We start from the raw sequence: 72,089 nt of genomic DNA on the forward strand, positions 1-72,089 counted from the left end.
TAAATAAATAAATAAATAAATAAATAAATAACGCTCACCCCGCCCTCTAGTGCCGGGGGGACCGCCAAGGCCGGAATCCCATCCGGGCCTGGAGCGACGTTCTTCCGTCGCAGCCGCGCGACTGCTTCCTCGAATTCGGACTCGCCGACCTCCGGTGCCTCCTCTCCGACGTCTGGATCCTCTCCCCGCGGTGCCATCGACGGCGGCTCGTGCTCGGCCGGCGCCGTCGGGAACAGGGCCGCGACCACCTCACGGACCACTTCGGCGTCCAGGGTCTCCGTGAGTGGAGGAGCCCAGGGACGGACCTTGTTGCGTACCCGCTTGTAGGGCATCCCCCACGGGTCGCTGTTCAGTCCGTCCAGCATTTCCTCCCTGGCCGCGGCCTGCGACTCGCCGATGGCACGACGGAGGCTGGCTTTGGCTGCCGTGTAAAGGGCGTACAGCCGCTCGCCCTCCTCCTCGTGCCGTGTCCTGTCCTGCGAAGCGGGGGGCGTCCTAAAGATGCGCCTCCTGCAGCGCGTGTACTGGCGTCGGACGGCCACGCACTCCCTGCGCAGCTGCGCTATCGCCTCCGACCACCAGTACACCTGAGCCCGCCCGGGGCGACCCCTCGACCGCGGCATGGCCGCGTCGCACGCGTCGGTCATTCTGGCCACCAGCCAGTCTGCCACCCTGTCCGGTGGACCGTCGACGCGCGGCTGACACGACGCCACTATCGCCGCTTCGTCGAGTCGCTCCCGGTCGAGACGCTTCAGCTGCCACCGAGGACCCTCCTCCGCCGAGGCGCGGCTGGAGCTTGGCGGCACCGCCGGACGAGCGGAGATCTCGAAGCGGATATAGCGATGATCCGAGAGAGTCTCCACGTCGTCCAGCACTCGCCAGTCCCGAACGCGGCGCGCGAGGCCGGGGCTCGCAAACGACACGTCCACGATCGAGCCGCCCGACCTGCGCACGCACGTGTTGGCCGTCCCGCGATTGAGGACGGTCAGGCCGGTGGCAACGAGCCACTCCTCCAGAATCGCCCCCCGCGCATCCGTGGCAGGACACCCCCACAGACGTGACTTCGCATTGAAGTCGCCCAGCATGAGCACTTCCGCCGGATAAAACCTACGCATGATCGACTCGGTCCCGTCGAGGAACGCCTCGAACTCGGCGACCGACTTGTTCGGGGAAAAATACGCCCCGACGATGGCCACCTCCCCCAGCAGTGCCGCGACGCAACCCGAGCCCCTCACAATGTTCGTAAGGGGCGGGGCGCCCGCGGCGACCTGGGTCACGATGGCCACCACGCCGTCGCGATCGCCGATCCAACTATCCCTCGGCGGGACCGAGTACGGCTCGGCCACCACCGCCGCCCGCACGGACCACTGTACCAGGCTCTGGACGAGGAGGTCCTGGGCCCTGGCACAGTGGTTCAGGTTGGCTTGGAGCACCTTAAGCGCCATTACTACAATTGGGTGTCCATTGTCACCTCCCCAGCTCTGTTGGCAGGCGGCGCGCGGGTTTTATTTTTGGACGCCGCCTTCTTCCTCCTTCCCGCTTTATTGCGAGGGCACGCAACTAGACTGTGCCCAGCCGGTTTTTTCTCCGCCTGGCATATGGGACAGCAAGCTTCAGCAGTACACTGCCGGCGAATGTGCCCCTCCTTGCCGCAGCGGTAGCACTGGCCGCTGCGGTCCACCCCCTTGTCGCACTTCGCTGCCACGTGCCCAACCTCGTGGCAGCGATAACATTGCTGAGGTCTCGCCTTCAGTAGGGACACACTCGCCGACACGAATCCGACGAGTAGGCGGCGCCCGTCGACCACTTTCTTCGCCGCCTCTACCGGCAGGCGAACCCAGGCCGTCCCAACGCCAGCGAAGTTTTGCCGCACTTCGCCCACTTTAATGGATTCCTCGGCGCATCCTCCCGCCTTGGCGATCACGCCGGCCAACTCCTGGGGAGTGACCGAGTCGTCTAACCCGGCCACCCGCAGGTCGGCGCACTTCTCCGGCCGGGTGACCGCCACGTCCTCGCCGACGACCGCTTTGATGCGCCGGGCAAGCTCCTCGGCCTTCTCCTTGTTGCCGGTGCCAGGCAGCTCGAACCTGCGCGCGCCGGTCTGAGAGACCCTATAGCGAGTCTCGACGCCCATGCTCGCTATAAGGCCGTCAGCCTTTATGGCACCGAGGACCTCCGCGTAGGTCCTCGTGCTGCCCGGCAGCAGCGTCAGCTGCACCGCCGCCGATCGCGGCAATCGCAGCTTCGGCGTTTTTGGCTTTTTAGCCGGCACACCTTTGTTCTGGGGCTGGGGCTGGTTTTTGGGCGGCCCCGCCTTTCTTCCCTTCCTCGCCACCACATTCCACCCCTCCGTCAGAGCGGCCGGAGCAGGTGGTAGGGGGCGAGGCTCGTTGGGCGCAGCGACTTGGGTAGCCGCACCCGCCTTCTTCTTCTTTTTCGTCTTCTTGGCAGACTGACTTGCAGACTTTGGGGCCGGGTTCGCTGGCGGAGTCAGCGTTGTGACCCCTGTCTGCGGCGGCGACGTTGCGATCTTCTTCGAAGCCGCCGGTGGTCCTTTTCGCGCTTCAGGCGCTTCAGGCAGGAGTCTGCCAGACTCCTCCAGCTTCGCCAGGCGGGAGTCGAGCATGGCGCCCACCCCAGCCATGATGCGGTCGATCAGTCCGTTTTCATTCGCGGGAGGGGCTGGAGTGGACGTCGAGCCCAGCTCACGCCTGATGTCGGCTACACTCTGTCGCAGCTCGGAGATCTCCGAGCGGAGCTGTACGTTCTCCGCTTCTAGGCGCTCGTTGGCCTCCCGCAGCTGCCTGACCTCATCATTCGTCGTTCGGTGGTATAGGGCGCCGAGTACTTCGCCTATACCCTCGGCGGACTCATTCAGAGCTTTCTTGCTCGTCCCCTTCAAGTTCTTAGAGATCTTTGTTACGGTGAGAATGGCCTCGACGTATTCCTGGGCCTTCCGATGCAGATCTGTTATCGAGCATTCTTCCGAAATCGTCCCACCTTCCGGATTTATATTAGAGCGCGAAGCTCTCACTCTCCTTGAGATCTCAATGGCCTCGCTTTCGGCCTCAAGCTCGAGCTCCCTCTCGCACTGCTTGAGGTAGTCGGCCTTGGCCTTGGCGAGGCCAACATATTGCCCTGTCGTGGGCGGTCGACCACGACCCCTGCGCGCCGTGTGACACTTTCCTGCTGTGGACTTATCATCAGTGTCATCTGACGTGTCTTCTTCCCTATCGCGCTTCCGCTTCCAGAGCCGAGCGCGAGACGAGTCAGAGTCGCAAGGCGACCGCGACCTCATGCCGACGTCAGACAACTCTCCGTCCGAGACAACTGCACCCTTCTCGGGCCTCTCCTCTACTCCGCCCTTCTCGGGCCTCTCGTCAATCTCCACACCATCATCATTTAAAATTGTTGATTTTTTAGATTCCATAACTGTTCCCACGAGTAAGGGGGAAAAGGTGGTCCACCACAGGTAACACCCCCTGTACCTGGGCAAGCCTCACGTAACCCCACTCTGGCCTCGGCGGGGCTGCAGAGCAGGGGAACGCAGTAGAGACTGAACTACCCATCAGCCATGCATCCCCTCGCGCTGCGTCGCCGCTTGGGATTCGGGGTAATTTTTTATAGAGGTTTTCTTCCTCGCGGTCCGGCCGGTTAAGGCAAGACCCTCGGTCCCGTTCGTGGCCGCGAGACATGACCACGACACCACAAACGGGATTACGATAATAGGACGGTGAGCGAACAGGACTCCTGTCCACTCTGTCCGACGGCGGGGTAAGCGCACGCCGAACCCATCCACCCCCCCGTGGTGACACAGTGCGCGAGCGCTGTGCCACCTGATGCGCTCACGGGACAACTCTAATGTAGAGCGCCGGAATGCATCCCCACACGCGTCGGTCGTCAGCCGCGACGGGCAGCAGTGCCGCAATCGTGATACTGCTGCCCGTCCCGTTGCCCAGGGTACACCACGAGGAGGTCACCGACAAGCACCCCAACCTAACCTAACCTTTTTTTTTTTTTTTTAACGTGGGGAAAATCCGTCATGGACACCCTCCGGTAGGGGGGGCTCGGAGGGGATTCAGACTCTTACTGAATAAAAACCGCCACGTGTGTTCTACCGTGCGCCTATGTGGCGGGATCACAAGGACGCTTGTCAGCTCATTCGCAACCCCGCCGGCGCTTGCCCTTTCGGGCCCACCACGGTGCAAAGCACCTCGGAGGACGCACTCGAATACGAAGCGCGCCCTCCCCTCCTTGGGGGACCGTGCAAGTCGGACGACGAATCCCCCGACCCATCGCCCGCGTGGCCCCCCCGCGGGCAGGGGGACACCCCCCGCCCGCATCGCGCCTGTGGGTACAATCCCGTGCCGCCCCGGCGCCCCAGGCCTAGCCCGGCGACTCGGCTCACCAGGCACCTAGCCCGGGGCGGACAATGTCAGCCCGACGAAGCCGACAAAGGCCAGGGTGGCCGCAGTCAAGGCCCTCTAGCCGACCGCAGCCTCGGCGCGAGAGAGCGCCCCCGCACGTCTTAGAGCGGGCGAGCGAACCCGCCCACCCCACTCCCCGCACCGCGTCGCAGTGCCATACCCTCACCGACGGCAACCTATGTGCCACCCCGCACCGCGCACGACCTCCGAACTGAAAGACGGGCTTTCCGGGCCCCCTTCTCGGAGCGAGGAACGAGTCGGCAAGACCGTCAGTCCGCAAGACCCGCCCCCGGTGATCCAAGTCCGAGACCCGTCCCGTCCCGGGCCGAAAAACGAGCCGCAGACCCCCATAAGTCCGCAAACCCGCCCCCGGTGATCCGGGACCGAGACCCGACCCCGGCCCCGGAGTTAATCCAGGACCAAGACCCGCCCCTGGAGCGGAAGACAACGTTTCCGGTGATCCAGGACCAGCCCAGAGGACCTTCCCTTCCTTAGGAGCGCGCCCAACGGCCTCGACACCCCTATGCGCTTCCGCGCCTCCCGGAGCGCGACCCAAAGGCCCCGGCACTCCAAACGCGCCTACGCACGTCCTCCCCGCGCCGCGTCGCAGCGCCAAACCCTCACCGACGGCAACCTACGTGCCATCCCGCACCGCGCACGACCTCTGAACCGAAAGACGGGCTTACTGAGCCCCATTCTCGGAGCGAGGAACGAATCGGCAAGACCGTCAGTCCGCAAGACCCGCCCCCGGTGATCCGAGTCCGAGACCCGTCCCGTCCCGGGCCGAAAGACGAGTCGCAGACCCCCATAAGTCCGCAAACCCGCCCCCGGTGATCCGGAACCGAGACCCGACCCCGGCCCCGGAGTTAATCCAGGACCGAGACCCGCCCCTGGAGCGAAAGACGACGCTTCCGGTGATCCAGGACCAGCCCAGAGGACCTTCCCTTCCCTAGGAGCGCGCCACACGGCCTCGACACCCCTATGCGCTTTCGCGCCTCCCGAAGCGCGACCCAAAGGCCCCGGCACTTCAATGCGCTTTCGCGCCCTCCTCCCTGGTTTTGGTCCGCGGGGGTCCGAGGACCCCTACCGCCCGCGTCTCGCTAGTAACGCAGGCGGCACTCCCCTATCCGCCACCCGGGGGACGCGCCCAGGTAAAAGACCAGGAACTCCTCCCAGACCTAGGTCTGGGGCCTGGGAACCTAACCTTTTTTTTTTTTTTTTTTTTAACGTGGGGAAAATCCGTCATGGACACCCTTTACTGAATAAAAACCGCCACGTGTGTTCTGCCGTACGCCTATGTGGCGGGGTCACAAGGACGCTGTTAGCTCTTTCGCAACCCCGCCGGCGCTTGCCCTTTCGGGCCCACCGCGGTGCAAAGCACCTCGGAGGACGCACTCGAACACGAAGCGCGCCCTCCCCTCCTTGGGGGGACCGTGCAAGTCGGACGACGAATCCCCCGACCCATCGCCCGCGTGGCCCCCCCCGCGGGCAGGGGGACACCCCCCGCCCGCATTGCGCCTTTGGGTACAATCCCGCGCCGCCCCGGCGCCCCAGGCCTAGCCCGGCGTTGCGGGACACCAGGCACCTAGCCCGGGGCGGACAATGTCGGCCCGACGAAGCCGACAAAGGCCAGGGTGGCCGCAGTCAAGGCCCTCCAGCCGACCGCAGCCTCGGCGCGAGAAAGCGCCCTCGCACGCCTTAGGGCGGGCGAGCGAACCCGCCCACCCCGTCCTCCGCGTGGGGGAAGGAAAAACCGACCCCCACGTCACCGCGCCGTCTCAGCGCCACACACACAGCCGCGCCTCCGCGCCAACACACCCGCGCTCGCAGGACCACCCCAGTACTAGACCAGAGCGGGACCCGGAGCACATCGTCTGGTTTTGGTCCGCGGGGATCCGAAGACCCCTGCCGCCCGCAGTCGTGAAACCGCAGGCGGCACTCCCCTATCCGCCACCGGGGGACGCGCCCAGTAGAAGTCCAGCAACTCCTCCCCTTGGAGCCCAGGTCCCAGACCTAAGTCTGGGGCCTGGGCTCCAAAGGCCTGGGCTGGGAACCTAACCTAACCTAACCTAACTTAACCTAACCTAACCTAACCGAAACCTAACCGAAACCTAACCGAAACCTAACCGAAACCTAACCGAAACCTAACCGAAACCTAACCGAAACCTAACCGAAACCTAACCGAAACCTAACCGAAACCTAACCGAAACCTAACCGAAACCTAACCGAAACCTAACCGAAACCTAACCGAAACCTAACCGAAACCTAACCGAAACCTAACCGAAACCTAACCGAAACCTAACCGAAACCTAACCGAAACCTAACCGAAACCTAACCGAAACCTAACCGAAACCTAACCGAAACCTAACCGAAACCTAACCGAAACCTAACCGAAACCTAACCGAAACCTAACCGAAACCTAACCGAAACCTAACCGAAACCTAACCGAAACCTAACCGAAACCTAACCGAAACCTAACCGAAACCTAACCGAAACCTAACCGAAACCTAACCGAAACCTAACCGAAACCTAACCGAAACCTAACCGAAACCTAACCGAAACCTAACCGAAACCTAACCGAAACCTAACCGAAACCTAACCGAAACCTAACCGAAACCTAACCGAAACCTAACCGAAACCTAACCGAAACCTAACCGAAACCTAACCGAAACCTAACCGAAACCTAACCGAAACCTAACCGAAACCTAACCGAAACCTAACCGAAACCTAACCGAAACCTAACCGAAACCTAACCGAAACCTAACCGAAACCTAACCGAAACCTAACCGAAACCTAACCGAAACCTAACCGAAACCTAACCGAAACCTAACCGAAACCTAACCGAAACCTAACCGAAACCTAACCGAAACCTAACCGAAACCTAACCGAAACCTAACCGAAACCTAACCGAAACCTAACCGAAACCTAACCGAAACCTAACCGAAACCTAACCGAAACCTAACCGAAACCTAACCGAAACCTAACCGAAACCTAACCGAAACCTAACCGAAACCTAACCGAAACCTAACCGAAACCTAACCGAAACCTAACCGAAACCTAACCGAAACCTAACCGAAACCTAACCGAAACCTAACCGAAACCTAACCGAAACCTAACCGAAACCTAACCGAAACCTAACCGAAACCTAACCGAAACCTAACCGAAACCTAACCGAAACCTAACCGAAACCTAACCGAAACCTAACCGAAACCTAACCGAAACCTAACCGAAACCTAACCGAAACCTAACCGAAACCTAACCGAAACCTAACCGAAACCTAACCGAAACCTAACCGAAACCTAACCGAAACCTAACCGAAACCTAACCGAAACCTAACCGAAACCTAACCGAAACCTAACCGAAACCTAACCGAAACCTAACCGAAACCTAACCGAAACCTAACCGAAACCTAACCGAAACCTAACCGAAACCTAACCGAAACCTAACCGAAACCTAACCGAAACCTAACCGAAACCTAACCGAAACCTAACCGAAACCTAACCGAAACCTAACCGAAACCTAACCGAAACCTAACCGAAACCTAACCGAAACCTAACCGAAACCTAACCGAAACCTAACCGAAACCTAACCGAAACCTAACCGAAACCTAACCGAAACCTAACCGAAACCTAACCGAAACCTAACCGAAACCTAACCGAAACCTAACCGAAACCTAACCGAAACCTAACCGAAACCTAACCGAAACCTAACCGAAACCTAACCGAAACCTAACCGAAACCTAACCGAAACCTAACCGAAACCTAACCGAAACCTAACCGAAACCTAACCGAAACCTAACCGAAACCTAACCGAAACCTAACCGAAACCTAACCGAAACCTAACCGAAACCACCAAACCACCAAACCACCAAACCACCAAACCACCAAACCACCAAACCACCAAACCACCAAACCACCAAACCACCAAACCACCAAACCACCAAACCACCAAACCACCAAACCACCAAACCACCAAACCACCAAACCACCAAACCACCAAACCACCAATTATCATATGTTTTAAGATTATCATAACGTTAGCGCGATTTAAAGTACAACCACTGCCATCTAGTGTGAAGACGACAAAACGATTTTATGTTTTATTTATTTCTTTAAATACCGATCACAATACAATCCAGTTTATACATGTTGCAGGTGCTGTGTACTAGTGTCTCTCAAAATAGCCTTCCAATAAAGGCAAACTTTTCATCTTTATAATAAATTATAGTATATATTTACAATTAAAAAAAAAAAAAAAAAAAATAGCAATATATTTTATAACTAATATTTATATATATTTGTTTTACAATTTATATTATTTCACTCATATATATTTGTTTTATAATTAATATTATTTCACTAGACTATGTTTTTAATTTTGTTAGACTATTATTTAGTCCACACACATACACACATTAAGCATGTTTATCTATATCCAAAGAAAGTTTACCATAATGTAATAACCATATATATTATTATTATTATAGGTTACCATAATGTAATAACCATATATATGGTAATTACCACATTTATTTATTTATTTATTCACATATATATTTCATTATTTTTAAATGTGAGATATTCACGGATAGTAAAGACGGTAGATGGCACTGATAACATATAAATCTTTAAGCCTAGCACTCTAGAAAGAATTTCTCACTGTACTCGTTATTAGGTCGATTGTGAATACATTAAATGACGTTGGCTAATTAATGACGTGCTGTATGGCTACGGCACTAAAGAATTTAGCCACCCCCTCTCTTCCCGTGGGTGTCGTAAGAGGCGACTAAGGGATAACAAGGTTCCACAACCGCCTTGAAACTTAAGAAGCCGACCGATGGCGGGATAACCATCCAAATGCTGGCTTTGAAATACACAGGCCGAAGACGGGCAGCAGCGTCTTCGGTGCGACAAAGCCAGTACTGCGGTCACCAACCTGCCTGCCCAGCGTGGTGACTATGGGCAAAACACATGAGTTCACGTTATTTTTGGCGTAAACTTGTGGAGGCCTATGTCCAGCAGTGGACTGTATAGGCTGTAATGATTGATCGATGATGATAAATGACGTTAAAAATTATAGTTAAAACAGAAAAAAAACAACGCTTTTATAGATAATCAAAAAAAAAAAAAAGAGGAAATTATTTTAATTACAAAGAGTTTATATTACAGTACAAGTAGTAGAAGATCGAACAATCAATCATATTAAATAATTACTTCAAAATAAAACCACCCAAGGAATTTTTGTGCTTTTGATTGTTTTTTTTTTTAATTATTGTAACTAAATTGTAAAATATTCATACTTAAGCATGTAATTTTATTTAATTTTTATTTTTTCGTATTATATACTTTGAATTATAGCTACATAAAAGAATAATAAAGAATATTTTTTTTTAATGTTGGGCGTATGAAGGCTCATAACGACCTTGGACAGGAAGTAGAACGTTGAGAGAGCACGACAACGGCAAAACAGAATTTTTCTAGCTACTTTTTAGTTACAAACTAGGCGACCCGCCCGGCCTTCGCACGGGCAATTCTGATACTAAAATAATTATACTACAGAATGTCTTTTTATACAACGTTCACAGCTTTTTTGTCATTAGACAATACAAACATGTTTTCTTGTAAGGTTATTCTTGAAAGAGCGACATATAATTGGCTATGTGAAAAACGTTGAAAGTTTGACCCTGCGATTTATTACTGGTTTATAAAACTTACTCAATTCTTGTTTGAACTCACACCTTAAAACTATACGTATGATTATAAACAAATTAACATATTATTAGTGTGTGCTGCAGTACAAAAATATATATATATTACTGACTAATCGTGCGAATAAAAAAAAATAAAAATAGTCAACAAGTAGCAAAAACAAAAGATGCATCTATTCGATCCTATTTTTAACCGACTTCCAAAAAAGGAGGAGGTTCTCAATTCGACTGTATTTATTTTTTATTTTTTTTATGTATGTTACATCAGAACTTTTGACCGTGTGGACCGATTTCGACAATTTTTTTTTAAATCGAAAGGTGGTGTGTGTGATCTAACAACTACCTTTCGAGTTATATCTAATAATGCGTTTTTACTTGACGCTTTTTTCGTCGACCTACGTTGTATTATACCGCATAACTTTATACTGGATGTACCGATTTTGATAATTCTTTTTTTGTTGGAAAGGAGATATCCCAAGTTTAGTACCATGATAAGGAAACCAGGATCTGATGATGGGATCCCAGAGAAATCGAGGGAACTTCTTGAAAATCCGCAATAACTTTTTACTGGGTGTACCGATTTTAATAATTTTTAATTTAATCGAAAGCTGATGTTTGTCATGTGGTCACATATAAATTTTATTAAGATCTGATAACTACTTTTTGAGTAATCTTTGATGACGCGTAGTTACTTGACTATTTTTTCGTCGATCTACGTTGTATTACTCGTCGATGTAATTGAAGTCTGTTTTTTTTTTTCGTTTGCGAGCAAACACAATTATCTTTTTTGAACTTAAATACTCCCGCACGCAATAGTTACGCCTTGAGATAGGCACCAAAACAGTAACAAACAGTTACACTAAAAACTGAGGTAGGGCACAGCAGGAATTTCCTGCTCAAAATATGGAGCAGCCCGACTAGGGTAGCACCTCGACCTTACAGAAGATCACAGCTAAATAATACTGTTTTCAAGCAGCATTGTGTTCCTGTTGGTGAGTAAGGTGACCAGAGCTCCTGGGGGGATTGGGGATTGAGTCGGAAACGCGCTTGCGATGCTTTTGGTGTTGTAGGTGTCTATAAGCTACGGTAATCACTTACCATCAGGTGAGCCGTACGCTTGTTTGCCGACCTAGTGACAAAAAAAATGTTACACGGAATCACTGCGAGAAAAGTGCATACTGTCTTATTTGAGGTGTGAGGTACGGGGAGATACAGTAAAAGGCGCACAAGTGTTCCGGACAACGCTCTGATTTATTCTGCCTACATATAATGAAAATACATGTCTTATAAACTAAATGTTACTACACTACACCACCGGGGCAAAATAAAAAAATAAAAATTAATTACATAATTAAGTTTTTTTTTTTTTGTATAAGTATATAATGTAAATATGAAAAGTTTTAATAAGTAAAAGTAATAGTAATAAAACAATTAGTATGTATCTAAATATAGTATACAATAATTTGAAATGATTTAGAAATAAACATTAATTATTTATCTTTTACAAAAAGTTTTGTTCTATTTTTATGAATAATTTCAATTTTATTATTTCTCAAAATTTTTACATTCGGTTCCTGCTCTTCAATAACTAAATACGGGCCATTATACAAGGTATCTAATTTTCCTCCTGTTTCATTTTTTACTAATAACATATCATTTGGTTTGTATTTTATTTTATTTACCTTTTTATCATATTTCTGTTTTCTTTTCTCTTTAGACTTTAACAAATTTTCTCTCGCATCCCTATTAGCTGTCTGTAACCTGTACTTTAATTCTAAACTGTAATTGTCTGGATTGTATAAAGGTTCAATGTCAGAAGAAATTCTACTAGGTATTTCACATGATTTTCCAAAAACTAACTCGTATGGTGCATATCTTGTACTTGAGTGAATTGTATTATTATATGTAAAACACCAAAATGGTAGCCATTGGCTCCATGTCTCTGGATGGTTATCACATTGTATGCGCAAAAATGAACCTAAATGTTTATGTGCATTTTCAAGAGAACCAATAGTTTGATGATGGTATGCAGTAGAACTTAGTTTTTCTATATTTAGTAACTTACAAACCTGTTCCATTGTATCCGATATAAATTCAGTTCCACGATCCGTAGTGATGACCTTTGGGATTCCGAACCTTAAAATGAAATTATTCACAAAATTCTTAGCTATACTTACCGTTTCCTTATTTCTAAGAGGATATGCCTCTACAAATTTACTTAATTCACATTGTATTGTTAATATATATTTATTATCTTCTAAATCTCTATCTAATGGACCTATTATGTCTAGAAAAACTTTTTCCAAAGCAGAACTAGCTGTGGTTGTAATAACTAGGGGTTCCTTAATATGCCTAGAATGTTTACTTTTTTGACATTTTTCACACTTTCTAACGTAACTCTTAACATCATTTTCTATTCCTGGCCAGTAGAATTTACGTTTTATGTTATTTACCATTCTGCGAATCCCAGCATGTCCGCTTGTGGGTAGCAGATGATAGTCGTTCATAATAAATTGTTTTTCCTCGTCACTATCTATTCTTTTTATACCTTTCAAAATACAAATCCTTGGACCGTTATATTTATTTTTACTTTTTATTTCTTCTATAAGACTCCTTATAAATAACGCGTTATCTTCTTTCTTTATAATGCATATTTCTCTAATTTCTAACTTTTCACATATTTTCCTCAATTTTTCCACAAAAACGTCTCGCGTATAATGTGCTTTAAAATCAAGGTTAACATATAATATATTTTTATTTTTATTAAATGCGAAACATTCAGATTCGACATCCATATATTTTTTCTCTTTCATTTTTCTTAGTTCTTTCCCTTGTATTAAACTTAACTCAACTGATCCACTCGGTATTCTAAGTATTTCCACAACACTTGGTTGATCAGGCCAATTGTTCGGGTCAATACTTGGAATATCGCTTATCATTCTATCATCTCCACTTTCATTCTTTCTTTCTGCCTCTTTTACTTTCTTAGCCTGTGCTCTTGTTGTTACTGCTAATAAACTTTCATTCATAGCTTTCAAATCTTGGGAAGTCATACTTATTCGCGATAAAGCGTCCGCTATTACATTTTCTTTACCTTTCACGTATACTACTTTAAAATCATACTCTTCTAGTGCTAACCGAAATTTTAAAAGTCTACTTGAAGGGTCTTTTAGTCCAAATAGGTATATAAGGGGTTTATGATCCGTCATAATAGTAAAAGTACGTCCAAATAAATATGGTCGAAAATATTTTACACTCCAAACTATGGCAAGTAGTTCTTTCTGTATAGTTGGGTAATTTAATTCAGCTTTATTCAAAGGTCTACTAGCATATGCTACAGCTCTCATGTTATTATTACAAAGTACTGCACCTATTGCTGTCCCTGAAGCATCAGTTTGTAATATAAATTCTTTTGAAAAATCAGGGTATTGTAGAATGGGTGGATTTATTAAAGCATTTTTCAAAATATTAAATGATATCTCACATTGTTCAGTCCACTCATATTTGACATTCCTCCTACAAAGTTTATTTAAACAATTAGTTAATTCAGCAAAATTTTTAATAAACTTTCTATAGTAATTACACATTGCCACAAAACGTCTCAACTCATCGACGTTCGTCGGTATTGGGTAATTTTGAATAGTCTTAATTTTGTCTTGGTCTGGTTGAATTCCTTTAGAGGATATCGTATGGCCTAAATATAATAGTTCTGTTTTTAAGAATTGACATTTACTCGGATTTAGTTTGAGATTGACTTTACGTAAGCGTTCGAAAATTTCTATTAAGTTTTTATTATGTGATTCTAAATTTCTTCCGAAGCAAACACAATCGTCTAAATAAATAAAACAATTTATATAGTTAAGACCTGACATAGCTACTGACATGACTCTAGAGAAAGCGCTGGGACTGATCTTTAGCCCCATAGGTAGACGTTTCATTTGAAACTGACCTGTACTAGTTGTAAATGATGTGATTGGTCTAGATTCGGGTTTTAATGAACATTGATAATATGATTGACTTAGGTCTAAATGAGAGAAATAAATTGCGCCTGATAACGAATCCAATATCTCTGTTATGTTTGGTAATGGAAATTTATCATCCTGTATTACTTCATTTAACTTTCGATAGTCTATAACTAATCTCCACTTTTTATTATTTTTGTCATCTGATTTTTTGGGTACTAACAATATCGGACTGGACCATTCACTTTGTGATGGTTCTATTATGTCATCAGCTAACATTTGTTTAATTTGTTTATCTACTTCAGGTTTTAAACTATGTGGTAATCTATATGGTTTTATATAAACTGGATTTACATTTCGTTTCAAATTAATTGATTGTTCACACAAGTTAGTAGTCGTAAGCTTATCACCGGGTAAATAAAATATGTCAGCATACTTTGAACAAATACTCTCTATACTGTTACGTTCACTTGTACCTAAGTGATCAAGTTTCAAAGATTGCAACAATGTTTTTGCACGTGTAGAGTTCGAAGTACACTTATCAAAAGAACAAACATTATACTCTTTTAATGGTAATAGCTGAGGTTGAAAAATTGGAATAATAATTTCTTTGTCACTAGTATTCATTAATCTAATAGGTATTATGTTATTTTTTGGTTTTACTATTAAACTAGCTAAAAATAAATTTTCTTGTAATTCTTCCTGTACAATCACACTATCTTCTTTCACATCTGAATTTAACTTTATATAATGAATAGTTTCGCATCGTGCTGGTATCGTTATATAGTCTGTACATAATTTAGGTGAAGTATATAATGGTATCTGGCTTTGTTTTTCATTTGTTAACATTAATATATTTTTCTCTAAATCGATAATCGAATAAAAATTGTTTAGAAAATCTAACCCAATTATTCCATCTGATTTACAAGGTAATTCCTCAAACAAATAAAATTTGTGTTCATAATTAGTTCCATCTAACGCCTGTAAAGTTAAATAAACATAACCCTCTGAATATGTCTTGCCACCTATACCGTTAATGACTATAGGGTCTTTATGTATCGGTGTATGTTTCGATAATATACTACTACGAATAGCCGATAAAGATGCACCGGTATCTAGTAACCACGAACATTTTTTTCTATAGATATTTAAGAATATGTATTTTACATTGTTTTCGTAATTTAAAATATAATTTTTAGTCCCGAAAAAACTGTTTCGGTTCAGTAGTTTTTTCTTCTTCAAGTTGTACCGAACAAATATTTTGCTTACTACGGTTACCGCTACTATTGTAAATTCGACGGGGACCTCGAGTCGGGGTCGAGTGGTTTTTGTTAGAATAATATCCTGAATTATTATAATTATTTTTAACATACATACCTGTACGAGGGGTATTATTGAGATTGTTGTTCCGTCCACGATGTGAGTAAAAATTAGTTTTATTGGTTCGTCCGCCTCTGCCTCTTTGGGAAGACCTATAGTAGGGGATTCGATTACCTCTTCTTTGCGCGTTGAATATATTGTTAGACGATGAAGGTTGTCCCAACTCCTCGTCTTCAGCAGCACGGACTGCATCCTTCAACTCGGAGTAGTCTCGAGCTGATATAATTGTGCTGAGTCGCCTATTACGTAATCCATCTGCAAATCTTTTAATCGCTAATTTTTCATTAATAGGTCTCAATATCTCACAAGCCTTCGGGTTTCCGTTGCTCTGTGCTATAGTGAGGCCTACAAATAACTCAGATAATTTATCTCCATACTCATGAATTGACATATTATTTTGAGATAAGTTATTTAATTGGCTAAGTATCGCATTTGCTGATTTTTTTGTTAATAAAGAATTTCTAATATCATGGATTAAGCTCTTTACATCACTATATTCGCTTTTTAATTTTAATTTAGCACATTTAGTTAACCTGGTTTTTAATACAAATGAAATTAATAATTTTTTCTGTGTGAAATCTACAAGATACTCATCATACATTTCAATTCCGTCAATAATTTTTTCAGTAGTTTCTTCCGTATTATCCATTACGGGAATTAAAGAAGTAGCAGTTTTTAAGTCGAACCTATCCATTTTTGTTATTTCCGATTTTTCCATTATACTATCCACACAATTAATTTTGTAACTTAAAATTTTATTATATACTAATTCAATGCGTTCTAATATTCCATAAACATAATCTTTTAATTCAACTTTACATTTTTGTTCGTTAAAAATATTAATAATATCTTTATATTCACGAAATAGTTTTTCAGCTTTTACAATTTTTTTATTCACATTATCTGTATATTGTAATCTTCTAGTGGGACCTAATTTCCTTAAATCAATTTGAATTTCACTTAACTTATTTAAAATAATTTCTAATTCTTTTTCCATATAGTTTTAAACTTACAGTCAATATTACACATAGTTCTTACATATTTTACGTAAATATGGTATGAAATCTATACACAGAAATTAACAATAGAGGGGAGGGAAAGGTTTTCACTTCACATATTTTCACTTTTCATTTATATTATTATTACTTTTTAACTTTTTACTTTCACTATTCACTTTTCACTATACCGTATCTCCTCCGTCAGCGTTTGTAGGGTTGAATCTGCCAGAAAACCTCTGCCGAATTCTCGTAAAAAATTCAGACTGCATTCTTTTTTCTATCCATTTTCTTTCTTTATTTCTCCAGCTTTTCCATGCCAAGTAAACCATAGTACAAATAAAAATTATTAGGGCCACGGTGATTAAAATATTACTCGTTTTTATGTTACTTTCGATTTCTGTAATTCCTCCAGTGTTACTCCCTGCAGCGGCATTCTGCGTTATTAATATTTCCTTATCTTCGTTTTTCGAGTAATTTTTCCCCATATTATTTATTAATTAGATATAGTTTTAATGAAAGTTTCACTTTATTCACTGCTCGTTATAAATTATAAATTCTTTAAAAGTTGCACCGAGGCACACTGGAATCCGTCGCGTTTGCGTTTTGCGCCGGTCACCCGACACTCGCAACCGCCACGGCATGGCAGGGTCGCCATGAGGTGTGAGGTACGGGGAGATACAGTAAAAGGCGCACAAGTGTTCCGGACAACGCTCTGATTTATTCTGCCTACATATAATGAAAATACATGTCTTATAAACTAAATGTTACTACACTACATATTCGACTAGCAGTCTGTGGTGGTAATGAAAGTAAAAGTTCAACGTCCGAAGTTTTAGTGAGAGCGGGACCTTTGACGGTAGATTTAGAAGTCTCACTCAAACGCAATCGCGGCAGAAAGAACATCTTTGATGAGCGCTTATCCGCAAGCCTCGGCTTTGTTAAATTAAGTGACAGGAAAGTAACTATTTTTCGACATCAACGCTCAAGAGTGCAGGTATCGATCCATCAGAGTACAATATAAATTCATTCTCAATTTGTCGCCAGCGTATGAAGCAAAGGTAATGTAATGCAATGTAAGCGTAAATAAATGTGTTTATTTACGACATCACATTAGAAACCTCTAAAATTATCAGTGTTTCACTACATTATTATATATCTTTCTCTTGAATCACTCTTATTTTTTTAAAAAATCGCATGAAAATCCGTTGCGTAGTTTTAAAGATCTAAGTATACACAGGGACAGGCCGACAACGGGAAGTGACTTTGTTTTATAATATGTAATGATGATACATAAAAATCTTACGCTTTCATTTTTAAAGTTACGGACGTTTTTTGCGGTCTAGGGTACCCCTCCGCAACGCCCCATAAGTAACTACGTTACAAAAAAAAAAAAAAAAAACGAAACTAAAGTGATTTCTTCGTGGCAGTCACCGCAGTACGTGTTGCACCAACCTACCGTTAGCGACATAACTAGTTCAAGTAGGTAAGACTATTTGTTTTATTTTACAAACACACATAGCCAAATATAGTATATTAGTTAAATACATATCTTATAACATATTATACAGAGAAGGTCGTCTGTTTCAATGGTAAGCAACTTTAATGCCTGTCTTATAGCCGCTTTTTATCACACGTCATTGATACTAACTTCTGGTCTAAACACATGCGAAAGCTTTCAAAATCACAAATTGTTAACACATTGTGCGGCTAAAAGATATTAATAATATTTGACTTCGCTATAGGCCTCTCTCCCCATGTAGGAAAAGGATCAGAGCTTAATCCACCACGCTGCTCCAATGCGGGTTCGCGGATATATTCCCTATTATGAGTGATGATCGTTATCAGGTGTACATGATAACAATCGAGACTTACGGCTTAACTTGCTCTTCGAGGCACGGTGGGGTAACCAACAAGGACCGCACAAACACCCAGACCACGGCAAATATGTATATGGCCAATACAAATAATTATTTATGTGCGGGGATCGAACCCGCAACCGCCAGCGCAACAGCCACACACTGCTTAGCCTAAATTGATATTTATTTATTTGGACCGATATACAGCAAAGTAATAGTTATAAAAGAAACATAAAGTAATATAAATATTAAGGTCAAATATGACCGACCATTTAAAACCTTTTATTTTATATTTCATAATTACTCATCTAAATGGCGCCACCGATTATTTGTTAAACTCTATTGTTAGTAATTTCTCAAAGGAAAATAATAGATTCTAAGACACTTGTTTATTCATTTATTCCAAATTAAGGAAAATTTACAAAAGCTTGAATTAGTGACAAAGTTTGGCAGACATAATATATGCATGTGTTACAGTCGTTGACAGTTAGAGAACTATGAGAAAGTCCCGAGTGGACGCAAATCGAGATTTGGGTTCCTGAGTCCGCGGAGTGCACGGCGACGGAGGACAAGGTCTCTGTGATATTGGTGTGTTTGAGCTAGAGTCATTAGTTTGTTTATTTCTCTGGCCCACAGAACAATCAGACTGTTTTTCTGGAATAGCTTTCTTAGTTCCATTTGGACGTGCACATATACGATTACTATCTTGTGTTTTCACCTCTGTGGAAGTATCTTTTTTACGTGAAAATTTTTTTTGAAGATTTTTTATCGACAACCATGAATTGGATCCTCCAATACTATGACATGATGATAAAGTTCGCGAATTTGTGTCATCTTCTATTACAGGGTTTATACAACGTCCATTGGTATCAACAGCTTTAAAATCAAGTGACACTCGAACTCGTACAGCTTCCGTGTTGGGAGGGACATTTAGCTCAAGGCCGCCGGCACCCATTTTTCGATTTTTCTGTTCCTTTTTATGTGCTGGGACCACGCGTCCTTGACCTGCTTCTTTCAACTCTGCCCTTTCATGCCACGAAGATTTTGATTTATCTTGCTTCGTGTTTTCTTGTAAACGAGCACTAGTTTTAGAGGAACAAGGTGTATTCGATGTTTTTGTGTGCATATTACGTTTCGGATTACAATGTTGACTGGATTTCCCACCAGGCCTTTGTCGTAGGCGTTCAGTAAGCGATTGCTCCTTACAGCTCACCGGGACACTTTTCGGAGGTGGCAAATTTTCACACCAGCTGTTATCGACAGATCGAGTTATAGTTTTCTCAGAAGTCGATTTTCGAGGACAAACAGTACTTCCACTTCGTTTTAGACTTTCAAGTATACGTGTAGTAAAACGTCCTGCAGAAGACGACGGTTTAGGAGGGGTTTTACTAGTTTCGCTCGTATCATTACTTTGTTTCTCTGGAGCGGTAGATCGGGCATTGGAACTTCGATCTATTTCGAGAAAGACGCGCGGTTGATGCTCACAAGGATCAAGATGTTGTCCACGGCTGATTTCGCATGCATCGGAGGGTTTTAAATCTATCGGACAAGGCGGTGGGGGTTCGCGGTTAGAACTGCAGCGGCTAGGTGCGTTTTGTGGTTTTGATACCGTATAATCACGGCCATCTGTCGCCCTCAAACACTCGTGTTCACCGGCGAGTTTGTACGGCTCTGCGACGGGAGCTGACGGAGGTTCGCGCTCCGCTACTTCTCGTTCGTAATCCAATCGACGGACGCGCTCGGCGGCCGCCAGGCGCATCGCCACTCGGTCCAGTGGAGCTCCGCAATCACCTTTCAGTTCCTCGCTACATTTTACAAACCGCTTCCCCTGCCACAGAGAAGTTGAATAAGATATATAACACAATACTCGTGCTACTAGAGCCATAAGGATTGATATTTACCCGATGTGGATTGTTTTTACAAGTGACCGGAGGCGGCGGGTCGGGCGCGGCGCAGGGAGGGCGCGGGCGGGCGCGCGGCGCGCAGCACACGACGCGCTCGCCGCGCGGGGCGGCGGGCGAGCGCGCGCGGCACGGCGGCCGCGGCGCGCTCGTGCACGGCGCGCACGGCGGCGCGGCGGCGGGCGTGCACGATCCACGTCGCGCTCCACCTTCTGTGCCGCCGGTCAGGCTTCGGACTATCTGTAACGATTCAAAATGACGCAAACATTTTATTTGATTCACATACCAGTCGTCTCAGAGTTTCAAAGTTACCAGTCGGCCGAAACGAGCGTAATGAGACAGGGCGCGAGGTGCATCGTGCAGGGCCATCTTGTGTGTCGACTGTATTGTTTCGATATAGGGATATTTGATATAGTCGGTGTTCGATCTATAAGGCCGCTAAATCTCGTTGGCTGCGAATTTTTTTAAATAGTGCGTGTAGGTTATCTATTTTTAGCATAAAACGAGGTTAGTACTAGATACATTGAAAAACATATATATTTAAGAATGTAAACTTGCCGCGTTGGCGCAATGGTTTGTGGCTGTTATGTTGGCGGTTGCGGGTTCGAGCCCCGCACGTGACAAATATTTGTATAGGTCATACAGATAATTGCCGTGATCTTGGTGTTTGTGCAGTCTTTGTGGGTCTCCCCACCGTGCCTCGGAGAGCACGTTAAGCCGTTGGTGGATTAAGCTCTAATCCTTCTTCTACATGGGGAAAGAGGCCTATGCCCAACAGTGGGATATTACATGCTAAAGCGTATAAACTTGCCTTTTACTTATTGCTTGGTCGCAGAGTCAAACGTTTAAACTCAGCCTCAGTTGAGCAAGTTCTCCCAAATCTGGTAAATAATATAGTATTAACACTGTTAAAAGAGAAAAGAAAGTATAATATTTCAAACAATAATTTGGTCCGAATATTTAGTACATTGTTTCAATAATATTAATTCTCAAATAAGGATGACACAATAGTTTATAAATAAGTTTGAATCTCCAAAATAGAATGAAAGTTACGAAAAAAAAGAAACTGAAAGTAGAGTGTAACTGGGAGGGTTGGTCGAGAATGTTGCGAAGCGTACATGAAGGCCGTCGGCGGTGAGCACGAGCAGGCGGCGCGGCGCGGCGCGCACTCGGCGCGGCAGGAAGGCGGCGGCGGCGGCGCGCGCGTGCGCCAGCTGCGGGCCGCGCCGAGCGCCGCGCACCGCCCACACGCACACGCGCCCCGAGCCGCCGCCCGCCGGCCTGCGCGCAGGTCATCACGACATTTGAGTCCATTTTATGAATTAAATTCCCTTTATGAATGTTAGTAAATTTTACGATTTAATTTAGTCAAATACTATCATAAATTAATTTCTGCATTATAATCTTGACATAATTTTATTTATTGTTTATTATTTTATTCTTAACACATCTTATTATTTGACACATCAAAGTTTAATTATAACAATTGGTAGCAAACTTAAATAAATAAAAAGACATGAAATTAGTTTTAATGAAGTATTATGATAGTATAATTATATTGCTTGACACGATTCAGAACGAATTCAAAATAAATTTACGTCACGAAGTAGTCTTCGTCTACGCAGGGCAGCAGGTAGTGCGGCGACAGGGCCGGCTCGGGCGCGGCGTGCGGCAGGTGCAGCAGCGGCGCCAGCGCGGGCAGCGACACGCACGACACGCCCGCCGCGGTCGTCGCCCACACGCAGCCACCGCTTGGTTAAACGTATATTCAATTTTAAAATATATACACTTAAATGACGACAAGTAATACGACGCAGGTAATCTGTACAACGAGCAATTAAATACGCATTCTTATAAATTAAAATGGGACCACAAGACGAGCGCCAGTTTTTGATTTAAAAAATCATCAAACTCAAATAAAAAAAAATACATCTGAATTAAGAACTTCTTTTATCCAGTCATTTAAAAATGTCGGAAAATTTCTATTTTTTTTTTTTTTTTTTTTTTGATAGCAAATCGTAATCACAAGTATTCAATTTAAAATCGGGATCAATAAATAAATTTGACATAAAATATTTCGTTCGTTCAAGAACCTTCAAAGCATTGTTTGTTTGAAAGTAGAATGTGGGACAACTACCTAGGGTGCAGCACGACCCCTAGCACCCGCGCCTGCAGCCGGCAGACGGCAGCGGGCGCGCTGCAGAGCGCGCGCACGTCGTCCTCCGAGGGCGCAGGGTCGGGCTCGACGTCGGGCGCGCGCGGCCGGGTCCGGCGCGCCTGCACGCGCTGCTCCAGCACGTCGTCCACCCACATCATGGGCAACTCCAGCGCCGGCAGCTCCCACGCCAACAGCGCCTGTGCCTGGCCCCGCGGTCCACCCGCCACACCTCCCGCCGCTATCAAAATTTGCCGCTGCTTATCCTTCGATATTTTTTTCTAAAAGAGTCATTCATTTAAGTAAAATACAGAACGTACATCAAATATTTATTGTTAGTGTCAGTAAAACAAATAATACATTTCTCCACGAAATCTATATAAGAGTCCGAATATTTGTAAAGTCAAAGTTTTAATTGGAAATAATATAACTTGTTAATGCGAGTGCTAAATTGCTTTTCAGGCTTATACAACAGATATTTGGCACATCCGGTATTTTTTTTTTAATTTTCTCATCAATAGAGTGATAAATTAAATCAGTGTGCTTTAGATCACACGACTGAAGTAAAACCTCTTTAGCAACAGGCCTGCACAATGCACAATAGGTGTTTAATACTGTAATAAATCGTAGCATGTTTTGTTATTTGATATAATTCATATTATAGTAAGAATGTATTGAAATTTTCTATAGCATTGTTAACTCAGTTCAACGCAATACTGCTTTTCGACGATAGATGGCGTTGTACGCATTTAAATAGCGCTGTACTATAAATAGCAGATATAACATAAGAAATACTGTTCGGCGTGAGATATTTATTATGAAATATTTTATGAATTATGAGAGGAAGTGAGAAAAAAAAGTTTGCTCGCACCTCTCTCTTTCGCTATTCACCTCACGCAATCACACTTTATGTAACGCTCTCGTCACGCATTCAACGGATTACTCTCCAAGTCAAGTGTGCGTAAAGAAGCTTTACTTAACGCGTACGGTCCTCCTGCATCACCAGAAATACAAGCAAGATGGCAACCCTTTACCGAAAGACCGGTTTTCAGATACATCTATATTATATATAAAGGTACATGTACTCCGTATGTGACTACGGTCTCACCGGGCGGAGAGCAACGAAGTACGGCGCGGTCGGCTCGCTGTGAAACTCTGCGTCTTCATTTGTCTTCGTTTGAGAGTCCGTCGCTTCTTCGCTGGGTACTTCTGCCACAAGGATGTGTCTGTCACGTATATTATTGACGCGTATGATTATGTTTTAATCTTTAGCTACTTATTTACTGCATAATAAAGCTAGTTTTTGTTTACTTTGCTAACTCGATTATCTAAGAAGCTATTTGTACCTAAGTAGGAATTGTTTCCATTTTTAAGGTTTATATTATATACTAGCGACCCGCCCCGGCTTCGCACGGGTGCAATGCTGATACTAAATATACTATAGAATGTATTTGTTTATAGTGTGAAGCTAGCTTATAGCATGGTTATTATTAACATAATAACAACAACATTCAAATATGCGTCGTTAGATTACACGTTGTTACAGAATGCGTTGAAGAAATAAAGGTTCACTGCTCGTTCCCTGTAGGTGATAGCGTGGTAAATGTATCCTATATGTTGACCCGACTTCTTAATAATATTCGTGCCAAATTTGAAGTAAATCCATGCAGTACTTTTTGAGTTTATCCCGGACATACATACAGACAAACAGACAAAAATTCTAAAAACTATATTTTTGGCTTCGGTATCGGTTGTAAATCACACCCCAAGTATTCTTTAAAAAAAATATTCAGTGTACAGTTTTGACTTTCCAACCATTTATTTATATGTAAAGATAACATAATCAAAAGTAATAAAAAATTTAAAGGATAATCTGTTTAAAGAACAATTTTTTATATAAATGCGCTTAAAAGAATAAAATAAATGTTTACGCATACAAAAACGTTTACAAAATTTCAACTCAATCGGTTAAAGGTTATTCCACCCTAACAAACGTTCATACTCACATACACTGAGACTTAAACAAAAGGTCAAAAACTTTTAAAGAGTCCTACGATATATGTGCAGCGGCTTCGTTGTAGATCCGCAGAAGTGGTGTAGCTACCGCGGCGAACTCGGAATAAATTTCCTAGAAGCAATATAATAATTATGCGTTATGACTACATTTTTAGTTTCATAGATTATAAATAAAAAAGCTTCCGAGGCGACCTGTGTGGCGGCGTTGAGCCACAGCGTGGTGCAGGCCCGGCGCGGCGCCAGCAGGCGCAGGCGCGGCGCCAGGAAGGCGTCGTCGCGCACCCAGCACGCCGCGCCGCCCGGCCCGCTCGCGCCGCGGCTCGCCACGCGCCCGCGCCACTGCTCTGCGAGGCGCTAGCGCTCTCATGTTGCTCATTGACTCTCTGGGTTGTCGCAACGGCACGCGGCAGTGCGCTAACAACGACACCGCCTCGACCGACCAAGACGAACGACTAAACCTTACAAGTTGTCGTTAGCGGATTTTATTGCCAGGTGTTCGAGTGCTGTTATTTCATATTTATCTTTTGAAATCAGGTAGACCGCTAAATGGACTGTTTTAAGCGTACGCGACGGACCTTTGAGCTAATTTATTTTTATTCGATTAAATTAAACGTTTGGAAATTCCATAAGTGCAGTAGTCCCAGTTGTATTCATTAGATAAATTAATGACTTTACCTCTCATAAAGATACAATTATTTATAATTCAGTTTCCGTAAAGTTAACGATTGCGTTATTGCAAACATAATAAAAAAAAAACGAACTATTGGCTACTAAGTCAATAGGTTCCTGATATAATAAAAAAATTAGCTTATTTCGTCAAGTGGTTCTCGCGTTATTTTGCAATCATTCATACATTCAAAATGTTCCGTCCAATTTAATATTTATTTAATCGATTCTTACTACAATGATAGTATTTTTAAGACAAGGCTTAAAATGATATTTAATTTATACTTTGATGTGTATTCTGTATAAATATTGTGTATATTGTTACAAAAATATAGAGGTTTGAGTATAAGCGCTTCCCGTACTATTTATTTTGTGTAAAATATAATATCATAAAAACAAAAATTCATTTTAAAATTTCTAAATGGAGTAATATCACAGTGAAAATAATCAATTATTAAAAGCAATAATTGATTTTTAAAATGATATTATTTGATACCTATATCAATGAACTAGCCACTATCCACCTACATAACGTATTGAAAAGTTAAGCTCCTAAGCTCGCTAATAGATGGCGTGATGTGTAGATTTCATTGCGCTTGCATATCGTGCAGTTTTAAAAAAATACTGTAAGCCAAAACTAATTCCTCGTTCAGATAGATTTCCTGAATAAATATTGTAGAAAAATAATTATGTGTCGACTATCGAATACCTTGTTTACTGTAATTACGTCACTATATTTGCATGGCGCATTAACGGGTAGCTTCACTTTTAAAAATCGATAACATTTTTATTTGTAAAATGACGATTCGAAGGTGCTTTTGAAGCCTATTTGAATAAAGATATTTTTAATTTTTGAACATGAAATAAGCGATTAGTAAAACCGGTTATTCATACCATACAAAAGTAGACAAAAAGAAAAGATATTTTTTTTTACTAAAATCAATTGTTATTCACATTTTTCCTAATTTCCTATCATTGTCCGATAATTGTTTTCCATCCATCATCATCATCATCATTACAACCTATACAATCCACTGCTGGACATAGGCCTCCACAAGTTTACGCCAAAAATAACGTGAACTCATGTGTTTTGCCCATAGTCACCACCCTGGGCAGGCGGGTTGGTGACCGCAGTACTGGCTTTGTCGCACCGAAGACGCTGCTGCTCGTCTTCGGTCTGTATATTTCAAAGCCAGCAGTTGGATGGCTATCCCACCACCAGTCGGCTTTTTAAGTTCCAAGGTGGTAGCGGAACTGTGTTATCCCTTAGTCGCCTCTTACGACACCCACGGGAAGAGAGGGGGTGGCTATATTCTTTAGTACCGTAGCCACACAGTACATCCATTCATTCCATCCATCACTTGTAATGATGTAAATTTTGTAATTTTAACAAACGTTTGTAATTCCTTAAAATATACTCGTAATATGAATGAGATGTGTCCGGTTGTTTATAACGAAACCCAGAGACAACAGAATCGTTCTTAAAAAAAACTGATTCAAAACTGTAAAGCTTAATACCGTCGAAGTGGAGGACGAGTATCTCGTAGCGCTCGACGAGCGCCAGCTGGCCGGCGAGCAGCAAGCGGCGCGCGCGCGGCGCCCACTGCGCTTGCGCCACGCCGCGCCACTGCGCGCTCGCCGCGCCGTTCCAGCGCAGCGTCCACTCCTTAGCCGCGTCCTCGCGGTCGACGGAGCCCGTGTGCTCCCAGATCTAAGCGGTAAAAATGTATATAATATGAGTACTTTGTTTTTATAATATTAAATATGTTTGTATAAGCTTTGCTAATTGTGCTAATTAAGCACACACTAATGAAAAACATTTTTTTCCATACTTTAATAATTGTTAACCTTTTTGTTTTCAAATTTTGTACCTATTTATAATTTTTGTTTTATTATTGTGTTGTTGCCATCTTGGTATATAGACTAGTTTCATTTATGTTTTCGCTATCTGTACGCAGTCTGATTATGTAACAATAAACCAATTTTTGGGGAAGACACTGTGGCCTGTAACAGAGCTTTTTTAAGCTAGCACGGGTCGCAGGGCTTCTAGATAAATGTAAACTACATAATTTGAGCAAAATAAAAACTGTTTTATTATTTTGTTATAATATTAATCATAATAACAATCAATAAGTTTGTTACCGTGACGGTCGAGTCTTCATCGACGAGCGCTAGGCAGGCGTCGTCACTGTGCAGCGCTGCGCACTGCAGCGGCGCCGCGCCCGCGCCGCCCACCAGCCGCCCGCAGCGCCGCCAGCGCGCCGCTTGCAGCGCGTACTCCGTGCGCCACGACCATTCGTGTCCTGGAACATTTTATTGAATCATCACCATCATCAGCATCATCATCATCATCATCATCATCATCTTCATCATCATCTTCATCATCATCATCTTCACCATCATCATCACTTCAGCCTGCGCAGTCCATTGCTGGACATAGGTGTCCACAAATTCACGTCAAAAAATGCCGTGAACTCATGTGTTTTGCCCATAGTTACTTCGCTGGGCAGGCGGGTTGGTGACCACAGTGAGCTGGCCTTGTCGCACGGAGGATGCTGCTGCCCGTCTTCGGCCTGTGCCATCAGTTGGATCGTTATCCCGCCATCGCTAGGCTTTACAAGTTCCAAGGTGATAGTGGGACTTTGTTATCCCTTAGTTACCTCTTACGACACCCACGAGAAGAGGGGGGATGGCTATATTGTTTACTGCCGTAATCACACAGCAAGCCGTAACCACACAGCAAATTATTTATTGAATATCTCTATTCATTAAGTAAATAGGTAGTAATGGTAGGGCTAGTAGGGCTGTGTAGTATTATCTTCTGTAAGGTCAAAGTACTTCTTCAGTCGGACTGCTCCAAATTTGGAGCAGGATATATCCGACCTTATCTTAGTTATCACATGACATTCATGCGCTTCGCAGGCGCCAATTCGGGTGAAAATAACGTGTACCTTTGTGGTCGATAGCGCTCTGCGTCTCTTGTAGCGCCCGCAGCGCGCGTGGGCCGGCGCGCGGCAGCAGCGCGCGGCGCCACAGCGCGCGGTCGGCGGCGGCGCGGCGCCAGGCGCGGCACACGCCGCCGCAGCGCCACAGCTCGGCCGCCGGCAGCCGCGCGAACACGCAGCCCAGGACCACGGCGGCGTGCGCCTCGTACTCGCCCACGCCTTGCCAGAGCCTACAGCCCTCGTTTTGAGTTCGGTCGTGCACTTCTTCCTCCATGTTGGCCGCGGCTTTTATAACACTGTGTCATGTCCGTAAAGTCATTATCGTAGTAATACAGACGCAGCCGGCCGCCGGCCGCTCTAGTTACGCGAGACGTGTGAGCGCGCACGTGCGTCGTGTGCTCCGTCTTATTTTTAGCTCCGCGTGCGTTCCGAAGATGCGAGACTGACGATTGTGCGCTGATTTTATTATTTGTACTTTTTTATTACAATTGTAGAAAATATATGAATTATTGCTCGTTATATTATAATAAATATGTGAAATTAATTGGTCATAACAAAATATAGTGTTTAATATACATACTTCACTCGGCATGCGCTAGCTGCCGCTAAGGTCAATGAAACGCCATAATATTTTGAAAGATAATTTAAAGCATCAAACAACCACATGCGAAGTATTCTTAAGCCTGTATCTACGGAGTTCAAGCAGATTGTTTCTCTTAAATTTGTATTTTCATGAAATTTTTTAAAAGTGACTTTCAAACAATACTAGACTGCAATCCACAATATTTTCATGAATTTAGGCTTTCTTACGTCTTTAAGAAACCTTGACTGCTTCAAAAAGCTAGCTAGCAATATGGTATTAAATAAAATAAAAGCATCAAGAAATAGTTTATGATTTTAATATTTAAAATTAAAAACATACAATACTTAATAAGTTAGAGATAAAATAAATAACGAGTTACATAAACCATGATCTCAGTAAATTCATTCAATTCAACTATTACGAATCTATACGAATTAAATAATAAAATTATTCATAAAATTATATACGTCGCGTTTTAATAGAAAAGGTTTAAAATATTATCATGATTTGTAGAAATTTTCGAATAATAAAATGACAATACGTCTAAATTGTTTTAGATTCGATATTGACAAAATGATAATACATGTATAATTATAGAAGAGAGTGAGAGTGGCGAGCTGGCTTCTAGAAGGAGGCGAGCTCCTTCTTGACGAGCAGCGCGTACTCGGCGGCGGCTTCGGCGAGGTCGCGGTCGCCGGCGGCGAGGTCGGGCGCGGAGGCGGCGGCGGCGGGGCTGCCCTCCTCCGCCTGCCGCAGCTTCAGCCGGAACTCGCGCATGCGCGCCTCCAGGATGCGCTCGCGCTTGCTCTCGCGCTCGAACATCTAAGCGATATAGCGACCAATACAATTGTGAGTGGAGATGGCCCAGTTGATGTCTCATGTGAATCGACGCTGTTAGGTTTTGACACGGAACCATCGATGCTTTTGAATAAATTTGTATTAAAATTTTATAATACTCGGCGCTAACGAAACACGTATGCAATAAAACTAACATGTTACAGAAGACGTTTAGCAGCGCATCAGCGTAGTGGATCTAGAACGTTTAAAGGCAGTTACAGCAAAGTTCAAGGTCAACAATTACGAAGTTATGACATGGTACTAACAGCAGTCAATAAACCTTTATCGTTCTTGTCAGACTGCGCCATGTTTTGTGACAGTTCGACCATGTAGACGTTTCCCTTGCGACTGCCGCACGCTGCCAACGTACCCTGTGAATATAAAAGCAGTTCTGTGAATATTAAATAACTCACAATGACTCTGAATCGCTTTAATACACACACTAAGTCATGTAATGAAACTACTCTGCACATACTATTAGCGTATAAGAACTAAGACTTAAATTCAATTAATATTTCAGTCACTGCTGCGACAAAAATGCTGCACTCACTCAGTTTAAGCTCTTGAAATACGTGTACTAACCTACTCTTATTCGTGTAGTCTGTTCATAATTCAGTAAAATATGAATGCTTTCTGTTCTCTTCTAAGCTCATATAACAGTTGTTAGTATCAAAATAATCGTGAACAAACAGTATTAATTATTGATAGAACGAGCAGTACGCACGGCCTCCTGCATGCGCACTCGCAGCAGCGGCTCCTCGCACAGCTGCAGCGTGAGCGCGGGCTCGTGCTGGCGCCGCAGCAGGTCCCACGCCGCCAGCACGCCGTTCCACTGCATCACCAGCATCAGCGACAACCTGCGCGCGGACGATATCGCCGACGTACTTTAGTAATGACCCTTCTCTACTTCACACAGGGGCACGCACACAATATTTTTGTTAATTACGGACAACCTTTTTTTAACCGACTTCAAAAAAAAAGAGGTCACTCAATTCGACTGTATATATATATATGTGTGTATGTTCGAGGATAAATTCGTTGTTTATGAACCGATTTTGATAATTCTATTTTGTTGGAAAGGAGATATTCCAAATGTGGTTCCATGATAAGGGAACCAGGATTTGATGACGGAATCGCAAAGAAATCGAGGGAAACCCTCGAAAATCGTAGTGACGATTAGTGCGTTTGTTAATTTTTTTCGTCTACTTACGTCGTATTACTTGTCGATGTAATTGAAGTCGGTTTTTTTATTTGTGAGTAAATACAATTATCTTTGATAAACAGAAAATAGCATTAGTATTGTCCTTTTATTTATCCATCGTCAAAAACTTTTGTATTTGTAATAATAGTAAGGCTGTGTACACACGAAAGTACCTGGTAGGGCTCCAAGTAGCAGAGGTGATTTTATGGCGATGAGGCAGAGACCACAGTATGGAAGACTCACGGCAGTCCTCACTCCACACGCGCACCGTCCAGTCGCCGACCGTGAGGAAGTTCTTCAGGAAGTTAGGGTTGCGCTCCAACGACCGCACCGGCCCAAGATGCGCTTCGAACTTCAAACGAACAATATTTTAATAATGTTTAACAGTAATTATGACTGCAGATGCTAATCATTTAAGCGCATTGTATCACCTTGGCTGGTAGTTTCTCCATAGGTGTTTTGCCTTTACGATTTCCACCTATGACTAGGCCATTCTCTGTGCCAACCATGAAACGAGTAGGAATCGTTGGTTCATACTCTAGTACGCTTATACCATTGGCAGAAGCCATACTCTGTACATCAAAAGATGATTTAACAACGTCCATAATCATTTCGTCAGTAGGTTCGCTCATGTTCCGAATATCCCACCATTTGCATGCACCGTCGGGCCCGCCGGAAAAGAACTCTTGACCTGACTTGGAGTTAATGAACAAAACATTTCTAACGAGTTCTCTATGGGCCACGTGTGGTGCGCACGTCACCGTGGGCGATCCTCCGCGCCGCCGATCCCAGACGCCCACCTGCCCATTTATCAGGCCACCGATCAGCATGTTATGATCGCGGGGGTTAAACTGTAAGTCTAGGAGTGCTGCCGGTGGATTTATGATAACTTCTGGATAGTTCGCATTCTCCAAATCCCAGATGTACGACTCGATAGGAGCTCGAGGGTTTTGGTTGAAGTCGACGTCGACGTAGGTCACGGCGAAGCTGTGCCCCTCCGGCTGCCAGCAGATGGAGCTGACGGGGCGCCCGGCGCCGCCCGCCGCGTCGCGGTACACGTTCACGGTGCGGCAGCTGCTCTTCTCTACGGGCGGCAGCGACGACATCTCCGCATAGTACGTGCGGTACATGTCGATGGCATTGTTTTGCAGCACGTAATGCTCCATACCCTGAAATATAAGTCCGTTACACCCAAAGTCTTGCAATTAAACACAAAATATAGGGGACACAAAAATAAAGACTAATGTACCGAAGACAATGACATAACGCAATGGATGTAGTTGTCATCTTTCTCGATTTTTCTGCGATAGCGTTGGGTCGCTTCAGGGTCCACGACATTCACGTCCTTCGGCCAACCGCCTTCAGCGTGGTTAGCACCAGTTGTTGTGTATTCAGCTCTGAGAAATAAAAAATAAAGTTATCGTGTGTTACGATTTAAATTAAACGCTATATGAGAAACTAGCGACCCGCCCCGGCTTCGCACGGGTGCAATGCTTTTACTAAATATACTACAGAATGTCTTTATTTATAGTGTGAAGCTAGCTTATAGCATGGTTATTAACATAATAACAACATTCAAATATGCGTCGTTAGATTACACGTTGTTAGAGAGTGCATTGAAGAAATAAAGGTTCATTGCTCGTTCCCCGTAGCTGATAGCGTGATAATATTGTTACGAACACTCGAAGAAACTAGCGCCATCTAGCGGCAACCATTGAAACCACACAAAGACAGAGACCGCATGAAACTCTCTACTCAATACTAGATGGCGTTAGAGGAACTACTGTGGAACTTTGTAGAAGTATAGTCTCGAAAACCGGGCACATGCGCGAACTTTCCAGAATGGTCTGGGCCTCGTGTCGGCCGATATAAATAGCCGCAGGGAGGCGAGCGAGTGCAGTTCAGTTTGAGCGATCTTCGAGGCGACTTCAAGAGTGAAAACTAGTGATCAAGAGTGGTACCAGCGAAACCTACGACATTGGCTACGACTGAGGACATTGTGAGTGCTTAGTGTTTGAACTTAGTGCTTAGTGTTTGAACCTAGTGCTTTGTGTTGGACCTAGTGCTAGTGAATAAAGTCTTGAAAAGAGTCAGCAGGTCTTTCTCTCCAAATCCTTCGAACCCTAACACGTAACAACTGGTGTCGGAAGTGAGATTTGGAGATGCCATTGACTCCGAGAGAAGACTCCAAGGACTTCAAGGGCGTCAGGACAAGGGCACAACGAGCTGCGGAGCCCACACCTACTAGGGACCAAGCTCCGCCTACCACGGACCAAGCCCCGTCCACTGACCCCGCCTATCATGTCCCGCCCACTGACCACGCCCCCCAGGCCCCGCCCACTCAGGCTCAGGCCCCGCCCACTCGGGCTCAGGCCCCGCCCACACGGACGCAGGCCCCGCCTACTCAGGCTCAGGCCCCGCCCACTTTGTCTCAAGCCCCGCCCACTGGATCCGCCCACCTTACCACGTCCACCAGTGACCCCGTAGCTTCTACAGACTCTCAAGTGGCTCTTCAGTTAGGAAGTTTAATTAAATTAATGGAGCAACAAAAGGCTGAAATTCGTAGTGCTTTGCAAGAATCACAAGAGCAAACAAGTTTCAAATTGCAAGAATCAAAAGAGCTCCAAGAAAAAACGCTTTGGGCTGTAAAAGATGTTAGTGACGCGGTGACTAAACTTCGAAAAGATGTCGACGTAGTGGAAGAACGAGTTACCGGGTTAGGATTGGATGTTGAAAATGTGAAAACCGGCCTCACTGAATTACAGAAGAAAGTAGTGCGCCTTGAAACCATGGGAGCCACGATGTCTAGTGGAAGTACCGGAGTGGCGCAAGGACCGAGAGTGAAAGTGCCTCCATACGACGGTACTACTCCGTGGAACGCTTATCGTCAACAATTCCAGACGGTTGCTACTGCCAACGGATGGACGGAAGAGCAATGCCTGACCGCTCTCACTGTTGCGCTCAGAGGGCAAGCTTTGTCGGTTCTGGAAGCACTGCCACATACAGGAAACGGGTTCCACGGCTTGATGGAGGCACTTGAATCCCGATACGGGGAGCGACACCTGGAACACGTGTTCCGTGCCCAACTGCGTGACAGAGTCCAACGCTCAGGAGAAGGACTACAACAATGGGCGTTGGAAATTGAAAAACTCGTCAGGAAGGCACACCCAGGAGCCGACACCAAGATGGTAGACACGAATATTGTTCAAGCATTTGTCGACGGAATCAAAGACCTGGAGGTCAGAGCTGCAGTGAGGCTTCGACACCATACCTCGTTAAAGGAAGCATTGGCGCATGCTTTGGAGGTAGAGGCTGTTCGCCATGACATACGGCAGACCCATAAGATCCGCGAGGTCTCTGAGGAAGTTAAGGAGGTCAAGGCTCCTACGAAGAAAAGCTATGGAGTCATGTGCTACAAGTGCGGCGAAAGGGGCCATCTTCAGCTCAACTGCCCGCAGAAGGAGACCCAGATTGCAAGGATGAAAAGGATCGAGGAACAAATAGAGGAGCTGAAGAAACAAGGGGCTTCGTCCCCTGTCCGGGAGCAGGGAAACGAATAAAAGCCAGGACTAAGGGGCGAGTACTGGCTGACGCGGAGGAAGCCCCAATAACTGTTATCTCCCAGGCATGCAGCGGGAATAGTCTTGCGATTCAGGGGACTATTAACGGGACGGATTGCAAAATGACTCTAGACACAGGAGCCTCTAGAACAATAGTGAACCCAAAGCTGGTAAAAGCCGCAAGGGGACACAAGAGGAGAATTAACTGTCGGCTTCTTACGGCCTCCGGTCAGCCAATACCCGTCCTGGGAGAAATGTCAGTTATGATGTATGTAGGGGGGTCCTCATACTCTCATAACGTTATCGTGGCTGAGATTATGGATGATTGCATCTTGGGTTTGGATTTTATGAAGAAACACAACTGCAGAATTAATGTCACTGACGGAGTTTTCAAGTGTGGTGAAGATGAAATCTTCATTCTTGGTGGTGCTTGCGGGAAAGTTGCATGTGTGAAGAAAGTCATTATACCTGGAAGAGCGGAAGCTCGGGTGTTGGTGAAACTACCGACAACTGGAAAGAAAAAGTCAAACAGATGCGTGTTGATCGAAGACACACCTACCAAGATATCGGCGCAAAAACTGATGACGGCGAGAACCCTTGTTAGTGGAAGCAGTAACGCTGTGGTCAAGGTTTTGAACCTTGATGATCGCGAGATTTGCTTGAACAAAGGTGACGTCATTGGAAAATGTGAAGAAGTTGTCTGGATGAAAAAGTGTAGTTCGATGTCAGGCGCAGACTTGGCAAAGAGCAACAACTACGAATTAGTGACTGAGCTACTCGAAGACTGCAAGAGTAATCTTACTTATTCGCAGAGCATGAAAGCCAAGAAGTTTTTACAGCGCTACGCGAATATCTTCTCCAGTCACGAAGGCGACCTTGGAAGAACGTCGGTGGTCCAGCACAGGATAGATACCGGAAGCGAGAGACCAATTCGTCAACGAGCAAGACGGATACCAATCGCAAAGGAAAAAGAAGTTGAAGGCCTTTTGGAGGACATGAGAAGGAATAAGATTATTGAACCGTCTGCAAGTCCGTGGTGCTCACCTGTTGTGTTAGTGAAAAAGAAAGATGGTAGCACGAGATTTTGTGTGGACTATAGGCGTCTCAATGATGTCTCTAAGAAGGACAGTTACCCGTTACCTCGAATCGACGACACTTTGGATACCTTGAGTGGCATGAAATGGTTCTCAACCCTAGATCTAAAATCTGGATACTGGCAGGTGGAAATTCATCCGAAAGACAAGGAGAAGACAGCTTTCTCAACAGGTAAAGGTTTATGGCAATTTAAAGTCATGCCCTTTGGATTGTGCAACGCACCTGCCACATTCGAGCGACTCATGGAGTGTGTACTGGCAGGCCTAGTTGGAGAGGCTTGCTTAGTCTACTTAGACGACGTCATCATCGTCGGCCGTGACTTCGAGGACCATTTGCAAAACCTGGAGCGAGTTTTCGCTAAAATAGAGGGGGCCAAATTAAAGTTGAACCCGAAAAAGTGTCGTTTATTCAGGAATAAGGTCAGTTATCTCGGCCATGTCATCTCCAGTGATGGAATCCAGACAGACCCGGAGAAACTGGAAGCAGTCCAAAAATGGCCTACCCCTAAGGACAAAACCGAAGTGCGGGCATTCCTCGGACTGTGCTCATACTACAGGCGTTTTGTTAAGGGATTCTCAGAGATAGCCAGACCATTACATCGGCTGACAGAAGATAAACGACAATTTAGTTGGGATGGGACTTGTGAAGATTCTTTTCAGAAACTGAAAAAACATCTGTGTGAAACACCAATCCTGGGATATCCACAAACCGAAGGTCGATTTATAGTCGACACGGATGCAAGCAACACGGCCATTGGAGGGGTGTTATCTCAAAAACAGGGTGAAAGAGAAGTAGTTATTGCATATTTCAGCAAATCTTTATCCAAGCCAGAGAGAAACTACTGTGTGACAAGAAGAGAACTCTTGGCTGTTGTAAAGACGCTACAACATTTCAACAAGTATCTCATCGGCAGACAGTTTTTACTGCGAACTGATCACGCAGCCTTGAAGTGGCTACTGCAATTCAAGAACCCAGAAGGTCAAGTAGCTCGATGGATTGAGCAGCTTCAGGAGTACGACTTCAAGGTGGAACACCGCAGCGGAAAGATGCATGGGAATGCCGATTCACTCTCACGAAGGCCGTGTTCGGAAGACTGCAAACACTGTGTTAAGCAAGAATCTAATGAAGTAACATTAAAGCTAACAAGAACAAGTCCTTTGGGTATCTGGGAGAGTGATGCTATGAGGGAAGCTCAAGAAAGAGATGACGACCTTCGGCACATCATCACATGGAAGAAACAGGGTAACGTAAAACCAATCTGGAGTGAGGTTGCACCCACTGGCGCTGTCACTAAGGCGTACTGGGCTCAATGGGACAGTCTGATACTTCAAAACGGAATACTCTACCGGAAATGGGAGAAGACTAACGGCAGAGAGTTCCACCTTCAGATAATCGTCCCAAGAACGAGAGTACCAGATGTTCTCCGTGAAATACATGATGGCGTATCAGGAGGTCATCTAGGTGTCAAGAGGACCTTAACAAAAGTGCGAGAACGATTCTACTGGTTGCATTGTCGAGATGATGTACAGGATTGGTGCCGCAAATGTACTACTTGCGCTGCTGTAAAAGGACCACAGACCAGGAGCCGTGGGAATCTGCGATTGTATAACGTCGGTGCACCGTGGGAACGAATTGCAGTTGACGTAGCGGGGCCATTTCCTGTAACGGAATCGGGAAACAAGTACTTTATGGTCGTCATGGACTACTTCACCAAATGGCCCGAAGTGTTCGCCATACCAAACCAAGAAGCTACAACAGTCGCTTCTAAGTTAGTCGAAGAAGTGATATGTCGCTTTGGCGTGCCTCTAGAAATCCATTCCGATCAGGGCAGGAACTTCGAATCGCAAGTATTCCAGGAAGTATGCAGAATTTTGGGCATGCATAAGACGAGGACCACCGCGTACCATCCACAGTCTGATGGAATGGTTGAGAGATTTAACCAGACCCTTGAGAGGCATTTGGCGAAATTGGTAGACGACAAACAAAAAGATTGGGACAAGTATATACCGCTCTTCCTTCTGTCGTACCGAACCGCCGAGCATGAGAGCATAAAAGCTACCCCGGCGTATGTCAATTACGGTAGAGAATTACGAATACCAGTAGACCTATTGACTGGAGGGTCACCGGAGGAATCAAATACCGTACAAGACTATGTCAGCGATTTAAAGGAAAAAATGCGCTATATACACGCCTTGGTTCGGGAAAATGGTTTACAGTCAAGTGAGAACATGAAAACCCGATACGACCGGAAATCGAACACGAGCGGCTTCAAGGAAGGGTCACTGGTGTGGCTGCATAACCCAACCCGCCGGAAAGGGAAATCTCCAAAGTTACAGACCAAGTGGGACGGTCCATACAAAGTGGTTACCCGACTGAATGATGTGACTTACAGGATTCAAAAGCAACCAAGAGGGGCATTCAAAGTGGTACACCTAGACCGTTTGGCGCGTTACCATGGCAGTAACAACGATGCTCGGGACGAGCATCTCTAAGAGGGGAGTAGTGTTACGAACACTCGAAGAAACTAGCGCCATCTAGCGGCAACCATTGAAACCACACAAAGACAGAGACCGCATGAAACTCTCTACTCAATACTAGATGGCGTTAGAGGAACTACTGTGGAACTTTGTAGAAGTATAGTCTCGAAAACCGGGCACATGCGCGAACTTTCCAGAATGGTCTGGGCCTCGTGTCGGCCGATATAAATAGCCGCAGGGAGGCGAGCGAGTGCAGTTCAGTTTGAGCGATCTTCGAGGCGACTTCAAGAGTGAAAACTAGTGATCAAGAGTGGTACCAGCGAAACCTACGACATTGGCTACGACTGAGGACATTGTGAGTGCTTAGTGTTTGAACTTAGTGCTTAGTGTTTGAACCTAGTGCTTTGTGTTGGACCTAGTGCTAGTGAATAAAGTCTTGAAAAGAGTCAGCAGGTCTTTCTCTCCAAATCCTTCGAACCCTAACACGTAACAATATGTAGTCTATATGTTGACCCAATTCTTAGTAATATTCACGCCAAATTTGAAGTAAATCCATGCGGTACTTTTTAAGTTTATCCCGGACATAAATACAGACAAACAGACAAAAATTCTAAAAACTATATTTTTGGCTTCGGTATCGACAGTAGATCAGACCCCAAGTATTCTTTAAAAAAGTATTTTTTTAACAGTAAAATGAAATTTGATATATTACATCATAAGTTACAGTTATCGATTACCGATGGGCTACAATGGCAAAACAATATAATAATAACAGATACTTATTAATAATAGTGCTACGAGGGTTAACCGAATAGTGTTGACGCGGTGCTCTGAGAAGGAGGGCGTGTTCTGCGTGGCCTGGTGTACGGGGTTGCGCAGTATGTAGTGCTTGTGCTCCGCGGCGGCGGCGGGCACGCTGTCGCAGAGCTCGGGGCCCTGCTCGCAGAACAGCGGCTGCCGACCGAAGTCGCAGCGCCTCTTCGTGTACGAGTACGCTATTTCCATCTAAGATCTTTTTTTTATATACTCTTTCAAATAAATATGATTTTGTATCAGAAGAGTAATATGTAAACAGAAAACGTCAAGTGTGACATTTATTTTTTCTATAAAACTTCTATGTTTAAAATAGCATATCAATGTACAGTTTTGCCGTAAATTGTACGCCAGTTCAAAGTTACACCGCTCGGTCAATCACGATCTGTCAGAAACGCTTTCTTAGAGCGGCTGGACTGTAATATTTAATATACTGTCTGTTCAAAAGATATTAAGAATATGTAAATCTAATAATAAAAAAATATATATAAACTTTTTTCTGTACTGACACTTGAACAAGTTCATCGTGTCATAATATTTTCATAATATGTCAAATTCAGTGGTCGTACTACCAACAACATGTCTTTATTTCGGAATTACTGTACAACGTTTCGAAATAATGCTTTTTGCCTACTGTGTTAACTGTTAACTTTGATTATTTTAAATAGGTACCGATAACTAATGTCGATGAAACAACAATATAATATACCTGGTAAAACATATGTCCAACTTATTTCAATGTGTTATCATAATTCGAAGAAATTGTATTTTAAATTAAAACGTACCAGTTTGGACGGCTGAATGAGAGGTCAAAGGCTGATAAACCATAAATATGGTTGTGGATCAGTTTCCGATGTTCCGACTCGCCACACTCATGGCTAGACAACTGAGTTCACCCATAGCGGCTCGAATAAAGGTCTGTAACAAGTACTGTAAGTTATAGATTTTGACGATGCGCAAGTGTTGAAGTGGTTCAGAATATTTAATAAGTACCTAAGGGAAAAAGTTTGTGGTACAGTTCAAGTGATATTATTATTTGAATAATAAAAGTTAAACAAGCTTGTACTAATGAAGTAGTTACTGCAGTTCTGGGTAAAGCTTTAGATTAGGAAAAATCGAATTTCCGGACCGTGGGGGGAAGGGGTGGGGGGTGGTGAACGCCACCCCTGGTATCACTGTCATACTTCGAAACCCCATGGTTATGGAGATATCCATGGTTAAAGTTTTGAGGTTAGAAGAAGAATTTCGCATCTGATTCGTAAGGTTGGAGACAATAACGTCAACCAAGTATTCAATACTTCATGTTTCCCATCAAATTATCGACACATTTACGATTCTTTTGTCCAGTAGGTGTTCTTGAGCAGTGATGAGCGTCTTTTGTAAATTGTTCTAAAAGCAAAATAGTCGCTTTTAGTCATACGCAGTGTCGAACCCGCGGTTCGGCGTCCAGGTGTGTGTCCGGCTCGCAAACGTGTTCCACCGCTGCGAGTGGCGCGCGCGCTCTGCGACGCTGCGGCTGGCGGGCGTGGCGCTGCCGAGCACGGCGCCGCCGCCGCTACCCGCGCAGACGGCGGTCAACCTGGGCGGCGACCTTCTAGGTCCTTCGTCTGTATAACGTGACTTCTTAAAGTACTATAAGTATGACAGTGTTCGTGATACTCAATTACACTTAATCGATTAATTAATTAATTCTTTCGGACTACACGGCCTTTCCTGTAACAAGAGTTCAGGTAGGTTTTCCCGCCACGGTTCCCTAAACGATACCATAAAAAGAGCTCTTGCCACCATCGACGTTCCTGCTCTTATCGAGCCAACTGGAATTAGTCGCAATGATGGCAAGAGACCTGATGGATTGACGTTGGTTCCCTGGGAAAGGGGACGGGCGCTTTTGTGGGACGCAACCTGCGTTGACACACTTGCTCCGTCTCATGTCAGGGAAACAGCCTTAAAAGCGGGAGCCGCAGCGGAAAAAGCTGAAACGACTAAACGGCACAAATATTCGTCACTAATTCCAAATTACATCTTTGTGCCGTTTGCAGTCGAAACACTTGGACCTTGGAGTAGCAGTGCTAAAATTTTTTTAAATGAAATAACACATCGCCTTATTGCCTCCACTGGTGACAAGAGGGCTGGTGCATTTTTTGCCCAGAGAATCGGCATAGCGATTCAACGGGGAAATGCTGCCAGCATTCTTGGCACAATTCCACGCGGACATGATTTATACCAAAACTATCTGTAAATATTTAGTTCTTAAGTTGTGAATTGTAAATATGTATAATATTTTGTATGACTTAATCGATTTGAGATAATTGTGTTTGCTCGCAAACGAAAAGAAAACCGACTTCAATTACATCGACGAGTAATACAACGTAGATCGACGAAAAAATAGTCAAGTAACTACGCGTTATCAAAGATTACTCAAAAAGTAGTTAACAGATCTCAATAAAATTTATATGCGACCACATGACAAACATCAGCTTTCGATTAAATTAAAAATTATTAAAATCGGTACACCCAGTAAAAACATATTGCGGATTTTCAAGAAGTTCCCTCGATTTCTCTAAGATCCTATCATCAGATCCTGGTTTCCTTATCACGGTACTAAGCTTGGGTTATCTCCTTTCTAACAAAAAAAGAATTATCAAAATCGGTACATCCAGTAGAAAGTTATGTGGTATAATACAACGTAGGTCGACGAAAAAAGCGTCAAGTAAAAACGCATTATTAGATATAACTCGAAAAGTAGTTGTTAGATCTCAAATAAATTTAAATGGGGCCAATTGGCACACACCACCTTTCGATTAAAACAAAACTTGTCGAAATCGGTCTACCCGGTCAAAAAAAAAATACAGTCGAATTGAGAACCTCCTCCTTTTTTGGAAGCCCCTATCTACAGAGCTGGATCCAGCTAAACACCACAGAGACCTTCGATTTCTATTTTCACACCTTTGTACCAAAGTCGAATAATTCATTCACATAAGCAAAGTCTTGAACGTAGGCTGGTTACATTATATTTCATTTAAAATTTTGTCCACCTTATTTTATATTTTCTTTGCAGGTGAACTCATACTGTTTTTGATTGGTTCACTTATAATTATATTCGAAGTAAATCGTCAAGCAACAAAACAGGAAGATAAGGTAAGTTGATAGCGGTCTAGATATAGTGGAATATCTACAAAACGAGGGGTGGCACTGAAATCGTTTCGACACAGGAGCTAAACCTGAAGTCGCAGTGGCTGGCGATAGCGTTGTCTCTGGAGGAGCTGCAGCGCGAGCTGGCGGCGCAGCAACGCGACATCTCACGCTTGCGCGCGGCTTTGCTCGCATTGCAAGCCGACCGCGATCACGATCAGAATATCGACAACGATCACGAACGTGACCACGATCGCGACGGCTCTCCGCCCGATGGCCACGATGACAAAGATCCGAAACATAACAAATTTTCTCCGGAATATCAACCTCGCTTCAAGCCATTCAACGATAATCTACAATCATGAACTTTGTCAAGTATCTAATTTAAATCTCTTTTTATATAAATCATCGCTAACATTGCAGTCGTATCATTGTTGATATTAAAGAGCAAGCATTTTTTTTATTTTATAATTATACAATGGGTTTAAGTATCCAGGTACCTTAATCCTCCACTTTAAATCTGTACATGGACAAGGTCATGAAAAACATTTTTGAGGACTTCTTATAATCTATTGTTTGTATCACTAGAGTGGCAAACAGTGTACATTTTGCCTAATGGTAAGCGGCTAACATAGCCCATGGAAGCCTACAATACTCGAAGCATTGCAAGCGCCTTGCTAACAAGAAAATATTGTGACCCGTTAATGGTTGAATCCAAATAACTTGAAACGCGAAATGTACACAAATTTTAATGCAGACACGGCGCACGTAAATCTGGCGTGTTTAACTGGTTACGTTTAATGAACAGCCTGTCAATCGCGAACGAGGTCGCAGGTAAAGCTAGTTTATAGGAGTGACAAAACTCAAAGAATTTCAAAAGTATGTTGGAATCTTAAGAAAAGTCAATAACAAAGATCAAGTCAGATTCATTAAACAACGTGGAGGTAACGTTATGTATTAAGTTCTTATTCATCCTCAACTTGTACGAGAGTCTTCTGCTATACGGAGAGAAGCGTCTTAGTCTTGTATATTCAATTATAATTAAGGGTAGTTTTGATGAATGATTGCTCATCATGAGCGCTCCCCTGACCGCTCTGCTAATGAAGTAAGTTAGGAGTAATCAACGCCAATCATTTCTGTTGCTTGGCTCAGGACGGTTTCATAAACAAGAGAAATTGATTATCTTCATTCCGCATAATCTGCGACTAATAAAACAATTCATAAATCACGCCGGACCGGTGAGGTGGGTAATAACTGCGCCGATGCAGACGAAGATTAATTACAGCACGGCTCCGCGCCGCTCCTCGCAGTCGACCAACTTAAGCCGCTGACTCAGTCCCCGTCTTTCATAACTTTTATTTTTTGACCTCACAAAAAAAAAAACAGTAATTAAGTTCATCGCTGACAGAGTATAAAGTAAATATTTGCAGTGATCTCGCGAATGGGAGTTATTACTCGCGCCGGAGTGAGGGGAAATATTTGTAAAGCCACGGAGAGGGACGACGGCGATCGATGTCATCAAACTATTTTTGTCGATGAACAATAATACTTTTTAAGTAGCTCACGGTATAAATGGTTAATTATCGAGGTAATTATTACTCATTGCTGATTTATCGACGTAGATGTTAATTACAAAAAAATGTATATAAATGGTATCGTAAAGTTTTCGTGCCAAAGCATAATGACTGACGCACAATGACTAGTATTTGAGTGTGTCTTTGTCAACCATTATTTTTATTTATCCAATAAATGGTTTGTAACCTCTATTTGATTTATGAAACAAGCCACGTATGATCCCCAGTTTATACTAATATAGTAAATCCGAAGAATTAGTTTGCTTCGACGCTCTAATTTCAGAATCACTTCACTCACTTTCCTATGAGAATTCAACTCATGAAAATTAGGAACATATCTTCTATGCCTTAATTTTTTTTTTATAAAAATAAAACGTGAGAACAGCAGGAATTGTGACCATATTTTCTTTCATGGCATTAAGTTTAAAATAGTCGATCGTATGCCACACTTGCATGTCGTTAATTTTATTTTTTTGTAAAATAAAAAAAATGAACAGTATGACAGAATATATTCCTTATATTTCTAATACATTTGTTAATTAAGCTGTATCGAAATATATAAAAGCATTACACGCTTCTTAATATTGTAATGAGCGTGTCTTTCGGAGAGCGCTCGTAATATTTATTAGCTGTGATCGCAACGCCGGATGACTCCCGCTTCGTGATTGTAATAGAACACCGTCGAACACCGTCGAACACCGTCGAATATTGTCGAACACCGTTGAACACCGACAAGTCAACAACACAAACGGAACACAATGCTCACGTGGCGCGTGCTCGCCGGCGCGCTCCGGCTGTTGCTCCTGTGCGCGGCGCTGCCCGCCATCGTCGCGTACAACCTGCCCTACACCACCACCACTGAAAAGAGTGAGTACTTTCACTTGAAAAGCACGTAATTGCACAGTTACAGTTTTCAATAAATAAATTATTGCTGTGTGGCTACGGTACTAAAGAATATAGCCACCCCCTCTCTTCCCGTGGGTGTCGTAATAGGCGACTAAGGGATAACACAGTTCCGCTACCACCTTGGAACTTAAAAAGCCGACCGGTGGCGGGATAACCATCTAACTGCTGGCTTTGAAATACACAGGCTTAAGACGGGCAGCAGCGTCTTCGGTGCGACAAAGCCAGTACTGCGGTCACCAACCCGCCTGCCCAGCGTGGTGACTATGGGCAACACACATGAGTTCACGCTATTTTTGGCGTAAGCTTGTGGAGGCCTATGTCCAGCAGTGGACTGTATAGGCTGTAATGATGAATGATGAAATTATTGCTAATGTGAAGCTACCTACAATTCGGTAAGAAATTTCCAATTCGTCTCTGCAGAATCTACATTTAATATGAACTATAAATTCATTTTTTATAAGGCAGTTTGTGAAATTTTACTGTGTATGCGAATACTGACAAAAGCCTATAAAAAAATTGTAGTAGAAGCTTGGATGTTTCAATTTTATCGTGTTTACAGTACGTTTGTTAGTACGTACATATATTTTCTTAATAAGATAAATAAAAAATTAAACACATTCTCAATAATTGTAGCGCGACCCCATAATAACAAACCGTAAGACGTTACTTCATAGAAATTACTAAAATGCAAATGCTCAGTCTTCCAGTCGAGGATAATAAATCTGAATTTCACTGAAGTTTGGAATTAAGAATTTTCTTTAAGAAAGAACAGTGTTACTGACAATCAGACTTTCGTCCAAACTTCCAAACTATAATTAATTGTAATTAGAATACATAAATTTAGCAAACATAACACATTACATTTTCCTGGTGTTTTAAAAGAAATCGTTCAACGTAAACTAGTCTTGTGTTTCGTCCACCGTCACCTAAGCATCACAAATAATTATAACATTGAATGTGAGATTATTTACAAACATTAAAAATAGAATAGGACCACAAATTTATTCCCGTGGAACGCCCATTTTTATCCATAAAGCTTTCTTCCGTTTATTAAGATAATATGTTGAATTTTATTACTAAAGTTTGAAGCAATGAAATCAAGACCTTACCATTAACAACACACACACAATTTTTTGGTTAACTCCATGAAATGTCCTTGATAAATTACCGATAACAACAGTAGCTTTTTATAATATTTAACATTTGCTAATAAAAATAAATCACCTGGTGTAGATTGAATTGCATTTAAAATCTGTCACCGGTGGTTCCCTACAAATATATTTCATACATTAACCATAGTTTCACGCGACAGGTGTCGCGGGCTACAAGCTGACAGAATTTTCGAGTTTCTCCATTCCCGAAAACCAGTGCAGCGGCTTCATCGACGAGGTAATTGTATTACTTATGACTGGTATCTGTGACTTCGTTATCTACATAATATATAAATTATAAACTCGCAAGCACGGGTTCATATGACTTACTTTAAAGAAGCGGTTCTTAACCTTTTAATGATGGGAGACCATTTATAAAAATGTATATTTTGCCACGGATCACCAACAGTCTTTAGCGTAATATCTGGAGTATCTACTAAATCCCTACTCATTAGTATCCCTCATCACATCACAGCAACCTTTCGCAGTCCACTATTGGACATAAGCCTTCACAAGTTCACGCCAAAAATGGCTTGAACTCATGTGTTATGTCCATAGTCACCACGCTAGGCAGGCGGGTAGTAGTAGCCCTAGTTCATAGTTATAGCGTAGTGAGATTTAATCACTTTGCACCTCGCTTTCATTAACTACTTCGGAAGCTTCCCTGGACCACTGCTTTAAATATTATACGTGCGATATATGTCCATATATGTTTATACAGGAGAGCTACATAGTTTATGTTTCGACGATCAAAGCCAATGTATTTAGTGTTAAAGCAGTTTGGTTACTTTAGACCACGAAACTGCTGATCAACTTTTTGAGTGCACGTTAGTAACGCGTGCCGCGTGTGACGTGTCGCAGTCGCTGCTGTGCGGCGCGGACGGCGTGGCGGGCGCGGTGCGCGTGGCGGTGCGCGAGCGCGCCTCGTTCGCGACGGTCCGCATCCAGCGCCACCTGCGCAACGCCACGGTGCTGCGCGCGCGGGACGCGTGGGGCGCGTGCGCCGGCGCCGCCGAGGTCGACGTGCTCGTCGGCTGCCTCGTGCCGCCGCCTCCACATGTCTCTCGCGCGCGCCGCTCCCTGGACACTCTCCCGCCCGCTTCGTCCCCACACCGAGACTATTAGACCTACGAGTACTTTGAGGGCCGGTTTCACAGATCGTGGATAAGTTTATCCTACAAATAAGTTACGTATACACTTTAACAGCGAGAAGTAACTCCTCAATAAAAATTTAATAAACCACAATTTTTAGATTAATATTTGCGAATAGAAATGTCTCATAGTAGAAGTCGATGATAAAACAGAATGTACCAAAAGCTTCATCCGTCGAGTAGCGTTATCCACAGATGGTGAGACAGGACCTCGATGTCATTTACTGAAGTCTGTTTATTGATTAAAGTTTAACATGAATTTGTAGTTTTATAAAGTTAAGTTAATAATAAATATGATTTTGTGTCGAACATTGTATTTTGTGGCGAGCGATAATATTGTGAGGGACTGTGTTTAAGTCGGTGTAACAGTAAATTTTACAATTTAATTTGTATATTCTTTCATTGTTTTCTCAGAGTTTCTCAAAATTTGTATAACCTATCGTGCCCACTTCGCTGGGTTCCAAACTTTTCATTTGAAAGAACCAAAAATAAAAAGAAAGAAAAGAGTTTTGAGTTCTTCTTTTGAGTCCTCTTCCTAAGTCTTTTTTCTAGAACTATGCGTCTTAGACTACTATTAAAGACAAAGTTTGCTTGCAATGGAAGTATGGTTTTGAGGATTAAAATATGCCATGCGTAATGAAAAACGTGTATGCTTTAGACCACACAACCGAAGTAAATTACTTTAGCAATAGGCCTGTCTTAGATATACGAAACGTGACAAGCTATGAGGGAAAGAGAGAAAGAAAATATGTGCCTGCACCTCTCTCTGCTCTCTCCATCTTGCTCCGTTCGTCTCACCCTATCACACTTTTCGCAACGCCCTCGTCACGCATTCACCAGCTTATCGAAGTTATCCCCGCACATACATAAAATATATACCTATATATATACGGTCGAATTGAGTAACCTCCTCCTTTTTTAAGTCGGTTAATAAGCCAAAGCAAAATTTTTAAGATAATAATCGTTAGGAAAGACGAAAGGTGATTACTATTTCATTTTTTAGTGTTACATTTTGTTGATTGTAGTGAAAAACAAAATTTATTGTATCAAGAAAATGAACAGCGAGCGACTTGTATTGTGCTAGTCATATATGTAAATTTTTGATCGTTGTATTTCTGATGTTTAGGATACATGGCTGACGATGTAAGAATGCAAAAATAGTGAGCACATTGCAAAGGGTTAACGTATGGTGCGGGCGGTAAGGAGTCGCACCGACCTCGAGCGTGACGAGGCGACTGATTGCGTCCGGCGCATCACAATACGCTATTGTTGCGCTCCAAAAGAGAAATTAATAGGAATACAAAATATTTATAATAATAATAATAATAATGATAATAATATACTTTATTGCACATTTAAATAAAGAACAAAATTAAAATTACAAGCAATTATAGTAACAAATTGTACAACCAGGCGATCTTATTGCTAAAAAGCAATCTCTTCCAGACAACCTGAAAATGAAAGGGATATTGCTTTTCAGATGGGCAGGTGGTATACAGATTTAAATAAGTAAAAGAAAAAAAAATAGAATATATAACAATTATATATACATATACATTATACACATACGTACGAAATTAATAGGAATACAAAATATTTTATTCTTGTTGTGAGAAAGTGACGCGAATATTTTACAGCCATGCATTACCACGATGCGCTCTGTCTGTTTCTTCTCTTCTCTACCTTTCTAGTGTGCGAGTAGATAAATAATTGTGTTTGCAGGCAAACGAAGAAAAACCGACTTCAATTATATCGACATAATACAACGTAGGTAGACGAAAAAATAGTCAAGTCAATACGCATTATCAAAGATTACTCCAAAAGTTGTAATCAGATCTCGATGAAATTTAAATGTCATCACATGATAAACATCGGCTTTCGATTAAATTAAAAATCATCAAAATTGGTACACCCAGTAAAAAGTTATGCCGATTTTCGAGAGTTTCCCTCGATTTCTCAGGGATCCCATCATCAGATCCTAGTTTCCTGTTATGGTACCTGTACGGGTCAACGCACATTGAGCAATATGATTGTTTTGCTAATTAGTAACCTCTTTAATTTAGCTGATTTATTACGAAATTGTTATTTTTCTTATGCAGATTTCTAATGAAATTGATATTTGTTTGCTACGAATGACGTCAAATGACGTCTGTACTTCTGGCTATATATACTCAAAATAATCTTAATAAATTTAGTGTTAGATCGACTTTCATTGGGTTTGGTTTCCCTCATAACCTTCCCTCACATGTCGTCTCTCACTCATACATAGACTGTTCCATACAGTTTTTTGGTCCTTCGAGCCGGATTGAACCAGCGACCTATGGATGCGAAATTTGATTACAAAAACTCAGAAGATGCAACACCTAAAGAGCAAATTACGAGGAGATGCTGAACGAATCATCCAACATCTAACTATCTCAGCGGACAACTACGACACAGCGTGGGAATTGTTGACACACAGATATAACAATCCACAATTGTTATTTACTAAACAAATCGAAATCTTTATTAATCAGCCAGCCGCTCAAAAACAATCAGCGTACGAGATTAGACGTATTTACGACACGTCAATGGAATGTATCTACGCTATTAAAAACCTGGGTATCGATACAAGTACCTGGGACCCACTACTAGTTCATATTATTACAAAAAAGCTGGATACAGTCACCTATAACGACTACAAGGAAGCCCGGAAAATGCCACGAGAATTACCTTCACTCTCGGAGCTAATGGACTTCTTAGAGAGCAAATTCATCGCTTTAGAACCAAGCGGCATAAGAGATAGAGAAATGTTGTCATCATTCAAAAAATATAATCAACAAAAATCAGTTAATAACAAGACTTACAAGCCTCAATTTCAAAAGGAACATCGGTATGGAAAATTAATAAATAAAGAATATCAAAGCGTTGCGACATACATGTCAAATTGCCCGATTTGTAACAAGAAACATCCCTTATACAAATGCGAGAAGTTTATCAAATTAACACCGGGCGAACGTTATCGAATTATCGAAGATTTTAACCTTTGTCATAATTGCTTGTACGCACATAACAAGAATTTATGTACGTCAATGAAAAAATGCAAACTATGTAAAAAGAGTCATAACACAATGATACATGACGCCTATACTATAAACATTAATAAGCAGTCTACAAACTCGCTGAGTGACATGTCTAGTGGGTCATCAACCCAGCTGAATACTCAAACTTCGCAAAAATATCAAGTGTCATCCTGTGTCCTGAATAGACAGGATAGTACTAAGACTACTAAGAAATATGTGAAAAGTAATAAGAAATATGAAAAGAACAAAACCAAATTTTCTGTAAACGAGGACCTTCTACGAGCCTTATCAAAAAATCAAACAAGTGTCATAGAAGCGCAATATAACATTCTTCAGAGGAATGAAGAAATATTAAACAAGCAATTCGGAATACTACAGAAATGTCTAAAGAATCTTACCTTTATTACTAATCGAACTGAGAAGGTGACTAACAATGAATTACAAATTTTGTCATCTTCAGTCTCAGCTATGATTATTTTATCAAATCTACGACACTTGCAAGAAAGCGTTATAAACACTTTAACAAGCCTCGCAAACGGTCATTTAGACGATCGTTTTTGCTGCCTGAACAATTGGAAGAACAATTAAATATCATATACCGACATATACCGAATGACCTGACTTTGCCTGCCGATAAAAACGATTTTAAAGAACTTTATAAGTTAATGAAGGTCAACGGCGACATTGGTTCTTCTTATTTGATAATCGAAATCAAGATCCCTTTGGTCATTAAGGAAAATTTTGAACTGGATAGAGTAATAACCCTTCCTCAGCAGCATTATAACGTAGAATTTATCGCACCATACATTGCATTCAATCTACAAAAGGACTTACTACTCATCTTGACAGAATTAGATGTAGAAAATTGTGTCCACATACAGACAAACAAATTATTATGCGCTCTCGATAAGCCGATATACGAATTACAAATAACCAGCGGAATGTGTAACTTGAGTATACACAATACAACAATATGTAAAACAAAGGAGGCACCATGTCGCGTGCGCTGGGTCAAGTTACATAACAATAACATGTGGCTTTATTCCTGCTGTGGGAAATGCACAGTGCGCATATTTTGCATTGACACTGGAGTTGTATTGACAACACTGACCGGGAATGGCCTTTTACAAATCGGTCAAGGTTGTACAATAAAAGGTGACACCTTCTCTATATTCACTCAAAATAGTTATATGAGCCAAGTTAAGGTCCAAGAAAACATATCGATCCCAGACGATTATTCAATATTAAATTCCATAATAAATACTTCGGATTTCCAACTGTTCACACTCGAGGATCATGAAGACTTGTGGCGCCGGATGAAGTCTCAGATCATTAACCTCAAGGAGCAGGAAAACGCATCACTCAGTATACACGATATACATCAGTACTCTGTCTTGTATATAATCTTAGGGTCTATCATTGTTGCGGGATGTCTGTACGGGACCATGCGATATCGCAGAAACAAAATTATACTGAGCAGTGCTGTGACAGACGTCTCCACGACCGCAGTTCCAGTTGCAGCAGATACGAACGAAGACCAGGAGGCCCCTGCTCCCCCGAGCGCGCGACCGCGATTCGTTCGCCTGGACATACCAATTAAAGTGTAGTGCAGTGATGATTATTATATAAGTTATTTAAATCTATGTACTTAAATTTTAATTGTATTGTTATTGTAGATTTTAATATCAAAATTATCTTTCTTCTTTGAGTCGGCAGGATGTACGGGTCAACGCACATTGAGCAATATGATTGTTTTGCTAATTAGTAACCTCTTTAATTTAGCTGATTTATTACGAAATTGTTATTTTTCTTATGCTGATTTCTAATGAAATTGATATTTGTTTGCTACGAATGACGTCAAATGACGTCTGTACTTCTGCCTATATATACTCAAAATAATCTTAATAAATTTAGTGTTAGATCGACTTTCATTGGGTTTGGTTTCCCTCATAACCTTCCCTCACATGTCGTCTCTCACTCAACCATAGACTGTACCATACAGTACCAAACTAGAGATATCTCCTTTCCAACAAAAAATGAATTATCAAAATCGCTTTATAAACAACAGAGTTATCCTCGAACATACATAAAAAAATGTATATACGGTCGAATTGAGTCACCTCCTCCTTTTTTTGAAGTCGATTAAAATAATTGTGTTTGCTCGCAAACGAAAAAAAACCGACTTCAATTACATCGACAAGTAATACAACGTAGATCGACGAAACAATAGTCAAGCAACTACGCGTTATCAAAGATTACTCAAAAAGTAGTTATCAGATCTCGATAAAATTTATATGTGACCACATGATAAACATCAGCTTTCGATTAAATTAAAAATTATCAAAATCGGTACATCCAGTAAAAAGTTATTGCGGATTTTCGAGAGTTTCCCTCGATTTCTCTAGGATACCATCATCAGATCCTGGTTTCCTTATCACGGTACTAAGCTTGGGTTATCTCCTTTCCAACAAAAAAAGAATTATCAAAATCGGTATATCCAGTAGAAAGTTATGCGGTATAATACAACGTAGGTCGACGAAAAAAGCGTCAAGTAAAAACGCATTATTAGATATAACTCGAAAAGTAGTTGTGAGATCTCAAATAAATTTAAATGGGACCAATTGGCACACACCACCTTTCGATTGAAACAAAATTTGTCGAAATCGGTCTACCCGGTCAAAAGTTCTGATGTAACATACATAAAAAAAAAAAAAAAAAAAAAAAAATACAGTCGAATTGAGAACCTCCTCCCTTTTTGGAAGTCGGTTAAAAAGTTTAAAAGTTTTCTACGGAAAGCAAAGATTTGAAACCTATTTAATAAAGCTAGAAACAGTTTCGCAATACTCAGTCTTGGTTACCGCGCTCGACGAGGCCGCGTCTGCGTTTATTGTGTTGTTTGAGAAGTTAAGTAATATAAAGTTTCGATTGCGTATATTCGGCTAATAGCTGGTTCTCGACGAGTCCTTAGTAGTCTTCGAAACTGAACTTCATTAAGTCCCGCGCTCCGCTCCGTGTGAGCGCAACTTGCAACTTTGTACCTCTCGAGCGAACAAGTCGTGTTTACTGCGGAGCAATTGTTCCAGACTGCACGCTAATTAAACTTCACATGCCCTCAGCCTCCCGCAGAGCCCGCGGGCGAGCGAGTCGTAATATGTTTCGCGGCGTCTCCGGGGCGAACAGATCGAGGCGATAGAGCACGGGCCTCGCGGAGCTGCTGCCTGCGCGGGACTGTTTATTCACCTCGGAATTATACTTAAATAAATTAAAATCAACCGAAATACCACTGCAGCTGCAAAATAATTGTGTTTGCTTGCAAACGAATCAAAACCGACTTCAATTACACCGACCATACTACGACGGTAGACGAAAAAATAGTCGAGTAAATACGCCTTATCTAAGATTACCAAAAAGTAGTCAATAGGCCTGGATCAAAAAGGGATAAAAAGGCAACAAAACAAGCTTCAGCTTTCGATTAAAAATAAAGTTAAAGAATCATCAAAATCGGTATATTCAGTAAAAAAGTTATTCGGTATAACAACGTAAGTCGAAAAAAATATTAGTCAAGTAAATATGCATTATTAGATGTAACTCGAAAAGTAGTTGTCAAATCTCGATTAAATTTATATGGAATCACATCCACGACGTTCGTTTAAATAAAATCATCGAAATCGGTCCAATTCTGTAGTAACATCAGACAACAAAATACGTTCGAATTGAGAACCTCTTTCATTTTTTTTGAAGTCACTTGAAACACAAAACATGAACGAAAATAAATATTTACAAATAAAAAACAAATATTTTTGATATACAGAAGCACATAAGTGTGCTAGATACATATGAGATCTCGTCAAACTGTTTGTTGGGAACTACGTATGTATAAATTCGGTGTGAGACGTCCTTTAAATAAACAAACAGGCTGCGACACCGAGTCCGGTGCACGATGGAGCGTTATGATATTCCGTACATTGCAGTATTATAACGGCTGAGCGAGGCTCCGATGTTTCATATTCATGCGTGACGCGGACTAATAGACCATTACTCGGCTCGGCTCGAGGGCTCGAGTGCAGACATAAATCGATACGTCGCCGACTGCGTGCTATTGACTCATTTATTGACACCGACTCACTGCAGGCGCGTCGCACGCGCTCCACCGCTCACTGGGACACGAGGAGCGTTAGTTGTTCCAGGAACAATATTATAATATAATTTTTTATCTGCATCTCTCAGCTCTGCTCAGTTCGTCATGACTCCCGGCGCCGCGGCACTTGTTGCTCGCGAGGGTCACTCTTCATTGTGGTAGTGAGAGGACTTTTAATTATACTACTGCTCATAAGTTGCGGTCGCTTTATTTAGCATTGTAATCGTTTAAGCTGTATCGCATTAATTAATATAATAAAGGTTTCTAAAGTGACAATCACTTAGTTTATTATAATTGTGTTTGCTGGCAAACGAAAAAAAACCGACTTCAATGACATCGACAAGTAATACAACGTAGGTAGACGAAAAAAGATTCAAGTAAATACGAAAATTTGTAAGCAAATCTCGATAAAATTGAAATGTGACCACATGATAAACACCAGCTTTTGATTAAATAAAAATCATCAAAATCGGTACACAAAGTCATGCGGTATAATATACAACGTAGATCGACGATAAAGTAGTCAAGTAAAAACGCATTATTAGATATAACTCGAAAAGTAGTTGTTAGATCTCAACCTTTCGATTAATTTTTTCTATCGAAATCGGTTCACCCAGTCAAAAGATCTGAAGTAACATACATAAAAAATACAATCGAATTGAGAACCTCTTCCTTTTTTGGAAGTCTTCCTTTTTAACTGAGGTAGGGCACAGCAGGAATTTCCTGCTCAAAATACGGAGCAGCCCGACTGGGGTAGTACCTCGACCTTACAGAAGATCACAGCAAAATAATACTGTTTTCAAGCAGTATTGTGTTCCTGTTGGTGAGTAAGGTGACCAGAGCTCCTGGGGGGATTGGGGATTGGGTCGGCAACGCGCTTGCGATGCTTCTGGTGTTGCAGGTGTCTATAGGCTACGGTAATCACTTACCATCAGGTGAGCCGTAAGCTTGTTTGCCGACCTAGTGACATATAAAAAAAAAAAAAAAAAAAGTAATCGCTTACCATCAGGTGAGCCGTACGCTTGTTTGCCGACCTAGTGACATAAAAAAAAAAAAACGTCGGTTAAAAAGTAGCTCAATTAATTTACTTAAGTGACGTAATTCGACCGACTCAAATCGCTGGCACAAGTACTTGACCAGCTACTTGCTAAAGTAAATAATATGCTAAGAGACTGTCAAGAAAAAGTCATAAAGCCCTTGTGTATAATAAACAATACAATTTTAAAGCAATCTACTTTGTCTGAAATAACAAGACCGGTATAAAAATAAAACAATTTGTACTTGAGAAAACTCGTTACTACGTTGAATAAATACCCGCTCAACTATTTCTTTCGCTGCAAGAACAACACCGGCTCCGAGCAGTTAATCCAATTCATTCTATTTGAATTTCTAAGGAGAAGTAAATAAATTGCGGGATATTGTAATTGTTGGACTCGAACCGGAGTGAACATGGAAGACAAGCTGACTTAGACGCGTATTGAATTCTCTTGTCGGGAAGAATATATTTGTGATGTGGTGGGAAGTTCTTAATTTGTGCTATTCTTTAGAAATATGTATTATCTTACTGAAATTATTTTATATATCACACAAACAAAATAAGTATGATGGCAGCAGCCTCTTAGACAAAAGAGAAACAAATGTTCAAGTTCCAAGGAATAATAATAACAAGGACTCTGAATATTAATGTTATGTAAATGTGAAATTTAGGCTGTTGCTAGCAAATTAATAAAACTCAGACAGTACTTTATTTTAAAACAAGTTGCCTTATGCACCGACTTCTTGAAATAAAAAAGCGAAATTTGTATTTACAAAGTGTCTATTAACCAATTATTTTAATGAGCCCTGTGTGCAAAGAAGTAAATACGATAACTTGGTTGATGACATGAACTGGGAGACTGAGTCCACATGTTTTGTTTTCTTAGAAAATAATGCAAGGATTGCATTGAACCCAATAAAGAGTGCACAGAGATGCTTGAAACGTAATAAAGAGCAAGTCCCGCCGCCGCCGCTCGTACGTCAACAGGAGCGGCGCGACATTATCGCCTGCAGTCGTGTCGCTCTCAGCCGTAACTCAGCGCTGCAGCTGATTTGTGTGAAGCGCTGCACTGCTAGCAACATTGCAATGCGGCGACAATGAACATGCCAGACCGCGTGTGTCGACGACATAATCATTGCTATTCATATTTTTTAGTTTGTTTATTATCGATAGTACGAAACAAGGGTTTATTTATATAACTAGGTCGATAAACAAGTGTACGACTCACTTGATGGCAAGCGATTACCGTAACTTATATTTCTTATATTACAAGCGCGTTACCGACCCATACCCGACCCTCCCCGTGAGCTCTGGCTAACTTACCCACCACAGGGACTCACAACACTGCTAAAGAGCAGTGTTATTTAGCTGTAATCTTCTGTAAGGTCGAGATATTTCCCACATACGGCCTGCTCCATATTTTAATTATTCCCTTCTATGACCTACCCCACTAATTTTTAAAAGAAATACGAAAACACGAACAACGTAGATTGAGTATTCCGTCGTAATGTGCAGTCTTCAATGTGATTGCATTATGCGTAATTCGTTCGCGTACTACGAGGGTGTGCGAGGCTCCGACCCCGGCGCGAATAATCTCCATTGAATCATCATTCCGACCACACTTCACTCGGGTCGCTGCAATATGGATCTTATCTCGTGTTTCTTTCTGTCGGCCGTCATCTGAAGTTAATGTAGCAGTGAATAAAGATCGAATGTAGAATATGTCCGTGACGAAATCAATACGCTATTGTATACGTATACTCTATAGTAGTACTCTAATTTTATATTGTTACAACAGGCTTTTAAATATATTATGATCTTTTGTGCTTTTAATCATTGTATTCCAAAGTGTTATGTACACTTGTGCGTGACATGCATATCAGATACTTTGTTATTATATAGTGTTTAATTTTAAACCTTTTATATGTATGTTGTAAGTGTGCTTTTGAAATATAAATAAATAATAAATATTAGAAGTTAATGTAAATTAATGATTCAGTGAAAATTCGTTACAACTTTGTAAAATTTTTAGAGTCTATTTCATAAATTATAATTTCCAATTGTGTTATTATGAAATGTAAAGTTTTGTATGTTGTAATAAAAGTTACGATACACAAACATAAAATATAAGCCGGTGTATTGTTTTGTTTAAAAAAAAATTAAAAATCGTGTGAGCGAGCGGCGTGTAGCCGTTGATTGGCTTATGAAGGTATGTCTGTAAACAAGCTCACGGGTAATTGTCAAATATTGATAGGTTGCGAAGTGCGGCCCCGCGTTAATCCTTTATGAAGCCTGCCGGCGATCATTGACGAACGGTTTTACATTTTCAATTTAAAAAGTTTATTTTTCAGGTCCGCTGAAACATGACGGCATAGAAGGCCCACCGCCGTGTTACATTTTAATGCTGATTATTCAACATCGTCGATCAATTCTCGGAAAGGGAATTCTATGGCTTGACGATTTGCAATTGAAAATACTAATACTACTTAATTACTAATATTACTAATAATACTAATGCTACTTAAGTAGCTATATAATTGAAGGTAGCGCGTTGGTACTCGTAGGTGGTGGAATAGCATGTCCCACAATATCGTAAATGTTGTTGTGTGTAATCAACATTTCTTTACTTTATACTCTTGTATCTTAGTGTACAACGCTTTCACTATCTCGTGCTGTTGACACGAGGCAATAGCGAGCTAAGGCAATTTTTTTTTACATTATGCGTGTACATAAGTTTTATTAAAATAAAATTAAAATGAAAATAATTAAAGCGTCATAACGAGAACGTGAAAAGACTTACTTCAATATATGTTGAGCTCCGTTGGAACACGCACACATCAAGTGCGGACTTATAATAAAAATGCGTTTGAATGTTACGAGAACATGCCGTGTTATAAGCGGGGTATAATGAGGTCAGCAGGAGGGCAGCTCCGGTCTTCATTACCGCAGGCCCCGCCGGCCGCACTTCATCAAACACCGCTCACCTTCGTCTTGCTCCCTCCAGCTTTATGAACACGATTTTAAGTAAGTCGTCAACGATTCCGGTGACTTGTTGCCTTGCTTGCTATACGATACAATAGTTTTAAACAGTCCATTTATTTCCGGTTTAGATGTCTGTCCTTGTGGGTCTCCCACAACATATAATGGGAACATATCCACTTACCCGCAGTGCAGCAGTGTGCTGGATTAAATTCCAATCATTCTCCCACATAGAGAAAGAGTCCTATGCAGCAGTGGGATGTTACAGTTTGAATGCAATAATAAATAGTGGTGTGCGATAAACAAAACCATTTTCAAGAAACAAATGAATGTGAAAATAAAACAACACATTGTTGTTACTTGATCAACTCACGTAAATAAGAAATAATAAGACTGCAATCAGTTACATAGCATCAGCATATACGGCACATAAGCTATGTAATATTTTGATGTTTTGAAGTTTAAACCAAGCTTAAAGTAACAAATCCGATTTGTGAAAGAAACTTAAATTACTTTAAGGAGGAATGCAAAGGAATATTTACTAGAAATGCTTCTAACGTCCTTCTTAACGTAACGCTCTATCGATCACGATTAAGCCTATCACATCCTACTGCTGGGCTACTTTCTTACCTAGTTAATGTTAAACAGCATTATCCAATAAGTAGGTAGGTACAGATTTATCAAGTACCTGGCAGCCTCTTCAGAAATAAGTACAATAAGGTCACAGATTTCATTATCGTGAAGTCTTAAACAGTGTAAAAAGCGTAACGCAAGAGTACAGCCTTCCCCCGCAGTGTGAGCGCGGGTCAGCGCGGTTCAGCGCGGGGCGGACGTTACGGCGAGCAATTACTCATTCTCATATAATAGCTATTGTTCTGCCGCTTTAATTATATCGCTGTTGTGCGCTTTATTTAATCTTTTAATTCTGTAACTCTAGCCTTCCGTAGACAAATGCCAGTTTCGTGGTGTGCGCGACGTGTCGCCCGTGGATTCCGGTGAGCGACAGAACTCTTTGAGGTAAAGTTTTAGTTAACATCGAATTTTGGGATTTTTGGTAGTAGTAGTGGATAGATGGTGGGGGGTCGCTATCACTGGTACCACTGTCACCATGTACCATTACAGCGCTTGATCAACCGGAGAGGAATAATACAACGCATACAATCATTATTTTTGTTTTATGTAATTTTTTAAATATTATTCACATTTGACTACATAATAATTTCACCCACAGCAAGTTAACATACACACGTTTACAAATACATTACACTTTAACTCGGTGCTCGTAGAAAACCCACTCCTTACGAGTTTGTATTTTCAAAATTGCCTAAAAATGGCACAGAGTAGACTAAGGGAAAATTTGAATTAAATTTTTGACCCGTATTTCAACGTTTTTGAGAAAGAATTTATCAAAATTCTTCCTTGATAGACGTCTACTCAAACTACTACAAGCGACCTCGTTGATATTTTGTGATAAGTATCTTACGTTTTTATTTGGATTTATACGCGAGCAACTCGCGCGATTCGAGCAATTATTTATATGAAATAAATTGCAGAAATTGTACTTATGTTAATACATTAAGGGAGTAACGACCAGCTAACTCTAAAGATTTGTAGACGAATGGGCCGGAGTGTCCGCCGCTAACGAGGACTCACTTGAGGCCTGACAAAGGAGTCTAAAACTGAACACAGCTAAAGAATTCTCAACTGTGGACTTGGAGTTATGATCGCCGCTTACTTCACTCATAAATATTACACTGCTGTTATTAAGACTACGTATATAATATCAACAAATTTAATTGTGTAAATATTGGTTAATGTCTGTAAGGGTTTTTTTCTTGACAACTATTTAGTTGTCTTGTTTGTTTCGTTTATGAAATTTAATGTAAACACAAAACTGGAATAAATGATTTGTACGATTTTATTTTTGTGTTACCCACACATTAGGAAATTCTAAACATTTTTTATTTAATGATTTATAATAGTAATAATGACACCTGATAGCGATCGTTACTCATAGTAGGGATTTTATCCGCCAACCCGCATTGGAGTAGCGTGGTGCATTAAGTTCTGATCCTTCTCCTACATGGGGAAATACGCCTATGCCTAGCAGTGGGATATTACAGGCTGAAACGGAAATAACGATTGTAAAAATTGTTATTCTCATTCCTCATCCCTTAACAACTTCTCGATTTCATAAAATTTATATTTGGATTTAGTATTTAACGCATTTTATCGTCTACCTAATAATGAGTTATCTGTTGCGTTTGTATTCTCCTCTATATAAGAAATGTTTTGTTCATCGTGTAAATATACGCAAGTTTGTATTAATATTGTAAATGTTGCGGCCTAAATGGAAGCAGTAACGACCAAAAATGCGGGCTCTCGATTCGATATAAATGCAAATTGGAGGGAACGCAAACAGATTTGGAGAAATATTAATCTGTACCCGCGACCGCAGCTCACTGTGTAATTTGTTACTTCAAGCGCTTGACTGCCGCTTTACTGCGACTGATGGACGTCTAAACAGCGCTGAGCGCGGGGAGAGAAAGAAAACAATTTATACGAATTAATTATAACGAATTTCAGTGTTTCATCAAAACGTATTGAATTCATTTTGTTCTGTAAATAAAATATGTTCGGTAGTGTTGTTTGGATTACTTCCTGCGCTGGAAGCAGAACTGGTTTTAAAATTATTCCTGTTGCGCGCTCGTCGTTCAGATTTTCGTTACAATTTATTGCGCTGTCGGCGGCCGCGACTAATAACGGCCATCAGACGCGCTTCGTGAACGACCAACCCACTCGGCGACTCGCCGCTGTAACCTTGTTTGTGCTTCCGCCGTAAACGACGCTCCTCGACTGACTGGACCGCTTCTTGTCGACGATTTTCCCTTCGAATTGCAAATAATTTTTCGTTCGTAAGAACCTTCGCAAACTAATTTCACGCGGCCATTGTTGGGATCTGTTTTGAATTTGAAAATGGCAGATTTTTTATTTCGATTTCGGCGAGGCAGTGAAGTGCTCCAGCGGAGAGTGTAGTATTATTGATAGAGGGCTACACTCGGTCGGTATTTATCAATCACTCAATTTGCGAAGCTTCGACGATTTGGTTACGTCAGCGGAATAATTTCATTGGAAATTTTACCCTTTTGTATTTTACCTGCCGCCATGTAGGTACCTAACGTGGGGGCAGGTTGAAATGGGCGGCATTGTGATGCCTCTGATACAGCATTTTCTATTTAAAAATGAAAACAGCTAAAAGTGTTAGTTCATTAATATTAACAACCGCAACAGTTGTACCCTGCGCGCGTTGCTACGCTTTTTTTTACATTTTTTTTGGTCCTACCAACTCAGAAACCTTTGTTGGCTTATGCACAACACTTTGCTGAAGATCGTGTCATGATCAAATGCATAGTTTACGATTCTATAAAGGACATACAGACAAACATTCATTTTTATATAATTATATAGATCAACAATATTCAAATTATTTATGTGTAGCTTCAGCAAATATATTCAAACACTCTAGAAATACACTGACATCTTGTGCTTTAACAACTGTGACGACCTAATTTTATAGATAGAAACGCTTACGACCATCACTAAATAATTAACTTCCAAGTATTTATCTACCAGAACACAGAACAATAGGTACATAAGTAACTGTGTAGGTCGGTTTATGACTGATATAATTCATTTCCTGTGTTAAAATCATTCGCAGTCCGCCGGTGGTGTGGCCGCCGCAGATAGCGCGCCTCCGCTTGGAGATGAATGAGGCTGTCGTGGGGGACGCGCGCCATCAGTCAGCGAGCGGTAGTTAGCGGGCTGCGGCGGGCGTTCATCTCATACTTTGTGTTGACAGATCTAGAGACTGTTTGGTTGCTTGTCTTTAATACAGCTTGTTCTCATTAGCTTACATTATAACGAAGAAGTAAAGAACCTTAAACTAAATATATATTTTATTACGACATATTTAATTAAGATGAATGTTACGTCCGACCTGGAGTATATTGGAAACGAGTGGAAGCGTGATCTCAGGTACGAACGGGACGAACAATTGTCTGCAGTACGCAGAGCTAACACTTAATGTCTTAAATAAAAATCTTACCTTAGTTTCACTGAATACTGTTCGGTGAAGCCTCGCCAGGTATAACTTAATTAACATCAAACTATAATTGGCCAATCATTACGTCTAATGCTAATCAATTATACTTAACTGAAGTGGCGGGCTGAAGCAGGAACCAGCAATCAAAATGGCCGTTGTTCGGCGTAGTTCCCTCACGTTTTTCACAATAATTCAACAAGGAATACAAGGAATACAATTTGCTATTAACAATTAAATTACTTCAAACAACAAAGGATGGTTCGATCAACAAAAGGCGATAATTTTTCGCGAGAACGAACAAGTACAAACAAAAGCGTAACTTTTATACGGAGACCGGAAAAACGATGCAAACTTTAAATTCAAAAGGTGACGAATGACAGCTCATAGATAAAAACCATTTCGTAAACTATACTAACTGTCATAGATAATATAATAGTTTAGTGTTGCTACATTTGGTTCATAACATCTACCCGCCTCGGCCAGGACTACCTGGCCGCTAATCAATTGGCAGTCGTGACAAGGTTGATACCGCTCTCTTCAGAACAGAACCGTCCACCCGAACCTCAGCAAAACGGGGCACTCCATCTGCTCCAAAGACGAGGTTAAGAATGCGCCCTCTGCGCCAACACAGTGGCGGTGAGTTAGCGTCCTTAACCAGAACGAGGTCACCAACATGCGGTGGATCAGTCTTGTCAGTCCACTTAACGCGCTGCTGGAGAATATGCAAATATTCCAAATTCCAACGTTTCCAAAAGCTCTGAGTGAGTTGTTGGATCAATTCAAACCGCGAGAGACGATTGAGTTTCACATCAACATAGGGGTATTCCGGCAGGGCGTTCAGCGGCCGTCCAATCAAAAAATGGCCCGGTGTGAGGGCTTCCAAATCGTTAGGGTCTGAAGAGATCGGGCACAACGGGCGTGAATTCAACATGGCTTCAATTTTGCAAAACACAGTTGCGAGCTCCTCAAATGTTAATACGGACTCGCCAATTACTCGTCGCAAATGTGTTTTGGCAACCTTTACAACACTTTCAAAAATTCCTCCCCAGTGGGGGCATGACGCGGGACTGAACTTCCAAGTTATTCTGCGACTAGCTAGTCTAGACGCAATCTCAGTCTCATTAGACGCCAAAAATTCATATATCTCTTTTAAATAGTTATTTGTGCCTTTGAAGTTGGTGCCGCAATCCGACCGAATCAAGGACGGTAGTCCTCGTCGTGACACGAATCTATCTAACGTCGCAACAAAGGCCTCTGTCGAGAGGGCTGAGACTAGTTCTAAGTGTACCGCCTTGGTGGACAGGCAAACAAAGACGCACAGGTAGGACTTGACCGTTTTACTGTTCCTGAGGGTCGAGGTCTTAACCGAAAAGGGACCTGCAAAGTCCGTCCCAACTCCAGCAAAGGGCCTTGTCTCTGTGACCCGATCCGACGGCAGGTCACCCATGATAGGCTGCATGGTAGAGGCCTTGAGTCTATAACAAGACATGCAGCGAAAGACCACACTACGGATCGTCCTTCGGGCCGATAAAATCCAAAATTCTCGTTGTAAAATGGCCAATAAGGCATTACAGCCGGCGTGGGAGTTCTTGATGTGACGATCAGTCACCAACAAACTCACTAAGTGGCCACTTTTGGGCAACAGGAGGGGATGACGAGCTCCATACGGGAGGTTTGCGTTCCTTAGACGCCCTCCGACTCGCAAAAGACCCGCACTGTCCAAAAAGGGGTTCAGTTTGCAAATGGCTCCAGACAGCTTACATTTGCCTTTTCTCAAAATATCAATCTCATTTTCAAAGTTCTCTTCTTGCACAGAACGAACCCAATGAAGAAGAGCATCCTGGAGCTCTTGTGTCGATAAGAACGCCTCCAAGCATTTGTTCTGTGGGTGTCTACAATTTCTCATACTCCCGCATGAAGTCAATGTACTTCTGTTTAAGTAGCGGGTCCCTGCTCATGCGGCGCTCCATTGCCAATAAACGCTTCTCTGCAGTAGGCCGCGAGTCGCCAAGGGGCGGTCGTACGGCAAGAAATGGCAATCTTGTCATGATCCGGCCAGAACGAAGATAACTGGTGTTGCTCTTGTAAAACCGTTCACACTTCTCGTGTTCCGGATCAGAGCGGGGTGCTTGTGGTGGCTCTTCCACTTCCCAAAATCTCTGCACGGCGTCAGAGAGGGCGGAGCCCACCATCAAAGCCGTTCCAGGTTCAGCAGGAGGGGGAGCCCTCAATACAGGCCCCATCAATGCGAACCCAAATATGGTCCGGAGGGCTACTAAGCCACCTGGCTGCAAAACACGATCCTTACCGAGTAATATTTTGCCCAGTACATCGGCGCCAAGCAACAAATCGACCGTGCCAGGTAGGTCGAATTTAGGGTCAGCCAAGTCCAAATCGGCGGTCAATTTTACCGCATCCGCAGACAACCGAACTTGCGGGTGACTGCCCAAGATGTTCTCCATCACAATGGCCGACGATCTCAGCGTCGGGCGTGGAGAATTTGAGGGCGAGAACTCAAACGAAACGTGGCCCTCAACCGTGGTTACAGGGGCGTTCCCGACACCTCTTATTACATCTGAATACTTTTTAATATTCAGGCCAGTCTGCCCCACCAACCAAGACGAGGCTATGCACCCCTGTGAGCCTGTGTCCAATATTGCTCGGACTACAACCGAGGCGCCCGTCCGTCCCCAGACCCGGACATAGGCCGTGGGCAAGAGGACGGTCTCAAAAGGGGGTGGTGCATAGCAGGGGCAGACGCCAACATCCTAATGTTGGCGTGGCGGCGATCTATCGCCGCTATCCCGGGACGGCACGTCAAAACGAGGGAGTGGTTTAAACTCGCCCTCCTCTCGATGGCGACTGCCACGAGCCATAGTCGGCGGTTCGTAGCGCCGGGAGCGTCCGTACTGAGGGTTGCGCGGCTCCAAACGGGGACGCTCCGCCAGAGGGGGGGACGGCAATCGTACCGGACGTGCGTCACGGTAATCGTGGTAAATGACTGGAGGTGACCGTGATTGGTCACGAGGGTGCGGTGAGGGCGAACGGGGCACAAAGGTGCGGGATTGAACCCGAGGCCCCCTTCCATACCCGCCCGTGGGGCTGCGCGCCGAATCATGTCGGCGATCCACAGCAGCACAATCTGCGTGGCGGGGGGGAGGTGAGCCGGACTCCAAATTGCGGGACTGAGCCCGGTGTCCGCTCTCATACCCGCCCGAAGGCGACCCCGGGTGGTCGCGGCGGCCATTTGCGTTGGCGCACAGCACCTTTAAATGTTGCCCTCCACAAACAGGACACGGGTGCATGTCGGGGCAAGCGCGCTGAAAGTGGTCCCCCAGGCAGAAGAAACACCAGCCTCGGGCCTTAGCAATCCGCCTACGAGAGGCCACATGCAACGCTACAAAGTCCGGGCACTGCATCGTTCGGTGCCCCCGGGACTTACAGAACCGGCAGACCGGTCGCGCAGCCTGCGCGACTGCAAAGCGGGGGGACGCCCTTCCCTTTGGCGCCATTTGAGCAGTGCGCCGTTTGTTGGTGGGTCCGGAGCTTGATAGTCCCACCGGCGCATCCATAACGTCGCCCATGCGACACTCATTCTCCAGGAACGCCAACAATTGCTCATAACTAGGGAGAGGAGATGCCTCATCCCTAGTGTGCGCCTGTTCAAAACGTGCTCTCAGGGACACCGGCAACCGCTTGAGCATAATACGCACCAACCAGTATGACGACTGGTCAACCGGCAGGCCCAAGCGGCTAAGAGCATTGGTAGCTGCAACGAGGGGGTTAAGCATCTTGGTCCTCAACTGGGCGGTATTACTCACGACAGGAATGTCCATTATCTGGTCGATATGAGCATCGGCCAGACAGCGCTGGTTTTGGTAGCGCTTGGTGAGTAATGACCGCGCGACCGCATAGCTCCCTTCACAAATCGGGAGGTGCTGCACCAATTCTCTTGCCTCTCCATCCAGCACTGAGAGCAGGTAGGCCAGCTTTTGGGACAGGCTCAAATCCTCCCTAGAGTCCACAAGGCTTTCGAACAGGCCGATGAAACCCATCCACGCGTCGAGTCGACCATCGAAATGGGGGAGATCCAGGTTAGGCAGTCGGGTCAAAAGGCCCACGGGAGTCTTCAAAGAGGCCCTTGTAGGCGGTACTCCGGCGCGCGAGGCTAAGATCTCCCGGGCGCGTTGGGAGATTTCATCGGCGAGGCCCAAAATTTGGACGTAGTCCTCGTGGACTTGCTCCCGTCGCTCCTTCGGAAGCGACTCCATTGGCACATCGTCAAGGTGCAGAAGGAGGCGCTGGTACAGAGTCTCGACCTGTTCAAGTCGAGCCGGGCATTTCTCGTACCTGTCTATTAAGGCCTCCGTGCGGTCTTCCCTATTTACCAAGGCGACCGCTGAACTGAACCATCTCAGTTGAGCTGTGATTCCTGAACGGACCATGGTGACCGCGGTCGAAGTCATCTTCAAAGGCACAGATATAACAACAGTAACAACAAACAATAATCAAATTAATTCCAATGAAACAACTGCTATCACTGAATTGAAATCAAGTATCAAATCTTAAATAACTTCAGTAATAATACAAGAAAAAATTAAAACTAAGTTTTTTAATCTAATATTTCAACAAACTAGATTCAAAGCAATAACACAATTTACTCAACAAATTAATGAATTTACTGATAAATACCCATTTAAACAGCTATTTCTAATCTTATACTAACAAACAAGAGTATTTATAAGAAATTAACCTTCAATAAAGCATAAGACAACAGCTGTTATTAACTCAAATCCAAATATTAGACCTTAAGTATCTAAATATAATATTTTAATAAAGAAAGAATTAAACAAATTGTGACCTAACTTATTCATACAATATAATAAACTGAGCAACAATAAGTTAACCACGCTCTGCTACCAAAACTTGTTACGTCCGACCTGGAGTATATTGGAAACGAGTGGAAGCGTGATCTCAGGTACGAACGGGACGAACAATTGTCTGCAGTACGCAGAGCTAACACTTAATGTCTTAAATAAAAATCCTACCTTAGTTTCACTGAATACTGTTCGGTGAAGCCTCGCCAGGTATAACTTAATTAACATCAAACTATAATTGGCCAATCATTACGTTTAATGCTAATCAATTATACTTAACTGAAGTGGCGGGCTGAAGCAGGAACCAGCAATCAAAATGGCCGTTGTTCGGTGTAGTTCCCTCACGTTTTTCACAATAATTCAACAAGGAATACAAGGAATACAATTTGCTATTAACAATTAAATTACTTCAAACAACAAAGGATGGTTCGATCAACAAAAGGCGATAATTTTTCGCGAGAACGAACAAGTACAAACAAAAGCGTAACTTTTATACGAAGACCGGAAAAACGATGCAAACTTTAAATTCAAAAGGTGACGAATGACAGCTCATAGATAAAAACCATTTCGTAAACTATACTAACTGTCATAGATAATATAATAGTTTAGTGTTGCTACATTTGGTTCATAACATGAATGTTACTCAGATATGCGCTGTGGCATGAAATTTTATTCGTAATTCGTTGAAATAATAAAACGGCACAAACAAATCTCATAAAACAGCCACGAGCTCGCTTGTTATTCATGTCAGAGGCTTGGAGACGGAAAAAGAGATGTAATTTGACGTCGAGAAGAAATGGCAAATACCGTAAAATGTTAACACTACAAGTGCTCACCACAGACTATATAATTATATTTTTTTCAATTACTCAGTTCACATTATATAACCATATGCATAGACCAGAGGCGGCTCACCCTAATGAGCGCTGATGTATAGTGCACTCCCACGAAAATTACATAGGTTATCTTTCGTTCTTTATAACACATACTATACTTAAATTATATTATTTATTTTCTATGCCTTTACTATCGTCTATTATATTACTTATACGCTATTATATTATTTATACGCTACTTATACGCTATATTACTACGCGTACATTTGATGACAAGTTGTAACGAGTGAAGCGCGAGCGATTGCGCTCCTATGAAACGAAGTTTAATACGATTCCTAGCACTGTATTCAATAAGTGCGAATGAGAAACATCGACACAGGCCGACGCGTGCAACAAAAGATTTCATATGAGAAATTAGCCTAATCTGGAGCGCCGCTAACGCGCGACGTGCATGGACAGAATAAATTTTCTGTACTAATAAAATAAATAATTTGATTTAGTGAGCTCTAGTATTTCGTTTATTTTTTTGTGAACCCCTACCAAATAATGGCACGAACCGGATCTGACGATCTCGCGAGCCTCGTCGCGAGTCACGAAGAAGGCCGGGAAGCGGTTTTAATTTCTTGTGAGGGCCCGTTCCACCGGTTACCGTAAGCGCTATTACAGATGGCACTATCCAACAGATAAAAGTTTATGCTATATCATTTTTTCCCCAATGAATACCGATATATTTATACAGTATTTCTTTTCGCAATCGTGAATCTAAAAATCGTAATTTCTCAATTGAGGCCAAACAGGTCCTACTGGCCTGTTCTACCTTCTGCCGTTAAAATCTATTCATAACTTATTTGTAAGATAAACTACATCTATAACTAGTGAAACAGGCGCTAAGATCGTGCAGACCCGGAGGCGGCGCCCCGCGGTCACCGCGAGCTGTGGAGTTCGGCCACTGTGATTTATGATCCGTCTGTGACACGGTCGTTTGTTGCGCGAAGATATATAGCGATTTGAAATATAAAATTTTTACATTTCGGTACACGCAGAAACTTCGTGGTTTGTATCAAACTAGGAAGCAGATGAAAAATATTACAGTTTATCTATAAAGGATAATCGATTTATGACTGTCTGAAACTAACACACAAAAATAAGAAAAAAACCCAGTTTTAGAAAATATTTTATACTTTTTTCTTTTCTTATTGTTAGATCTAATTAATGAAACGGTTCGAAGCTAATAAGGAGAGGCCACCTCGTCATCACCGATTTCACTGATATTTATGTCATATGTAGGGTTTGGCTGTAAACGAAAGTCCCTTAATAGGGCCAGATGGCCAATCTTTTAGAAGATATAATATTTTTTTTTTATTTGGAGTGGATCTGACAAAGTAAGAACCATTTATTCGTACAATGTAGCCAAGCAGCCGGTGACCCCGTGGTAAGAACTCAAATCTAACGATAAGTCTAATTCACCTTTCCAATATATCAACATCGACATTTAAATTACGGTACTTCCTCACTGCCGAGCACGTTTCTTCAAAATCTAGCGACGCTAATCACAATTTGAAACACTCAATTTCCGGTAAAGTTACAAGTTTTCTGTACACTGTGTCACCTAGACTCACCTTAGACAGTGACATATGAAAAGTATAATATAATATGTACTGTATTTGTACGTATAACATGAGGTATTTAAATTCAAATACCGAATACAAAATACATTTATTGCTACAAATGTTCAACTGCATTACCTCTATGCATGACGTTCAATGCAGACGTGCAACAAGTGCTGGCGGAGGGCTCGCTATGAGCGCACATTAGAGCTTGGATATTCAGATGTTTTCAACAAAGCAATATTAACAAAATATGAATATTTTTTTATCATATAAAGGCAGCGTGTTTCCACGATTTTCACGTACTTTTCATTACAGCACATAGCCTCGGTAATGTATTAAGAGCCGACATCCGTAGGTGAATTTTCATAATGTTAATTTACTTTGTTCGATACAGATTACTGTTTTACACTTTTTTAATTTTATTTAATTGTTAATTAAACACAATATGTCATAATCACAAACAGACAAACAAAACAAAAACCACGAAGATTTGTACAATGCTACAAGACAATGGTGTAGTTTACATTTCTTAAGGTTAAAAAAAACAATGTCGGTAACAGTTTCATTTTAAATAAATCATTATACAATTAATTAGTACATCCATAGCCCCATATTTGCGGGGCCTCTACATTATTTAATATATATAGCAAGCGTATAATGGTACAAGTTCGCGGAGCTTCCTGTCTCTGCTATCAACAGACACACCGCAAAGATGACTGACTACTTTACTCTTCACAAGAACACAGCACTACGTGACTAGTATTAATGGGCGTTGATCTTGTGTAAGTTTAAGGTTTTTTCTCAATTGAGTTGCTCCGGATTTTGGACGCGATTCTTCCTGGCGTGTCCAACTTTATCACATCCTGTGCCGTGCCTCTGCAAAACGAATAATTGTCAATTTATATAATATTGTATTTAAATTTAACTTGTACAGCAAATATGTTTGTATAAAAGACGAAGACGACGGTCTCTCTATCTCTGTGGTCACTCGCAGTGCTGGCTCGTTGCTCGTACAAATTTCCTCATTAAACGAAGTTACGACGTCGTCTCGAGCGCCGCCGGCTCGGGCGGTGTTTTACGATATTATTTCATTTCAGGAGAATCGTAACGCAGTCGCTCCGGGCGTCGCTCCGCGCTGACATCCACAGCGATGACGACTGCTATTTCGATAAGTTAATATAAGTCAAGTATTTTGAAGTTATATACATACTGTACATATACACATATACATATACTAGCTGTGCCCGCGGCTTCGCCCGCGTTGAAATCAGTTTGTCACAAAGTTTTCCCGGCAAACTTCCAGTGAAACTCTCATTAAAATCGGCTTTGCCGTTCCGTAAACCTTCCTCTTGAAGCCCTCTCTCCATTTGTGAAACCGCATGAAAATCCGTTAAGTAGATTTTGAGGGAATCGGTCACATACGCTTTTGGGAACTTTGTTTTATAATACACTAACTGTTGCCCGCGACTACGTCCGCGTGGTTATGAAGATATGCATTACTATTAAGAGGCTTAACGCAAATTATTTTTTTATTTCAGTCACTTGAAATGCTTATCACTCTGAGTAACTTTTTCAAAGGCACAATTTAGTATAATTTAATAGTTATTTTTATAAAACCTCTCTATACACCACATTTTTAGTTTTATTTTCAGGCTGCAGTATGAATAACCTATCAGGCGAACTTGTTGCTACTGTATATGTTTCATACAAACTATCAACCCCAATTAAACCCCCTTAGCGATGGAATATCGCAAAATCCGTTCTTAGCGGACGTCTACTAACTATAATCTACCTCCCTGCCAAATTTCATCTTTGTCCATCTTGGATGGATGGATCATCCAGTGGTTTTTGAGTTCTCGTGATGTCAATCAGTGACCTTTCTCTTTTATATATATAGATTACGATGTATTATTTGGACACTTCCTCGCCATCTATAGAGCATACATTTTAAATTTCAAGTCTCTTACCTTAATAACATATGACTTTCATATAAACTTCCAACCCCCGTTTTATCCCCTTATGGATCGAGTTCCGTAAAATCCGTTCTCAGCGGATGTTTACACCCTATAAGGAACCTATCTGCAAAATTTCAAATTTGTAGCTGTTATAGTTTCAGAGATTTCGTGATGAGTGAGTCAACCTACCATACCCCATTTTAACCCCAAAAGGGAGTTGGTTTCTAAAGATACATTATTTAAACACCTTCTCAACATCTATAGAGCATACATTTTAAATTTCAAGTCTCTTACTTCAAAAACATAGGACTTTCATACAAACTTCCAACCCCCGTTTTATCACCTTAGGGGTCGAGTTTCATAAAATTCGTTCTTAGCAAATGTATATGCCCTATAAGGAACCTACTTGCCAATTTTCAAATTTGTAGCTGTTATAGTTTCGGAGATTACGTGATGAGTAAGTCAACCTACCATCCCCCGTTTTAACCCCAAAAGGGAGTTGATTTCTAAAGATACATTATTTGAACACCTTCTCACTATCTATAGAGCATACATTTTAAGTTTCAAGTCTCTTCCTCCAAAAACATAGGACTTTCATACAAACTTCCAACCCCCGTTTTATCACCTTAGGGTTAGAGTTTCATAAAATTCGTTCTTAGCAAATGTATACGCCCTATAAGAAACGTACCTGCCAAATTTCAAGTTTGTAGGTATTATAGTTTCGGAGATTTCGTGATGGGTGAATCAACCTACCATCCCCCGTTTTAACCCCAAAAGGGAGTTGATTTCTAAATATACATTATTTGGACACCTTCTCACCATCTATAGAGCATACATTTTAAATTTCAAGTCTCTTACTTTAAAAACATAGGACTTTCATACAAACTTCCAAACCCCGTTTTACCCCCTTAGGGGTCGAGTTTTGTAAAACCCGTTCTTAGCGAATGTCTACGCCTTATAAGAAGCCTATCTGCCAAATTTCAAGTTTGTAGGTGTTATAG

At 42.6% G+C, this 72,089-nt stretch overlaps 4 protein-coding genes across 4 annotated transcripts; all 4 read right to left on the reverse strand.

The window, feature by feature from the left end:
• Positions 1-18,710: 18,710 nt before the first annotated feature.
• Positions 18,711-21,749, reverse strand: LOC123669666. The gene is made up of 4 exons (XM_045603257.1): positions 21,730-21,749; positions 21,350-21,512; positions 20,232-20,471; positions 18,711-20,158 (listed from the first exon to the last, which is right to left on the reverse strand). Exons 1-4 carry the CDS (start codon positions 21,747-21,749, stop codon positions 18,818-18,820), a joined length of 1,764 nt encoding a protein of 587 aa, XP_045459213.1. The 3' UTR covers positions 18,711-18,817.
• LOC123669667 lies at positions 21,744-28,287 on the reverse strand. Its single transcript, XM_045603258.1, has 8 exons — positions 28,020-28,287; positions 27,211-27,371; positions 26,430-26,779; positions 24,595-24,721; positions 24,441-24,514; positions 23,495-23,612; positions 22,369-22,667; positions 21,744-21,982 (listed from the first exon to the last, which is right to left on the reverse strand). Exons 1-8 carry the CDS (start codon positions 28,285-28,287, stop codon positions 21,826-21,828), a joined length of 1,554 nt encoding a protein of 517 aa, XP_045459214.1. The 3' UTR covers positions 21,744-21,825.
• Positions 28,288-29,220: 933 nt separating this feature from the next.
• Positions 29,221-38,771, reverse strand: LOC123669668 (dynein axonemal intermediate chain 2-like). The gene is made up of 7 exons (XM_045603260.1): positions 38,575-38,771; positions 31,884-32,031; positions 31,066-31,803; positions 30,808-30,986; positions 30,158-30,290; positions 29,700-29,804; positions 29,221-29,418 (listed from the first exon to the last, which is right to left on the reverse strand). Exons 1-7 carry the CDS (start codon positions 38,769-38,771, stop codon positions 29,221-29,223), a joined length of 1,698 nt encoding a protein of 565 aa, XP_045459216.1.
• Positions 38,772-63,702: 24,931 nt separating this feature from the next.
• On the reverse strand, positions 63,703-64,272 carry LOC123669669. Its single transcript, XM_045603261.1, has one exon. The coding sequence runs from the start codon at positions 64,270-64,272 to the stop codon at positions 63,703-63,705; it is 570 nt and encodes a 189-aa protein (XP_045459217.1).
• Positions 64,273-72,089: the final 7,817 nt, after the last annotated feature.

Source organism: Melitaea cinxia, chromosome 3 (assembly GCF_905220565.1).
Source record: "Melitaea cinxia chromosome 3, ilMelCinx1.1, whole genome shotgun sequence".
Taxonomy (NCBI): Eukaryota; Metazoa; Arthropoda; class Insecta; order Lepidoptera; family Nymphalidae; genus Melitaea; species Melitaea cinxia.

Bases quoted from the DNA above. Each gene is read 5' to 3' on its own strand.
- LOC123669666 (XM_045603257.1), bottom strand. From the start codon at position 21,749: ATGTCTTTTTATTTATTTAA. The intron at 21,513-21,729 runs GTTTGCTACCAA...ACCTGCGCGCAG, and splicing joins ATGTCTTTTTATTTATTTAA to GCCGGCGGGCGGCGGCTCGG. The intron at 20,472-21,349 runs GTACGCTTCGCA...GAATCGTTACAG, and splicing joins TCACCGCCGACGGCCTTCAT to ATAGTCCGAAGCCTGACCGG.
- LOC123669667 (XM_045603258.1), bottom strand. From the start codon at position 28,287: ATGGAGGAAGAAGTGCACGACCGAACTCAAAACGAGGGCTGTAGGCTC. The intron at 24,515-24,594 runs GTCGCCTCGGAA...TATTGCTTCTAG, and splicing joins GGCTCAACGCCGCCACACAG to GAAATTTATTCCGAGTTCGC. The intron at 21,983-22,368 runs GTAGTTGTCCCA...CGTTTAACCAAG, and splicing joins GGGGTCGTGCTGCACCCTAG to CGGTGGCTGCGTGTGGGCGA.
- LOC123669668 (XM_045603260.1), bottom strand. From the start codon at position 38,771: ATGGAAATAGCGTACTCGTACACGAAGAGGCGCTGCGACTTCGGTCGG. The intron at 32,032-38,574 runs GTTAACCCTCGT...TTTATTTCTCAG, and splicing joins CACCGCGTCAACACTATTCG to AGCTGAATACACAACAACTG. The intron at 29,805-30,157 runs GTGCGTACTGCT...TTATATTCACAG, and splicing joins GAGTGCGCATGCAGGAGGCC to GGTACGTTGGCAGCGTGCGG.
- LOC123669669 (XM_045603261.1), bottom strand. From the start codon at position 64,272: ATGGAGAACATCTTGGGCAGTCACCCGCAAGTTCGGTTGTCTGCGGAT.